We start from the raw sequence: 70,232 nt of genomic DNA on the forward strand, positions 1-70,232 counted from the left end.
TAGCCAAAGTTAGGAGAACCAGAAAAGGATGGTGTAGAACCCAAGGACAAGCAGCAGTGGGGAGCCATTGCCACACTGAGGCCTGAGCAGGGACAGTTACCAAATCTAGTGAAAGTAAAAGCCTTGGGGAGAACCTCCAACAGAAGCTAAAGACTTAGGTGGTGAAAAGAGCTCTGGCCAACCTGGCCCAGCAAGGAGTAGGCAAGTGGACCAGGTACCCTGACTTCTCTCTCCTTCTCTCATCCTCTGATCCACATGTTCCTTCCATTGGCCAAACCCAACCAGAAACCAGAGAACCAAAAAGCCCATGCAATACAGGTGCTAGAGGTCAGTTTCATGGGGCAGAGGAGGTGGAGAAGGGTAGAAAATGGATCTGGAGGGCAAATCATGATTATTCAACACAATATCCAAGTTGTGCTTCAGAATTCAGTGAATCAAGCACATGTTTGTCATATTCTTGTTTTATGCCCATCTTGGTACTTGGCTCTGCAGGAGATATTTTTAATGGAATAAAAGGATAATACTTTGCTATATAAAAATGCTTTTTGATCCCACGTTTATTGGATTCTCACAAAAGCCTCATGAGAAAGGAAGAGCAGGGATTATTACAGATCAAGAAAGGAACTCTCACGGGGAGAAATGTTTTGCCCAAGGTAACAGTGCCAACAACTGTCCTGATGCCCTCATGGCTATCCAATCTTATCTACTGACTGAGCAGACCACAAGTGAAGAGCTGAGTGTCCCTCTAGTCACTTTGCTGGTCTGTCTGCTTGCGAACAAAGGAGACATTCTGGAAAATGGACAGAACTGTCAAATATCTAAATATACTCATTCCACCCTCTGCGCTGTGATGGCCAAAATGCTTATTCTAAAATGTAGATCTGACTCCTTCACTCCCCTAACATCCTTCAATGTTCCCTTACCATTTCAGGCCCTCCATGACGTGACCTCTGCTATCATCTCCAGATTTACCTCCCATGCTCCCTGGAAGCCTAGCTGAAGCCATAACTCACTCTCCAGATTGCTTATATCTCACAGCCCCTTTCTTGTCTTCAACCCCTTGTTGTTCTCTCTGCTTTCTCAGGCTCCAAAGACTCTTTGCCTCTTGACAGCAGCTACCTTTTCAGACAGCAGTATAAGTAATACTTCATTAGTCTAATTTTATCAAGAAAGAGATATTTCTGATGAATGATTTCTTTCAAACTAAAATAAAAACTTTTAAGTATCATTAAATATCTTGGCTATTTTGGAAGGAAAAGTGTCTCACCTCTCTTATCTTTGTAAATTGAGATATTAAGACATAATTTTAGTCCTGTTCAGTGACCAAGGGTCATTATTAAATACACTGCAAAAGCCATGGGAATTACTCAGCTATCATACACTATTGCCCTTGCACAGAATGCCAGAAGGTTGGCACCTACTGAGTCTTCTCTAATTCTTGCTAGTTGTACTTTGCCAGGCTCTCTGGATTTTATGCAGCTTGCCTGAGCAGAACCTTGCAGCCCCTTCCTCTTCACACTTTTAAAATTTTCTGTGGCTAATCTGCTGTGTCTTAGGAAACCAGATTGCCAAGTGAGGACTGTTTCTAAGAATAAATAAGTTCTGTTCCAAAGCCAGAAACACGTTGCTGTATTCCATGGGATTTTTTTTTCCTTAGAGAACGAGTCTCCCTGTGTTGTTCAGGCTGGTCTTGAACTCCTGGGTTCAAGTGATCCTCCCACCTCAGCCTCCTGAGTAGCTGGGATTACAGGCTCAAGCCACCACACACCTGGCCCTCCACTGACTTTTTGACATCGACACTGTCATCTTTAAGTCTTTTTGTTGCCCATTTCCTGGTTCTCCATGTTTGTCACAAAGCTGACAAGTGGCCTTTGAATAAGGAATGTCTTATCAACGTCCCAGTACATTGCTGGGAGTGATCTCCAGCGCTGGCTCATTAAACTGTTCAGACTAATGTTCACATCTGGTCTCACACCTCAGGGGCACTTTCCAGAAGGTTACTCTCTCCTTTTCTGCCTTCTTAGCAAAACTGAATTATTTCAGGACAGAAATATGTTGAGGTAGGCACAATCTTGTTATCCTGCAAAAAGGAGCCATTCTTAATCAGGGTCATCTCAGCTTCTGTAAGTTTCCAGGGTTTTCTCTCATGGACAACTCAAAAAGTACATCCATTGGTCTGCATCCCCCCGCAGGCCAGGGTGTGTATATGCTGAAGAATATAAAGGTATCCTCCCTGGAAAAAGCATAATTGACCCTTCAGTAAAAATTATAAGGGGAATGTGTTTAGGACTAGTAATGATGAAGGGAGGGAGGAAATCAATTTTTTGTTGTTTTTTAATTTTTTAATTTTTTATTTTTTGAGACGGAGTCTCGCTCTGTCACCCAGGCTGGAGTGCAGTGGTGCGATCTCGGCTCACTGCAAGCTCCGCCTCCCGGGTTCATGCCATTCTCCTGCCTCAGCCTCCTGAGTAGCTGGGACTACATGCACCCACCACCATGCCTGGCTAATTTTTTGTATTTTTAGTAGAGACAGGGTTTCACCGTGTTAGCCAGGATGGTCTCGATCTCCTGACCTCATAATCCACCCACCTCAGCCTCCCAAAGTGCTGGGATTACAGGCGTGAGCCACCGCACCCGGCTGGAAATCAATTTTTTTCAGCGTTCACTGTGTGTTAGACTCTCCAATCTCAGTTTCAGCTTCACTCTGAATCTTTCCTGAATGCAATCTGCAATTCTTCCATTTGCAATTAATTCTTCCTCTCATTTGCCCTTCCTGTCATCTGTAAACCCAAACCACTAGGATGCCTTCTTAAATTTATGTATTCAATACTCTGACTCTCCCACTAGTCTCTGAGCCCCTTTGAAGGATAAGAATTGGATCTTGGTCATCATTGCATTCCCAGAACAAGCACAGTGCCAATATACATAGATGTTTAATTAATGCATAAATTCTGGAAAGAAGCGTGCTTTCATAAAACTTAAGCTGCCTCCTTGTTTTGTTTACTTGGTCTAAGCAGCCTGGATGAGTTAGTAACTTGGGGCACAGATCTTCTGGTTACTGTTGTCTTCAAGCCCTTCTTCTATCTTCTGATTTTTAAGAAAATCTTTCCTGGGATGATTATCATGAGCTACTATATTTCAATGTCAATGAATTAGGTTTGAATGCCTGAAAGACTCTTGAAATTTTATAGGGGATAGAAAACAGAAGAACCTAACTTTTATTTCATCTCCTCTGTTTACAAGCCTTGTGACCTCAGACAAATAGCTTGAATTCTCAGAATCCTAGGGGTTTGTTTCACTGTAAAATAGAGATAATTATATCTTCCCTAACCTTACAGAATTGAGAGGATCATATTAGCTAACAAGTGCTAAAGCCATTTGTGATAACTAAAATTTTATATAGCTACAAGGGATTATCACTTTATAAATCATGGGTAAAGCTAAACAAATCAATAATTTGCCCAAGGGTATGGAAAATGGCAAAATGAGATTCTTGAACCAAGTCTTCATCTCTGTCATACTGCTCTCTCACCTACAGCCCCTGTGGGGGTAGAAGAGAATGAAAAGGAGAAAAGATGGTACACAGAACAGAGGCTCTGAATCTCACTGTTTTGCCTTATCTCATAACTTTGCCCCCATCTGCCCCACTCTCCAGTTAACTTCTCAAAGAATCATGCCACGCAACCAAATGGACATAAAGCTACCATGCACAAGTACCATCTCTTCTTCCAGGATAATGGCCACCAGGCCAGGATGGAGAGACCAAAGCCAGTGCATAGTTGCATGGTCCATTCACCCTTCATTATGACGAACTCTTCTCTCAAGCATCAAGATGTGAGCATTCATCTTTTTGGGTTCTTCAACTATTAGTACCTAGGACTCTCCACTGGTCATATATCATGGCACTGAAGACTGGAGGTACAGACAAAAGTTGTCACTTGTATTGATATGGTGTGAAGAGGATGATTAATAGAAGTCACACATGACCGCCCAGCTTCTGACTTACCCAAGTTCACTGGAAGTGCTGACTTCATTATTCTTCATGAGCCATCTTTCCCACCCCGTTCCCCACTGCTGCTTTCAATAATAACATCAGCTTTGGGAGTCTTATTTGGATGGAAGGGAGGAAAAAAGTCGTCACCCAAACCATGCCAGTGTGTCTGACAAGCCTGCATGTGTGACTTTCTATTCTCTGATTTCTGCGGCTTTTGTTGAATTTGAAATTCATTCACTCATTCAACAAACATTTAGGAGTTCCTACTCTCGGTGCTTGGGGATACAGCAGTAAGTAAAACAGACAAAAATCCATGCCCTGGTGAATCTTACATTCTTGTAATAGAAGACAGGTGTTTCTAAGTAAATTGTAAAGTATGCGACAGGGTGTCAAGTGTGATGGAGAACACAGAGCAGAGAATCGGGGAAGTACCACGGTAAGGGATTTGTTGCAATTTTAATTAGAGCAGTCAAAGGAAGCCTCATTGATCAGGTGATGTTTGAGCAAAGCTTGAAAGAGGTAAAAGGTTTAGCCGAGCAGCTATCTGAGAGAAGAAGAGAACTCGAAAGACTGGAAATGACCATTGCAAAAGCCTGAAGGTGGAAACAAGTCCAAATTGCTTGAAGAATAGCAACAAAGCAAGTGTGGCAGGAGAAGCAAGCCTGAGGAATGTAAAAGGGTGGGTGAGGTCATAGAGGAAAAGAGGGGCTGGATCACAGAGGACCTTGTACATCATTATCATGTCACCAGCTTTTTTTCTGTATGACATGGGAAGTCATTGGAAGGTTTTGATCTAGTTTGTGCTATAAAAGATCCACCCTGGCTGTCATTTGAGAATACATGACAGATTGTAAGGGAGAGGCAAGGAGACCGTGGCAGTCTTCCAGGTGAGCAATCGGGGTGACTTTGAACAGGTGTTAATGTGGAGGGCTGAGAAATGGCCAAATACTGGATGTGTCATAGTTCACTGAAGCCAACATGCCTCTGTTTGTGGCCCACATCCCTAATTTGGATATATTATTATAAAAGGTGACATAATCTCTATCTTGGCATTGAGGAACTATAGTATTTCAAAGTTGAACTAAAGGGTTTGCTGGCAGAACAGAAGTGAGGGTGAGAGATAGGATGACTCAAGGACACCTCCAGAGTTTGACATCTGAGCAACCGAGGATGGAGCTGCCCTCAGCTGGGATGGGGAAGTGCTGGGAGGAACCAATCAGAAAGAGTGGGTGAGGCTTAGGCCAGAGTACAGTTTAAGACATGTTAAGTTTCCATGTCTATTAAAAATGTAAGTGAACAGGCTGGGCGCTGTGGCTCACGCCTGTAATTTCAACGATTTGGGAGGCTGAGGCAGGAGGATCACAAGGTCAGGAGATTGAGACCATCCTGGCTAACACAGTGAAACCCTGTCTCTACTAAAAACACAAAACATTAGCCGGGCGTGGTGGCAGGTGCCTGTAGTCCCAGCTACTCGGGAGACTGAGGCAGGAGAATGGTGTGAACCCAGGAGGCAGAGCTTGCAGTGAGCCGAGATCGCACCACTGCACTCCAGCCTGGGCGACAGAGCAAGACTCTGTCTCAAAAAAATATATATATATATATATAAATAATATATATATTTTTTATAATATATATTATATATAAAATATATAACATATATGTGTAATACATATAATGTATATTGTATTATATATAAAATATTATATATATATATGAGTGAAGAAGCCCTATAGGTATTTGAATATGGGCGTTCAGGAGAGACGTTTGGGACAGAGATATAAATTTGAGAGTCACAAGATGTAAATAATAATTGACACTCAAAGACCGAATGAGATCACCAAGGGAAGGAATTTAGATAAAGAAAAGAGAATGCAGTGTAGAGCCCTGGGTCTTCCCATGTAAGAGGTCTGAGAGGAAAAAAGAAACCAGCGAAGGAGACAGAGCAGAAGGAACCAGTGAGATAAGATAAAATAACACAAATAATTGAAAATGGCCAAGAGTTCTGGGCTGATTTGGAGAGAAGTAAAAGACGACCTACTTACAAGCTTCTGAAATAAATATCATAAAAATGGCTCCTATCTATGCTCAGTTAATGGCTGAGCAGCCAGAATGAAGTTAATATGGAAATGACCATAACAAAGAGATGATAAAGAGTGGAAAGAATTTAAGATAAAAAGATAAGGGGGGCAGGGTGCAGCAGCTCATGTCTGTAATTCCAGTGCTTTAAGAGGCTGAGGTAGAAGGATTGCTTGAGGCCAGGAGTTTGTGGCCAGCTTGGGCAACATAGCAAGATCCCATCTCTACAAAAAAAAATACAAAATATTAGCCAGATCTGCTGGTATGTGCCTGTAGTCTCAGCTACTTGGGCAGCTGATGCTGGAGTATCATTTGAGCCCAGGAGTTAGAGGCTGCAGCAAGCTATGATTGCCACTGCACTCTATCCAGCCTGGGTGACAGAGTAAGACCCTGTCTCAAAAATAATAATAATAATAATAATTAAAGATAAGGGAATCATATAAATGATTATACTATTTATTTGTATATGTAATGTGTCTCTTTACAAGCTGCCTTGTTCTAGGAAATAGTTGAAGTGGTTTGTGAGAAATTGGCTTGTTTGCATCAGATATTTCCAACTTTCCAAAGCAATTTTACCTTCCATTCAAATGTACTCCCTATCTCCCATTCGGCACTTTCTGTGCCATATTCATTCATTCATTCATTTGCACCACCAATACTTATTCACAGCACAGTAAGCCAGTGTTCCTGGAGGGGTGTCCCGGGCCAACTTGAAGACACATGGTTCCAACCCGCTTTTCAAGCTTGAAGCCAACCCAGGATACAAGACTAAGTATTTCATAACTAATTTGTCAGGCACTCACGAACCCTATTTTTAAATCTGAAAAAAGCAGACACACAATGGATAGGTAGCCAGGCTAGCAGACTCCAAAACCTCCCATGCTAAATCAGGGTCCACACTGCCACTAACTCACTTCTCCTTTCAGAGGTAGGCAGGGAAAGTAGGAAGTCACCCAACAGTAATGACAACCAACGTGCGCAATGCCTTTCAGGTTGAAACTCCATGTTCTCATCTTGCCTTTACGTTAAACAATACAACAGGGTTAGTGGGTGAGCACAGCTATACCCCCAGTCTTGGATGAGGAAGCAGAGGCTCTAGGGAGGTGAGGTGGCTTCCCCAGGGAATAGCCAGAAGGCAGCTCAGCTGGAACTCAAGCCCAGGTCTCCAAATCTTTATAGCCAGCAGTGGGTTGGGTGCTTGGGGGAAGCTCCAAACGGATAAACGGTAAAAGGCCTGACACGAAAATAAGAGCAACTATCACGAGAGAAAGCAGGCAATTGAGGGGGCCAGGAAACAGCTGGAAGGAGACAAGGCTCAGAGCAGTTCCAGAGAGCAGGCACTTGGGGACAGATAGGGAGGAGCATAGCAAGTCCCTAAGGGGGTTCGGCGGAGAGCCCAAACCATGTACTGCTGCCAAGAGAGGGGTCGAGGGAGCTTCTCAGTTTGCAGGGCACAGCAGAAAGAACCCAACAGACCTGGATACTAGGCTGGCCAAACTTCTCGGCTTACCCAGGACTGAAGTGGTTGCTGGGATAAGGAGCTTTCCATCTTAAAACCAGCAAAGCCCCAGCCAAGCCAGGATGAGCTGATCACCCTAGTTAGAATTCCAGCCCTGTCACTTCCTAGCTATGTAAACCTTGGGCAAACTACCTCCCCTCTTCTGATCCTAATCACCACCAAAGTAGGGGTAACAATGTGACCCTGGCAGGTTGATCATGAGATTTAAGTGAAATAAGTGAAAAAAACTCTAACATACCATCTGGTACTTGGAAGGCATTCAATACATGGCAGACATCATTATTACCACAAAGTTATTAAAACGAGATTTTCAACTGTACTTTTCTCACCATTCTTGAAGTTGAAATGCAGTCTTCGGCATTCTCCCAGAAATGATTCTCAGGAGTTGGGTTTGCAGCCAGCTGTTATGGATCTTCATAAACACCAGGAACTTTGAGAAGCTGAGGCAACACTGTACAAGGATTAAGTGAAAACCCAGCTGTGAGCTCCTGGGTCCTGTTGCTACTTCTTGGAAGTTTCTGTAACTTGTGAGATTGACATATCCTAGATAAAAACTTGGCTGCTAAATTGGTGTGTGCATCACACCAGGCTGACCCTGAGAGTAACAGTGAAGCCTTTCCTCATGACCTCCCAGACACCAGGCACCAGGTGCTCTTAACCTTCCCTGTTTATCCCAGACTACGCCCACGCCCATTGCCCACCCAGCCATCCCCATCACATTCCCCAAGGGGGCTGAAAGGAGTCATTGGCTAATCTGGTAACATCACAACAACTGACCCCAGCATACAAAATCTAAGTATACCCTCTATGAACACCATTTTAATTTCCAGGAGTACTTGATGCATTTATTACAGCTCTATAATAAGCAGAAAATTCAGACTCATGCTCTCTCTTGCTCTCTCTCTCTCTCTCTTTCTGTAAAAGTCCTCACTTTGAGACTCTGCATTATACTGTAAGCTATTCGCTCTTTGAGCATCAACTGTCATTGTACTTACTACACTGTAGTGTCATAATCTGTCTACGTGTCCTGAACTCAACAGAACTCTTGAAAGACAAAAACCGTGTGTCATCCATGGAAACAATATAGTATAGCTATTAAGAATACCACGTCCCAACTGTTAATGGGTACAGGTTTATTTTGGAGGGATGAGGCATGTTATGAGACATGTTTTAAAATTGACGGTGATGTTTGCTCATCTCTGTCAAATATACTAAAAACCATTGAATTATACACTATAAATAGGCAAATTATGGAGTACATGACTTACAACTCAGTAAAGCTGTTTTGAAAAAGAAAAAGGATGCTACTGCCTCCCTTTAAATTCTGGCTTCACTACTTACTGTAGCAAGTTACATAATTTCTCTGTGCCTCAGTTTCTTCATCTGTAAACTAGGTTAAAGCAATACCTACCTCAAAGGGATATTAAGAGGAATTAAATTGGCAATTATTTTTAAAGTCATTACAACAGTTTCTGGAACATATAGAGCAGTATGCAAGGATAGTTATTTATTTTTCACCTCTATTCTCAGAACACGGTTTAGTGCCTGACACATAGTGAGTAAACGATAAAGATTTTTAAAATGTATAACCCAGTAAGTACCTACAGGAACTCAAATATGGGACATGTTAGTTGCTATGCCTTACTCAATAGAAAGAGGACTGAACTAAGTTGCCAAATGACTTGGGTTTGAGGCTGGGTGCAGTGGCTCACACCTGTAATCCCAGCATTTTGGGAGGCCAAGGCAGGCAGATCACTTGAGGTCAGGAGTTTGAGATCAGCGTGGCCAACATAGTGAAACTCTGTCTCTACTAAAAATACAGAAATTAGCCAGGCATGGTGCCTGGAATCCCAGCTACTCAGGAGGCTGAGGCAGGAGAATTACTTGAACCCGGGAGACGGAGGTTGCAGGATCATACCACTGCACTCCAACCTGGGTGGCAGAGCAAGACTCCATCAATACATACATACATACATATATACATACATACATACATATATACATACATACATACATGACTTGGGTTTGAGTTCTGATCACCACCTTAGAGCAGGCTGACTTTAAAAAACCACTTTCCCATTTACCCTGAGACTCTGCATCCTCATGTACCGAAACTGACAATTTTGCTTCTACCGAACTCAAAGGGTGGTTTCAAAGATGAAATGATTCAATGTATATATGAAAGCTCTTTTAAAACCATCATGTGCAAATATAAGTTCCTCCGAGAAATTGGTCTTGTTCTAAAGATGGCCCGGGTTGCCCTCTTACCCTAAAAGTCTTCTTATTCACTCCTAGCCCGCCTCACTCATTCATCATTGCAGGAAAATGTGCCAAAGATCAAAAACAGTTGAGATCTGACCCCAGGGAAAGAGCAAAGAAGTAACTGGACTGTGAGCACCAGCTGGTCCTGTTCTGCCCTGCCCTCGTAGAACTGTGAACAGCTAAGAAGTGCTGTTCCTTTAAACTTTGGCCCTTTGTGGCTCACAGATGAGTAGATTCAGGCAGCAGCTGTCAGCTCTGCAGGCAGCAGCAGAGAATCTTTCCAGGGCAGCATTCCCAGCAGTGTCAGGGTGGGAGGATGAAATTAGGTGAGCCAAGCAACCTGAAAGTCCTCATTCAAAAGCCTCTACTGCCATCTACTGCCTCTCTGAAGAACTCATTGGCAAAAAGCCAAGAAAAGACTGCAATGGAGGTGGGGTAGAGAGGAGCCTTAGCAATAGACTGAATTGCCTGGATCAATTAGCCCACCCTTCATTCTCCACCTGGGGAAAATGAGACCCAAAGAGGTAAAGAGGCTTGTCTGAAGTCACTCTGCTAGCCCACGGCAGCCCATCATCCCTTGGATACACATATTAGCTCTGCCACACAACACACTGTTTCTGTCTGAATACATAAACTATCAATAAAGCTGGCTTAGAGCAAAGAGGTTTGTGTGGTTGTCGTTATTGAGACAGGGTCCCACTATGTTGACGAGGCTGGTCTTGAACTCCTGACCTCAAGTGATCCTCCAGCATCAGCCTCCCAAAGTGTTGGGATGACAGGCGTAAGCCACCACACCCAGCCAGAGGAAAGAGCTTCTGCCAGGTACCCTTTTCCTCTCCATTTTTGGTTCCACCTTCTCCACTTTGCACCAATAGCCCCAGACTGGACCTGTTGTCTTATCCGTCTAGAACCCGGTGTCTCATACTGTCCAGCAGTCCCTTTCAGGGAGAAAACATTGAGCCGTTCACTTGAAAGCATTTGCTTTCTTTTTTTGTTTTAAAGAACATGAAGAATAGGACAAATCCTGTTGAGTAGACAACACCCCCATACTACAGAAAGGAAACTAAGGCTCAGGGACGTCAAAGAATTGGCTCCTAATGTGCCTGACATTAGGATCACCTGGGTATCTTTTACAGCCTCCAAAGCTCAGGCCACACCCAGAACTATTGAATCAGAATCTCTGGGTTAGAAAACAGGCATCAGTAGTTTTTGAAGCTCTCCCACACCCAGGTGATTCCAATGTTTAGGTAGGCTTGGGAACCACTGACTTATGTTCTCCTAATTAGTAGGTAAAATGGCAGGGACCCAAGTCTTTCAACTTCCAGGCCAGTGAAGAAAAGTGATGTCCATATTTTAGTTGTTTGCATCACCCTTTGAAGATTTTTGCCACTTCCACGCACTAACTATATTAATATGTTAAGTGACCCCATTTTTTTACTTAAAGCAATGTATTTTTAAAAGAACACTGTTACTCTCAGGGATGGAAAAGCAATCTCTTGTTACAAAACAAAAATTGACCTTTAAAGACATACACTAAAACCCAAAAGTTAAAATGAAAATGTCCATCCATGTATGAAATAAAGTTATCTCACTTTCTAATTTGGGGGAGCCATTGCAAAGAAAGGTACCCTCTCTGCCCCGATTAGCCTGAAAGAAATGTGGCAAAAACACATTTTGGGGCAGAGAGTATCTGTGTTCACTCCGCACTTCTCCATATGTACGCACCATTTTCTCTCTCTGTCATTCTGTCTCTCTCCAGCCTCGCTACTAAGCTCGGGAGGAACTCCCATCAGCTTCCCCTGTGTTGTAAGACTTGAGCCCAGGACTGCGGGTTCTGGCCAAATTGTAATTGTGACAGCATCCTGCCCAGGACTTACCCGACAGCGGAGAACTGTCACTCATTACTAAGAGCAACAGACGTTCTTTCGGCGTTGTCTTGGCCCTCTCCTGATAGGCTGGCCCGCGTGCTGGGGTGGAACCGTGGCACCACCAGCTCTTTGTGACCCCCACCTGTGACTGCAGCCCAACTCCATGACCCCATTTCCGCTTCCTGCAGGTGAGTGTCATCACGCTGTTTGCTCAGAACACAGCTGTTTGGCAAGGGCACGCAGTAGATGTGGAGTCCGGGCCCCAACTGCTCTGGGCAGTGTCCTTTTCAAGCCATGGACCCACTGGTGGCTGACTGGGGCTGTCTTCATTAACAACAAAAAAAAAGTTAGTTAACAGTTACTCCTGAAAACATCATTTGTGCCTGTTTTTAAATTATATGGTAATACATCTTTTGAACAACCATTTGAAAGAAAGCTGGTTATTCCATTCTTTTCCCAATCACTTAGAATCATCACCTTTACTCCTTTAAGAGAAAGAACTTTTTAAAACTGATTACCACATTAATATATGGTCGATTTAGATATTTAAGTAAAAGAAGAAAAGCAATAAGAAAAAAATTGAAAGCACCTGTAGTCCCACCACCTCTAGAAGACCACTGTTAACCATATGCGATCATTCTTGTCTCTTTATTGTGTACTTTGTGCATTTTTATACAAATTAAGTTCATACAAAACATACTACTTGTATCATTTGTCTAACATAGCAATATATTACTATCATCTTTCTATCATTCAATGTTCCTATATGACATCATTTATAAGGAATGTAGTATATTGTTTTCAAATGACTAAGATGAAGAGAGTGAATGAATTAATGTATCAAGGACCCTAAACGTTAGATATTATAATGCCCATTTTAAAGATGTGAAAATGAAGGTAAATGAGCAGCCAGTTAACCACAGAACAGAGATGCCCACCAGGTCTGCGTGGTTTCAGGCCCAAACTCCTTCTCCCATACCCGTGTTTCCTCCGCATGCCTTGTCATAAGACTTACCTTGGAAATCTGCATTATCAACATGTAATACATTTTATTATAAACTGAATTCCAATTGAGAACCTACAAAGAGCTACCTGAGGTCAGATCATGATTCAGAAGAAACAAGTTAACAAGATTGTGTGCCTCTGATGGAGACCAGACGTGGTCAGATATGGTTTCTCACAACCTTACATGTCAAGAGGAAAGAACTCCAGACTAGATGTCAGGAGATCCGGGCTGTATTCTCACCTCCTCCAGTCACCAGCCGAAAAGTCATGGCCACATCATTCAATCTATCTGGGCCTCAGTTTTCTAATCTATATATTGGGATAACACAACCTTCCCTGTCGAGCTGAACAGATTCTAAATGGCAAAGGAAATAATGAAGCAATACACAAATATAAGAGACCTTTATGAATCCTACTACGGATCCATGAGCGGTGAATTTTCCAGCCCTCTAAAACACATCAAAGAATTGTAAACAGAGAAGGAAACTCTGAGCCCAACTAATTTTAGAGACAGAGAGACTGACTTCCTGAGAAGGTGGGCAGCTTGCCCAAAGATTCAGAGTGAGTTAGGCACCCAGCTAACACTAGAAGCCAGTGTCTGGATTCACACAGGAATATTCCTTTTATAAGACCACCTTTACGGTGATAAATGTCCCAGACGCGTTCACATAAACACGTTGACAGCAATTCAGTTTAGTTCCGTTTATTTCAGTTAAGTAAAGATAAGCTGAGCGTTTGTTTGCCACATACAATGACCTCTTCAGTCAAGGAATTCCAGCTCTTGTTTTTGTCTTAACTTCTTTCAACTTTGAGGGTTTCTTTGCATGTTCCTTACCTAACAAGACCAGCCTGAAAAGAGTAGAAAAAAAACATAAAGAAACTTGGAGTCTGAATTTTCCACATGCTGGGAGCTCTCACACCCAATTCCAGATACAGCACTCTCCTGAATGTGACCTGAAGTGGTTTCCTCAATTGATCACATCCCAGGAATTTGGAGAGCTTCCAGGGCAGGGAAAATTAGTTACAGAGTCACAGAGCGGTGCGGCCTGTCACATGAAAGTCACTTCCAGCTTGGAACGGATTGCACATTCCTGCCTTCTGAGTGGTGTTTCAGATGACTGGGATCTGGCCTGTCTGCGGACAGGCCCCAAAGCAGCAGAAGGAAGCCAGGGGGCAGGGGCATTCCAACACCGTGCCCGAGACCCACAGTCACAGGAAAGGAGAACTTCCTGAGGCTCCTCCAAGCCTTGCCTCAACTTAATGGTGTTTGAGCAAAAACATCAAGGTTCCATTTACCTCCATTTTGAAACACTGAAAGCATTTGTCATTAAGTAGCGTGATGACTCTCCTGCCTCAACTCAGAGCTTTATCAAACTGCTCACACGGCATAAACAAGGATGACGGGGTTTCCTACACATATATCAGAACTTCTAAATGCTTCTTATATGCCAAGTACCATTATATACCATGCCTTGACTCATCTAATCCTTACAGACAACCTCAGGAGAGAGGTGCTCTATATCACTATCACAGCCAAGGAACCTGGGGCTCAGGATGGTTAAGTAACTTGTACAAGGCCAAAAACTGGCAAATGACAATGCACGAACTTAACACAGATCTGTCTGACTCCAAATCCCAGGTCTACACTGGCTGGATAAATATGAGGCAGAGGCCACACATAGTAGCTCATGCCTGTAATCCCAGCACCTTGGAAGGCCGAGGCGAGTGGCTAACCTGAGGTCAGGAGTTCAAAACTAGCTTGGGCAACATGGTGAAACCCCATCTCTACTAAAAATACAAAAATTAGCCGAATGTGGTGGTGCATGCCTGTAATCCCAGCTACTTGGGAGACTGAGACGGGAGAATTGCTTGAACCCGGGAGGCGGAGGTTGCAGTGAGCCAAGATCGCGCCATTGCACTCCAGCCTGGGCGACAAGAATGAAACTCCATCTCAATAAAAAAAATATGTATATATGAGGCAGAATGACCTTCAAATAACACACAAGGGTTTAAGAGTCTGGCCTCTGTTTTGTTGATTGCAAGGCCCTGTCATATTTCCAAGTCACCTATTGTCAGGTTTCACAGCTTTAATGGTTTGAAAAGTCTTCCTTATGTCAAAATGTTTCATCAGGCTTCGTTCCCAGCCTCTGCACCCTACAGTCCTCTTCCTTCCCAAACTCTCCTCTGAGAAGTCTGTTTCAGCCCCCATTCCCATGAAATACATCTGCTGACATCACAAAGGGATTCTTGTCTAACTTCCATCTCTCTAATTGAAGTTTAAGCAAAATGTTTCTTGACCTAATCCAAGTAAAAGAGCATGATTGTCCTCTATTTCATGTTATTCTCACAGTTACAATATGTGCTTACATCTGCTGGTGCAAAATATGATTAACTTTTTTTTCGAAAACCCTAGGGCTAGGAGGAGCTTGGAAATTCTATCTTTTACTTCCCCTTGCCTTCAGACGGATCCCTGTATGTCAACAAAGCATGAAAACACCCTGTGAAATCCATTAGTAGCCTCACTTTATATACTAGGAAATCGAGGCAGGGTGACGGATCTGAAGTCCCTCAAGCAGACTGTGGCTAGTGCAAGAAGGGAAGCACGGACCTGGGTCTCTCAGAGGAATCCCTGTCTTCCCATACAGCCTTTTTCCATAGTATCTATGCACTAACTATAAGCTACCGACCCTATAAAGGTCCACGGACATACGAGAACATTATCTTCTTCCAGGCATTCAGTTTCATTTATCTGACGTTTCCTGCACTATCCTAAAGATATAGAGGCAGGTAGATTAATTCACTACGCCCTAGAAGTCCTGGTCAAGGTCTCAGAATCAAGAACTACTTCTATAACAGACAGACATTGAGCACCCTCTGTAGGCAAGGCAGAGTCTTGCAAGCTGGCCCCAATGATTGTCCTGCATCTGCCTGGTCCACATACTCCCTGGACGTCTGTGTGACAGGCTCTGTAGAAGACAAGCATAAAGCAGGCCTGAGGGTGAGTCCCAGCCCAGCTCTACCACTCACCAACGGTGCGGCCATGGGCAAGTTACCTCCATGGATTGGACCTGGGCTTTCTCATCTTTCAGTTGGTGTTAATAACAAGTTGGGGGTAAATGCTGTCCCCCACTCAATACCTATGTCCACATCTTAATCCTTAGGACCTCTGAATGTGACCATATTTGATAAAAAGGTCTTGGCATATGTAATTATGTAAAGGTTCTTGAGATGAGATCATCCTATATTATCCAGGTGGTCTCTAAATCCAGTGACAAACGTCCTTATGACAGCAGAAAGAGAGACACCAGGAGAAGAAGAAAAGTCCATGCAAAGAAAGATGAAGGTAGAGGTAGGAGTTATCCAGCCACAAGCCACAGAATGCCTGGAACCTCCCTGAGCTGAAAGAGGCTAAGACAAAGTCCCCTCTAGAGCCATCAGAGTGAGTGTGGCCCTGCCAGCACCTTGAGTTTGTACTCTGGCCTCCAGGACTCTAAGCAAAAAAATTTCTGGGGGATTTTTTAAGCCATGAAGCTTTGTGGTCATTTGTTAAAACAGCCCTAGGAAACTAGTATCCACCTATTTCATGGTATGTTAAGCATGGAACCTATTCCAGAGTAAGTACTTCATCATATTATTGGTGTTATTCTTGCCCTTGCCATGCTCCAAGTTAACTTAAGACCCTTTTTATTCTGCCAATACCTCCTGGAGACCACCCACCCATCCAAAGCTCCAGAATCAAGGTTTTAGTATTTTGATTTGGGGTTGCCTATTTGTTAGGAGGAGGGGATACACATACCTATTTCCTATTTTTCAAAATAATAGCCCCAAATTTTGATACAAGTGAAGCTGGATAGACCCTGAAGGGTATATTTGTTAAAAATTTCACAGCTCATTCTGATACAAAACTGGTACTGATATTCAACCAATGCACGCTGACCAGCATGCTTTCTGATTTGTCTGGGACTTGGTCCTTTGGTGAAATATTTGCCCTCTCTCCACACACCAGCACTGCTCTCCCATCACCACTGACCTGGGGAAAATCAGCCAAGCTGACTGGTAGGCCCAGAACACAAAGCTGGGGACAAAGCTAGTCCAGAGGGCTTAAAATGTGTTGGGGAAGCCAGGTTTGCATGAACGTGCCCCGGGGAACGGAAGAGGCATGGCAGCAGGGAATGAGAGGAAGGACCTGGGCACAGGCCCCTGGTGGCCCAAACTCCTCCATACAGGACTGTTCTTTTTATCTGTTGTATCAACTGGGAATATGCACACAATTCTTTTTGGAAAAAAAAGTTTCAAAGCATTCTGATGATTTTTTAAAAAATTAAAAATTAAAAACCACTGATAAGACATACTTATTTTCTAGGCAAGAAACTGAGTTCCAAAGAGATTAAGTGACATGCCCAGGATCACACAGTGAGGAACTGATGGCCAAGACCAGAATCTTGAACTCTGGGTCTTATCCAGGGCCTGTCACCTCCACCAGTAGCAGCCTCAGCCACCAGCCCCACCACTGAGGCCTCAAAGCACTGATCTCTCAGGCTCCAGTGCCTCTCTCTAGGTGCGGTAGCCCCCACATCCATTAGAAGGTCCATGCCTGGCAGGGAAGAGGATGCCTGGGCAATGCTGTCAGCCCCTCCTTTGGGAATGGCCTTGGTGTTGGTCTGCACCAAGGCAGCCCAGTTTCTAGGCCATTGCTGCCAGAGGCAGTGTCATTGCTTGGGAAATCTTCCTGCTGATCAGAACTTCCTCTCCACTGTACCTTTTCCCCTCCTTAGAGCCAACATCCAGGCCTTATCTCAGATGAGGAAATGTTTAGGGCACAGGACCGTTGAGATATTTCTCAGAACACAAATTACGAGGCACATGTTTTCACAGAGAAGAAAATAAAGAGAAGACACACAGTGATCACCATGCTGGTTCTGAGAACAAGCCCTTATCTGCTCTGACCCAGCCCTGGACTCACAGGCTGGTGTCAGCCTCACAACTGGTCAATGAGGCAGCCAGGAAAAGTCCAGAGCTTTAGGTGGGAGAGTCCATTGCCCAAAGGCAAAGGTGCGAAAAAATAAACACTTAAGAGAGAGCTGCAGCCTCAAAGCCCTGGGCTGTACCGGGCTGACGTACCACAGCAAAAAGCCAATGAGGTCCTACAAAATGTAAGCACCTCACCAAGCTGCTAGCGTGGAGGGATTGCACATTAAAACTCTGGTCACTTTACAAATGTCTGTGCAGGGTCTTCCCGCCAGGAAACCCCAATGCGGTGAGGACAATACTATGCACACTTAAAAAACTAAGCATCCGTAACATTACAGTAATCATTCCAAGCAGGACAAAAAGCAAGAAAAGATGAGGTGATACAAAGTACTACATGGTCGATGAATGACCAGATAATTGATGGAATCAATAATTACTAGAAGAGTTCAGAGGGAAAAGTTCAGGTAGGAAGAACTAGCTTGGCTTAATAATATCCATCATTCATTAAATACCTACTATCTGCCAGAATTTGAGAATTTTTCTTTCAACGACTTCACAAAGTCTGTGTGAGTATCTCCACTTCACCAAGGGGAAGGCTGAAATTTGGAGAAGCCAGGTGACCTCCCACAGTAACTCAGCTGTAGGAACCAGGGTGAGTTCTGTCTCGTTCTCCTGAACGATTACCTGAGTTTCCTTAGCCATAGAGGTCCTGAGAAATTGGGTGAGTTTCCTTAGCAATAGAGGACAAGGAGAGCTTGGATAAAGCCAAAAGGAAGGAGAGGGATCATTGCAGGCAGGTGAAAGGAGAAGCTGAAATCACAGAGGCAGGAAAGTCAAAAGCACATGTGCGGCTGTTAACAGAGATGAATTTAGCTAGGGTGGAGGTTTCTGGAATGCATAGAACTTATTGAGTACTTACTGTGCTAAGCAAAGTTCTAAGAACTTTATATAGATAATCTCATTTAACCCTCACAATAACCTTGTGAGGTATGGAGTATTATTATTCCCAAAATATGGATAAGGAAGTCAAGGCATGGAGAGGTTAAGTAAGTTGCCCAAGATCACACAGCTGATAGGCAACAGAGGTAAGACTTGAACATAGTCAGGATTGAAAGTCCATGCCCTTAATCATTACAATGTACTTTAAGGAGTTTGTCATAGAAAGCTGGAAAAGCTGGATTCCCTGAGGGGTTGCCTTGAATGCCAAGTGTTCGCACTTAATCTTTCTGCAGAAAAAAAAAAGGAATTATAATGAAATAACTGTTTCTATATAAACAAAGCAAAGCAAGAGCAGAGAAGCTCTCAAGACAAAGTCCAGCCAAATAAAGGGCTGCAGCCTCCTCACCCCTTGGGGTTCTCTGCACGTTTCACTTCCACAGCAATCACGTGATCAGAGCAGAAAGGTTCTTTTAGCTGTGGTGAGAAAGGTGGACTGGAAGGAGGAAAGAGCAGTCAGACGCTAGCGCCAGAGGCAAAGCAGGAAGTGACGAAGGCATGCAGTATGTGGGAGCTGCAGGAAGGCTGGAACAGTGGAGGTGGATGGAGAGCAATGGAGAAGGAAGGGTCAAAAGGCTTTGATGAACCATTAGAGAAAAGTAGCCATTACTGGTTGTGGCTTAGGTTAACCTACCATGAACCCATTTTCTGACCCAAGAACTAGGCTGACAGGTCCCCATAAGAGTGAGGCAGAATGTCTGAAGATATCTCTGCTCCAGAAAGCCAACAACAGTCTGTCTTTGTGGTTTTGCCTGTCACCTTCTGCATGCTTCTGGGAAAGGAGTTCCTTTGTCCAAGGAGCCCTCCAGGGGAAGGCCTGTCCAGAGACTTAGAACCAGGAGAAAGACAGGACACTAGGAGAGGCACAGATCCTCCCAGAGATCAGCCTTAAGGGCCCCCAGACTCTCCTATGTAGAAATCTACATGGGATTCCCCTGGCGTTTATGGAGGGCATTTCCTATTATAAGGAGATTTCATATATATTACCATCCTTGATTCCATCCACCCCTTCCAAGAAAAAACAGAGCCATGGGAGTGTGGGGCAAAGAATGAGCATTTGTTAGAGGCTGACTCTCTTCCAGGTAGCATGCTCTGTACTCTCCTGCAGCTGTTGTAGATCATCCTCACACTCTGTGGGACATGCTTTTACTCCCCCTACGTTAAAAATGAGGACTTGAGCACCAGTGTGATGAAATGACTTCTCATGATCATACAACCAAGAAGGAATAGGCTCGAGATGAACACTGCCTTTGCCTTTTCCCTGGGACAGGAAGGCAGACTTAATCTCACCATCTCACAGGTAAGGAAATATCCAAGGCCCCAAAACACCTTGCAGATTAATGCCAGGGCGAGACTAAAATCCAGAGCTCACAATTTCTAGTCCTGTGTTCATTTTGCATTTCGTTATCTTATTTGAGCACATTTGTGTTTTGGCAAGTTCAGCTCCTTAAGGAAAGGGTCCAGGTCTTTACATCTTGACATCCCCACAGTGGCCAACACCATGGATGGCCTCTGAAGACATGAAGCATGTATCGCTGATTTGTGGAATGAACCAATTGCTATGACTCATCTCTTTGGTGCCAGCATCTCACTTCTTCAATTCATTCTTCATGTCACTTCTAGAAGTACGGTGCTAAAGCGTTTCTCCTCTTATTCAACAAATGCAATCCTTTTCCACCTTAAGGCTCAGCTCCAATGCCATCCTCCCCATGAAGCCTTCTTCAATCTCACCATGATAATGCCCTGTCTCTGCCATTCCCACGATGCTTGGCTAGTCCCTCTGCTACACACTCATGGGCAGCTCCTCCATGACATCATCCATTCCTCGAGGAACTGTCAGTCATCTCTGTACTCTGAATAAACGCTGATGAGCAAACACATAAAGGAATGCATGAATGGGTGGATGGACTTGTTAATAAATAAAGACATAGAGAAATGACAAGATGGAGAGGTGAAATATTGGGACTCAGTAGTTAAAAGCAGTGGACTTTATGTCAGAGCATCCAACCCTACACAGAGCTTTGCTCCTGACTTGCTGTGGGATCTAGTTAAAGTCACCTCCCCTCTCTTTTTGCTTGTATTTTAAAAGAAAGAGTTAGACTAGAATTGCTGCAACTCCCCATTCTCTAATTCTGTGAATGAAAAGTTCATCCTTGGACAAACCCCATTAACGGATGTTTTGTATCTCCTCCCTTGAAAACAACAATTATCCCTCAACCAGCATCTTATCTGAAGCAAACCTTCTCTGCCTCATCCCCACCAGAAGCTTTGCTATCTCTTAAGGGACCTCTTCAGGGTGTTTGTGAACAAAAGCGAGTGTCTTATCTGGTCACTCTCTCCTGCACTATCCTGCCCTTGGAAAACATGAATGGATTTGCAGAAAACATAGCCTCTGATAGTGTTTCCACCCCAGGAATAGCTAGAAAGGCAGCCTCAGCTTTCTTGGAAAGACTGTGTAATTTCATGCTACTATCAGGGCTGACAAGGAGGCAACCCCTAGCCCTGGACCCTTCAGCTAAGTTCAACTCCAGGTCAAGTCAGGGGCCCCCAGCAGCTCAGGGGCACAGGATCCACAAGGAAGAAATTCCAGGATGTTGCCAGAAGCTAACAACAGTTCCCAGCTGTTCCCAGTCGCCTCTTGCCATTGAAGCAGTTTGGAGTGGGGGTCTTCACACAGACACAGCAGAAGGAGGGTCAAATGAATGTCTGTGCCTCTGGGCCAGGGTAGAGGACAGGCCAGTGAGAACAGAAGTCTCTTTGTTATTGGCAGCTCCTGCACATGGCCCCCTAGACCCTTGATGGAGACCTCCCTCTCCCCCAAATCTTGGGGACCTTGACATCAGTGGTATTGATGCAGCTCTCCTCGTGTCATGATGGTAAAACTGCTGCTTGCGGCTTGCCTAGGGCCTGGAGCCTTGCTCTGCAATTCTTTTTGGAGCACATGCTGTGAAACTGTCTTATTAAAAGGTAGTTCCAGAACTGATCTCCCTTTAGTGGAACAAAAACAACATCTACCTTAGAATTGATTTTGTGCGGAATGCCTGCTCCCGCCTCTCCACACCTCCCCACCCACCCTCATTCCCCCAACCCCACTCTTTGTCTGGCAAGCTCTTGCTCATCATTCAGGTCCCAGTTTTGATGTCCCCACTCAGAAATGCCTCCCCTGCCCACCTTCCACAAACCAAATTATGCCCCTCCTCTTAATACATTCATCCATTTTGCCTGGTTTTTTTTCCTTCCTAGAACTCACTACAGCTTGTACTTGTGCATGTGTGTGTTTGTGCAATGATTATGTCCGCAACTAGTACTTCAGTCTCCTGATGGTAGAGGCTGTGTTTGTTTTTTCATCACCAAGAACCCACATACCTGCCTGATACACTGTAAATGATCAACAAATAGTTGTTTTTTAAAAAAATGAATAGATACATGAATGAATGAATGAATGAATGATTTAATATAGAAGAGTATTATCTTCAGAATGCTAGAAGAGATATTTTATATTTATTAAGAGTTATGAAGCCCTTAATACATGGTATCTTAACTGTTTCTTTATTTTTATGTAAAAATACATATATATATGAAGATGAAGAAGACACTTGGTCCCCAAGGAGTTCACAGGCTACTAGGGGGGCCAGACATGTAATCTGTCAATTCCAAATGCTATGTTCTCATGAAATCCTCACCTGTGGAGTAAGCATTATGATTTGCATTTGACAAGGAAACACTAAGATGCTCAGAAACATTAAGTTCTTTGCTCAAACCACAGAGCTAGTGAGTGCCAGACCTAGAAGCCAGGTCTCCTGAATCCTGGGACAAAAGGTGTTCCATCAGCTGTCTGCCTGCCTTCTGGACTTGGCCTGTTTTTCAGTTCTTGCATTTGAAAGCAGATAGGTCCAGAATTCTGGGAAAACACACTATTCGCCAGGCGTGACTCTGGCAGGACCAGGAGGTGGTCTTGCTTCAGGAGCCTGACACCCTTCTCCCTGTTCCAAGCTAGGTACTAACTCATTCTGAGAAGGAAGCTTGGGCGACAGCTGCAAATGCCCATTCTCACCCCCACTGAGCTGGTTTTCACATCTTTCCTGGGTCAAGAGATTTTAGAGGGCTTGTGCTGAAGAGGTTTCCTTTGAATATCAGCAACCATCTGAGGAGAGAATGTTGGCCATTAGCCAGTGACTCCAGGTCTACTGTACTTGGTTATGTCAACACTCCAAAGAGAAGATACGTGCTGGATGGATGCAGTGGCTCACGCTTATAATTCCAGCACTTTGGGAGGCTGAGGTGGGTGTGGGTGTTCAAGACCAGCCAGGGCAACATGACAAAACGCTGTCTCTACAAAACACACACAAAAAAAATTAGCTGGGCACAGTGGTACATGCCTGTAGTCTCAGCTACTGGGGAGACTGAGGTGGGAGGATTTGAGCCTGGGAGGCAGAGGTTGCAGTGAACAGAGATCACACTACTGCACTCCAGCCTGGGTGATAGAGTAAGATCCTGTCTCACAAAAAAAAAGAGTTCTGACTTAGAAACTGCTCCCCCAAGAGCCAACTTGATGAGCACCTGTGAACAAGTTTTCTATACTGCAAAGCACAAACCTTTGAACTCACAAAACTGTGTTATTTGGGGCAAGTTACTCAAATTCTTTGAACCTTACCTTTCTAATCTGAAAAATTCTTATGATACTTGTGAAGACTGAATTTGATGAATCATATGCCACCTCGTATCATGTGATAGCTCTCACCATCATCCTCTGGTTTTTTAACCTTAATTTTCCTCTTCTATTTCTTACTCCATCTTTCTCTTGGTCCTTATCTCATTCTGTTATTTTCTGGACATTTCTCATATTGTGAAGGTCTTTTAGGTTCAGATCATCTCCTCTGGAGAGTAACTTCCCACCTCTCGGTGGTCAGCATGCAGGAGAGTCCAAAATAAAGCACAATTAGAATTTCCTGGAAGAGTTGAGAACAGGGAATTTTTAACTCATTCTTGACAATAGAGTGGAAGGTTTCTGGTTTGAGGAACATGCAAGGGCTCTCCGAGCATAGTGTTGGGGTGCCCCATCCGCGTGGTGGATCTTGAGAGAGGAGTTGGGCCATGGAGCTGGGCAGAGGAAGATGAGACTCACAAAGTTTCACAGGGCCATCGTGGGAGCTCTAGATTGCACCCGGAATGCCCTCCATGGCTACGGAAGGAGTTTAAGCACAAGAGTGAAATATCACATCTGTGTTTGATGAAGATGAATCCCATGCTGGCCATGGGAAGGATGGATAGGAGACAAAAGAAGCTAGAGACAAAGACACCAATTAGGAGGTTTTTAAAGTGAACCCTCACAACCATGGCAAGGCAGAAGGCCCAGACTAAGGCAAAAGACAATGAGGATAGAGATAAGGCAATGGATCAAGAGACACTCCTAAAACACCAACACCACACATGGGACTTGGCAATTGATTTATGCAGGAGGCAATAGAAAGAGCATTAAAATGCTCCTGAGGTTTCCATCTCGGGAGGTGAGGTTTCCAGTGTCCCCTTTAAGAGAGATTTGGAATGCAAGAGACACGCCCACAACAGGAAGAAACAATGAATTTAGTTGGTGACATGCAGTGTTTGAGTTATTTAAGGGACATCCAGGTGATGTCCAAAAGGTGTGCAGCAAGTGGATCTGGAGTGGAATCTAGACATCTGGATTGGAGATACAGTTTGGGGGCCATTTGGCATGAAGGTAATAAGATAATTTATGAGTGAATAAGAACACCATCAGGATAGAGTCCCTACTTTAAAAAATAAAAGTAAAAAAGCTGAAACACTGGCATTTAGAGAAAGACAAGCCAGCCAAGGAAGCAGGAAGGAATGGACAGAGAGAGGGGAGAAGAAGCAGGAAAGACTGAGAGGGCTGGGTGAAGGCAAAAGGAGGAGAGAAAGCAGCCATATGGCAGTTATGCAGATTCATATGTTGAAATTCATAGAACTGTACACCAAAATAAGTCAATTTTTTGTACAATAATTTTTAAAAATAACATTAATAAAATACCAAAAGAAGTTCTTTATGAACCTACTTACCAGTGGAGGAAACCACTGTTAATACTTTGGCAGATTTCCTTGTAATCTTTTCTATTATACACTTTTTGAAATGAAATTATATGTGCAATTGACAAGTACAAATGTCACCTTTCTCAATTTATATTAAATTGTTTTAAAATTCCATGTGTTAAATAAATAAAGTGGTACCAATACAGGAAAGGAAGGAAGGGAGGAAGGAAGGAAGGAAGGAAGGAAGGAAGGAAGGAAGGAAGGATGGATTGGAGGGAGGCAGGAGAGAGGGAGGGAGGGAAGGAAGGAGGAAGGGAAGGACGGAAGAAGGGAGGGATGGAGGGAAGGAAGAAAAGGATCATAGATATTGCTGAACCCAGCAGAGGGGAAATATATGAGAAGAGGATATGGTTTCTTTCAAATTCATTTTAAACCTTACCTAAAGCTTGGACATATACATCCATTTAGAAAGCTCTTGCCCCATTTTTCAAAGAAGGAACGAGAAAAAAACTTCCTTTTTTTTTTGGAAAGGGAGGTGTGGCACTTCAAGTCACTGTCTAAAACTCTCTTATGTGTAGTAACATCTCCATCTGCAGGACACGAACGGTATCGCCGTAGAACTTGAGGTTGTTCAACTTGGCAAACCTACAACCCCAATAAACATGGAGGTTTGAGGAGCCTCTCAGTCCAGACCCATGTAGCAATCTAACCCAGCAGTACCTTCACCCTGTCCCCTCCCCTATTAAATACTCCACTATCCCTGTACCTACAAAGACTTAAATATTGAACCTATTACCAGGGAATATTGTGTTCTGAACCCCATTGAAAGCAAGGGGGGGCTGGATGTGATTTAAGCCATCTTATGGCAAAAGGGCAAGTTGGTATGTAACAAGCATTGGTAGAAAATTAAAGACTCCCAAGTTCCAGGCCCAGCCCTGCCGCTAGCATGGTGAGGCCCAGAGATCCTCCTAATCAGATCATGGGCTTTGCCACCATTTAGATGAGGATGTGGGGTTCACAGCATGGCAGTGTTCCCCCATGTAGCCTTCACAGTAATTATGTTGATTTGTTTTTCACATCCAACTCCCTGTCTCATCTCCCAGTTTGTCAATAACAAAGTAATAAAAGAGGTGTGATTAATTAGCGTCTTCAAAGTTTGCATCTTCCCAGAGAATGTCTGCTCAATAAAGAAGGCATGGCCAGGCAAAGCTCATTAGGGAAGAGAAGGGGACCTCTCAGACCTCACTGGAAGAAGCTGCTTGGAGTGACCCCATTTTCCCTTACCCCCTCCTGTGACCCCACATATGTGACCACAAACCTGCTTACAGAGATGAAGCCCCATAGCATTTCCACTTTTGGGTCTTTGACTGCGGCTCTGATAGGGGGCCTGTTTCATTCTCTCTCACCACATGAACTACCCACTGACAGCCCCAGGAACAGATGGGCTGTGAAATTCTCAAAGAGAACAATGAGCTTAGAGCCCCAAACTCCTGGGGTTGGTCTCATGTAAGCACAACACTAATATGGTTCTTGGGCCCAAATTGCAGCAAAGTAAACAGTTGTGGGCCTGACAGCCTCCAGGAATGAACGAGGCAAGGGGAGAAGGGATAAGCAGTTGTCAAAGGCAAGGATGAGAGACAGAAGAGAGACAAGGGACCCTTGCTACCCACTGATTTAAATTGCCAGGTCCCAAACCCTAAGCACCCATCATGAGTCATGATCATAATCTCACACTATCCTTAGAAATGGACAGTAGCACCTGAACCACCATTGATGAAAGCCCAGAAAAGCTGGATCCTTTAAACAATCAGCTCTTTGGGGTAAGGAATGGAGGTTGCCATGTATTTTTAATGGATAGAGTATACAACTGTTGAGTGCCTACTGTGTACTCTTGCTGCCAACACTTGAAATGAATATTTTTATCTTATATCTTATACCTACATGAAGGGAGAACTTCACACTAGATGCTCTATTCACCCAAATACTCCATAGAAATTTTTAGTAAAAGAGAAAAAGTTTAATTTCCTGCTTACTAGAGAGGTAAGCAAAATGCCAGTTAGTTTAATTCTTGGGATTGATCATCTTTCTAACATACGTAATTCCTTTTCTCTCAATAAATTACTACACTCAGATAAACTAACAAGTTGTTGATTTTTGATGTTCTATGCTGTCAATAATATAGTGTGTTTATTTAGTTCCTAGAAGTGCTTGGACACTATATAGACATACACAGCAAGTACAACGGTCAGTAAAACATTCCAGCCCTGTCCTTCTGGAGCTCAGAGCCATGGAAGGTGGCTTCATGGTGAAGGCCACAGGCTCTGGGACCAGACAACCAGGGTTCCCATCTGCTACTTCCTAAGTAGGTGATCTAGGGCACGATGCTTAATCTCTCTATGCCATATTTTTCTCAAGTGGAAAATGCAAATAACAGTACTGAGCTCATGCAGTACGGTATGTATTAACTGAGGCTGTGGTAAAGAGCCTAAAACTGTGCCAGATACATGGTGAGCATTGAATACGTGTAAATGATTATCATCAGGTAGCAAGCTCTGAGGGTCATTCTAAATTAATAACCGTACTGAACAGTGCAGAATATCCAGCTTAAAAGGGGAGGAAATTACCCTGGAGAGTGGACTGACTCAAAATTCTCCTTGCGTGTTGGGGTAGGCTGAACAATGCCCCTCCAAACGGTGATCATGTCTTACTCTTTGGAATCTGTGAATGTCACTTTATATATAGACAAAAGAACTTTGCAGACATGGTTAAGGATCATGAGGAGACTGTCCTGGGTTGGCCAGGTGGATCTAGTATAACCACAAGGGCCATTATAAGAGGCAAACAGATCAGAGTCAGAAATAGAAGAAGGGATGTGACAGTGGAAGCAGAGGGAGAAAAGGTCATGTGATGTGGGGCTATGAGCCAAGGGATGTGGGTGGCCCCTAGAAGCTGGAAAAGACAAGGAAGCCTACAGATGGAATTTAGCCCTATAGATACCTTGATTTTAGCCCTTTAAGATTCATTTCAAACTTCTGACATCCAGAACTATAAGAGAAGACATTCATGTTGTTATAAGCCACAAAGTTTGCGGCAGCAAATACAAATGCAAATGTGAATAAGAAAGTAATCTTATTTCCTTTTACTATATCTCTTTCAAAAGGCAGCATGATAGAGTTGAAAGAGCACGGGGCCTGGTGTTGTTTGAAATCTGTTCCTACAAATTATTTTGTGTCTTCAGATCAGTTACTTAACCTCTCTGAGCCTCATTGTTCCATCTTGAAAAGGAAGATAAACATACTCATTTCAAGTGTTGGCTGCAAAAGTAGGCCCTCAATAGTTGTATCACTCTTACCATTAAAAATACGTGGCTCTCTCCACTCCTTTCCCCAAAGAGCTGACTATTTAAGAATCCAGCTTTTCTGAGCTTTGATTAATGGTGGTCACAGGCCACTGTCCATTTATAAGGATTTGACTTCTCATTGCTTTTTGAGTTTGGGACTGAAAGTTTAGATCTATATTATCATTTGCCAGAGATAATATTTTAGTTCGTTACTATGTCCTGCTGATACCTTAGCTCTACCAAACCACGTTTCCCACCCCCTACTCATGAGAACCAAAGACCCCCTGGATGACCACCTGTTCTCTGTTTTAAGCCACCTTGTCATCAGCACACCAGTTCACCATCTCCTCATTGGTAAATTAGAGAAATATGTTCAGAATCTTTCTTTCTTTGGAGACAGGGTCTTGCTCTGTTTCCCAGGCTGGAGTGCAGTGGCATGGCCACAGCCCACTGCAGCCTCAAACTCCCTGGCTTAAGTGATCTTCCCGTCTCAGCCTCCTGAGTAACTGGGACCACAGGTGTCTGCCATCAAGCCCAGCTAATTTTTTAATTTTTTGTAGAGACAGCATTTCACTACATTGCCAGGGCTGGTCTCAAACTCCTGGGCTCAAGCGATCCACCTGCCTCAGCCTCTCAAAGTGCTAAGATTATAGGCCTGAGCCACCATGCCCGACCAAGTTCAGAATCTTAATCTGCCCTTGGAAATATTATAATGATGACCAGTGTGATGGCAACTGGGCACTGCACTAGAGCCTGTGTAAGAGGAGGGAGTCTTTTTATCCCTCCCATTCTTTTCCTGGGAGGGTGTTTCCAGGCTTAATATAATAACATGCCAGAATTGAGTAACAGGAGGTAATCAATATTAGAAAAAAAACATAAAATTTGTCATGTAGATGTTCCACTCTTAGTCAAGAGAAAGTCTTCTCCTACTATGCCCCTACCCCTACTCCCTCTTTGCCCCCAACTCTAGCTGCAAAATGGCCTTACATGAGTGAAGTCTCTCATCCTAGCCTAAGTATCAAGGAAGAATGAGATGGAACTAATGGACCCAGAAGATGAACTCTTAGTGGGGAGTGGGCAGAGGCAGAGAGGTGCATTGTGGGGCTGCTGGGGGAGAAAGAATAAAAGAGATAGCTCATGGCAGAGGGCCTCAGGGATGTCCATACTGCGTGAGAAGGAGAGCTCCCTCTCACCCTTCCTCTGAACTCTGTCTCCATGCATGGTCATGAAATAGTATGGTTTTCATCCTGGTAATGAAGTGCACTTTTCCATCTTTGCAAAGATTACCAACAAAGCAAAGACACTGCCAGCATGCACATCATTTCATTTAATCCTCACAAGAACCTGTGGAGAGGGTTATGTCATTCTCATAACGTAGTTGAGGATTGATATCAAAGGACCAGTGTGTCCAAGGTAACCAGCTAGTCAGAGCCAGGATCCACACCAGGTCAGCCCAGCTCCAAAGCCCATGCTCTTTCCAGGCCTGGCCCCACCACTGCTGCTGAACCTTGCAGCCCTTCCCACACCACCCCACCCCCACCCAATACCATGGCCTCCAGAGCCGAAAGCATTTCCAGGGCCTCTTCCAACAAGGCCTGAGACACCCTGGGTGGTCTAGAAACCTTGAAGTGAACATTGAGTTTTATCCTGGAACAAATGAAGAGCTGGAAGTAAAAGGTCCTTCCCAAACTGGAAACAGCTGGGCCCAGCTGAGGAGTAAGATCAAAATCACCTCTCCACGCTGTACCATGATTCAGGAAGAGGCGTATCCATCACAGTGTCTTGGAAGTAGGCCAGGGGTGTCTGCTGAGAGAGGGTGCCGCTGGTCTGCACAAGTGTGGGGAAGGGGGGACTCAAGGATGCTGGGCAGCTGCTCGGGGGAAGCCGTGTTTAACGGCAAGGACTGCAGAAATGCCCCCGGGGCTGTGTGGACAGCTGGAAACAAGGCCAATTTGCAAACATCCAGGGTCATCCCTGCACACCCATGGAGGCAGAAGGGAAGGAAAGGAACGGCTGTTCCTGGAGCACCTACGATGTGTTGTAGGCGCTAAGCCATGTGCTTTCACAGATGCTGTCTGAGATAGCCCCAGAGCTCTTCAGGGTCAAAAGCCCCTTCTTTCCCAGCCTCCACCAAGACTGAAGCACCCTCCACGACAGCCTGTGCTTGAGCCAAAGCTCAGTTCTGTCCTGTACTTTTTCTTTAAACTGAGCTGGACCACACCACCCAGAAGAGGCTATTTTGTCCTGAACCTCCTAGGTTCATATCTTTATGATCTTTAGTACACATAGGAATCCCGCCTTCCTAGGTCCAGGCAGGGGGCTGATGATCTTTAGTACACATAGGAATCTTTAGTATACATAGGAATCCTGCCTTTCAAATCTTTAGTATACATAGGAATCCCGCCTTCCTAGGCCTGGGCAGGGAGCTGATAATCTGTATGTTTAACAAGTATCCCCAGGTGATGTGTTTAGGTAGGTTGACCCCAGAGCACACTTTGAAAGCGTTGCTTCTTTTCTAGGCCATTGTCTTAAAGCCCCTTTTTTGGGACCAGCACTAGCATGTGGCCCTACTGCCCTCTGCCCTCAGAACTCCCTGCTTCTGCCCTGATATCCAGGCCAGCTTCCAGCATCTTCATTTCAATAGCCCCTTGGTACAGCCTCCATGCACAGAAATTTGGGTTTTGTACCTCCCACTTCACCTGACTATATTCCATCAGCCAAGCCATACACACTGACAGGTCTTCCTGCAGGAGGACCCTTTATAAATTTGTCTTGCCCCTGTGAATTTCTCTTCTTGGCCTTCTGGATCCCAGCTCTCCTCTCATCCCTGGGTGCTTTTCCCCTAGCCCACCCCACGCCCTCCTACTCCACCCTTGGCCCCAAAGAACTCCATAATCTGAGGCTGACTCCTTGTCCCCTAAGACTACATGGCAAGGGAGAGAGTCTTAAGGTCTCCAGAAGTTCTCAGGTGTCATACACATATGCGGTCTGGCAGGAAGGAGAAATTGAGCAAGTAAGTGCTTTTCAGAGTTTACAAAGGAAGTAGGCCAAATGGCAGGAGAAAATTCAATGATGATGGAAATCTGACAAGGAAGCCAAAATTAGCCTTCTGGAAAAAGGATGCTCCTTTAAGTTTCCAGTCTTAGCTTAAAGTTTTCTATGGATCATGCATACTGCTCCACACTAGAGCTGTGTTAGCTTGAATGCGAAATGAATGTCTTAAATAGGTTATGGCTAAAGGGGAAAAATGAAGAAAACTTTTGCCTTTCTCTATGATATGCTTAATTCTAGAGGTTAGGTTTTCATACTCCGAGACAGAATAAAAAATCTTTAATCCATTTCTCAGAGATGCCTGGGAAGAAGGAGGCGAGGTGAATTTGGTTGTAGAGAATGGAGGGGCAAGAGCCCAGTGCATGAAATGGGCCAGTGTTTCAGGGGCTCAGTGATGAGCTTGGGCTTCAGAAGAAAAGGACATGACAGGAAGCAAGGTGATACGGACAGCACAATATGCCATCACTGGTCCTGCTAAGGGAGCACAGATGCAGTAGAAGATCAGAGTGTTGTGTTATTCACTAATGATAATTAGCACAGAATAATATTAGTGCAGAAAAAAATGATACCCTCCCCAAAAGAAAATCATCTTGCTCAGCCCCTCATTTTACAGATTGGAAAACTGAGGCCCAAAAAGAAGGAACCTGCCCAAAAACATTGGCCTGGCTGGTCATCTACAGCAAAGATGAGAACAGCTGCCCAGTGAGCCCTGCTGCTCCCCAGCCCTGAGCATCTCCCTTAACAGTATCTGGCTTCTAATTCATCACAAGGCTTCAAGGGCTTCTGTGTTTGGCACAAAAGTGCAGCACTCTGACCTGCAATAAATCACTGCAGCTAATGATCTCCTTGCTCCTTGTGACTGTCTGTGGACAGCCTGTTCTCACTCACTCATGCAGTAAGACAGCTAAGGCCACTGTTTGCCTTGAGGGAACCAGGAGAAAGGGGGCATCAAAAGGAGGAAGCTAGATTTATATTCTTTTCCCCACTCCCTCACCTCCTGTTCCTTCCTTCCTTCCCTCCTTCCTACCTCCTTCTCTCCTCCCTTCCCTCTGTCCCTTTTTCCTTCTGCCCCTCCCTTCTTCCCTCCTTTTTTCCTGTGTCACACAAATATGACACTATAAACAAGCAATTTCTATGTTAAACCTCGATGCCACAACCTTGATCATTTGGAATAGCCCCCTAATATGGTCACTTCAAGGTTGGAGTCTTCTGCAGTGTGGAAGCACTTGGAGGCAAGCTTGGCCGTTATCTCCTGCCACACAGGGGACTGCAAAGATGCCCATGACCTGGTCCCCAGGCCCTCCAGGTTGGACAGTCTCTGCTGCTTCGGGGCCAAGCTTTGGTCACAGGAATCCTTTGTCAGGCTGCCTCAGATCCCATCTGAATTGACGACCACCCAGCACCCTTTCCTGTGGCTCTTGCCAGCTCCCTAGTACTCAGCTCCCTGAATCTTCACTGATATGGAACCTACAGATTCTGCTTGACTCCCCCAACCTGAGGGAATCTCATGCTGGCTTTAGGGTCTAAGTCAAGCACTTTCATTGCTTCTCATAGACATTTTGTCCATTTGTGAGACACGGCTTCTTCTAAGGACTCAGGCCTAAACCATTTGCCTCTCTGTGCTTCAGTTTCCTCTTCTATAAAAATAACCACCTACTCATAAGATTATTGAAAGGAATAAATAACTTAGTACATATAACTTATTTAGAACATTGGCTACCATATAGAAAACACCATATAATCAATTACTATTATAATTAATGATGTGTTGCAGCTGCCAAAAAAAAGTAATCGTTCTTTAGGCTGCATTAATGGAAATATAATAAGTATAATAGTGGAGGTGATAGTCCTTGTATAATCACCACTAATGAGACCACACACAGTATATCTCAATTTCAGAGGAACTATTTTAAGAGAAATTTAAATAAACTGAAAGGTATTCAAAGGAGATGGACTCAAATGGTGTAGAAGAGTAACACCTTCTTATTTGAAAGGGGGCTGTATGAGTTCGTTCTCATGCTGCTAATAAAGACATACCTGAGACTGGGTAATTTATAAAGGAAAGAGGTTTAATTGACTCACAGTTCAGCATGGCTGGGGAGGCCTCAGGAAACTTACAGTCATGGCTGAAGGGGAAGCAAACACATCCTTCTTCACATGGCAGCAGCAGGAGAAGTGCCAAGCAAAAGAGGGAAAAGCCCCTTAGAAAACCATCAGATCTCATGAGAATTCACTCACTATCACGAGAACAGCATGAGGGTAACCACCCCCAGGATTAAATTGCCTCCCACTGGGTACCTCCCATGACATGTGGGGTCAAGATGAGATTTGGGTGGGGACACAGCCAAACCATATCAAGGGCTGAAGATCAGAGATGGTTAATTGGATGCAGAAAAATGTGGAGTGAAGGGGAGGGGTAGAAGAGAGGGGGCATATAATTTATCTTCAAATATAGGAAGGGCTATTTTGCCATCTTCATCTTTGTGTCCCCAGGTCCTGGTAGGATGCTTGGCACTAAGGTCATGCTTAATAAATTTTATTGGTTCTACTTGGTTGAAAAGTCAATCTGGTAATCAATCAATCAATATATTCATATGGATGAACAGTGACCTGATATTGGAAATTATAGGGAAATAACAGTAATTAACATGACAAAATTTTAAAAATAATTTTTACAGATAGGAAGGGAATTCCTTTGCCCTTGGAAGGATGACTCTTGGTGTCTGTTTAGGAAGGTGATGCTGCTGGAGGAGGGGCTCAGGTGTAGAGGAATTGAAACTGGATGATGTGGATGCTTTCCGGATTTTCTATTTCTCAGACCAATACAAATTTTCTCCACCAAAAAAAGTCAGAGGAATTACAGAGGGTTGCCAACTGTTTGCCAACAATGGATATTACAACTAATTCAATTATCATCCACTATTGCAGTCATTCTGTAAAAACAAAAACCAAAAAAAGCACATTTTAACAGAAGGGAAGAAAAGGAAAAACATGATCTCAGAAGAAAGGAAATGCTTTAAAGTCATAACCTTAGCTTTCTAAACATCACTCTCTTTTCCTCACTTTTCTGTAAAGCAGTGAAAACATCGCTGAGCAGCACCAGTTTGAGGGTCTATATTTGAGAACTACTGAATTCAATGACTTCAAAGTCCTTTCCTGGCCCAGATACTTGCCGTTTCCAGTCCAAAAATGAAGCCAGGCACTTAGCATGCACTCAGTGTATATCTGTGGAAGAAATGATGGAATCACTTGCAGGCATTTGATTTTCGGCAACATTTCTCATCCTCAAGATGGAAACCCCATGCTACAAGTACAGAAGCAACCCCCCAAAAAGTTCATGGAGGAAAAAGATCAGTTAAAACTCATGAGGACAGAAGAGAGGCTACATTGCTCTGCTCCAGCTGACCTTTGGAAAGCCATATTCTCTCTACCACCTGTATTTCCCCCACCATTAATGAACACCCTACTATTTCCATAGTATTCAGCTGTTAGTAGTGCATTTGTGTTCATTACACCATTTGTTAATTTATTAAATGTTTATGGAGCATTCACTGTGTACCAGGCACTGTGCTAGGTTCTGGAAAATAGAGAATATTTAATAATACAGTGTTCTCTCTCCTCCAGACATGGTGGTACCCCCATTCTGTGCTCCCCAAGCATCATTACCTGTCACTTCCCCTCACAGCACCATAAACTCCTCCAGAGCAGGGGTTGCATCTATTTATCTCTGGATCCCCAGTGCCTGGAAGGATGAAGTGATCAGATGGAGAGAACCAAAACAAGCTCTGCCATATTCTCAGCCTGGATAGAAAAAAAAATGCCCAGATAAGTAATGTGGCTGGTGCTGATCGGGCATCTAAAAAATATTTGATTGGATAAGCCCTGAATGCAAGGATGGCTACACAATCTGCAGGGCGCAATAGGAAGTGAAAATATAGAGCCTCTTGTTCAAAATGCAGGGAAAACATGCCCTCACAGGAACTAAAATATAAAGCTTTTTTTCTTCCTTTCATGGTTTCTTTTTCAGCTAGGCATGGTGAGGGCTTTGTATTTGTTACTCAATATCATTCTAAGGAAAAAAATCTAAGTACCATTAATTTTACTGTTCTTCTTTATATTGTGCCATGCCAGTTTTAAATGCAAATATAAGAGCATTTAACTCAAATGCAGAATCATCAAAATTATATAATTCAAAATTGGTAGTCTGTATTTCATTCTTACCAGAACAATGGAAACAGCACAAAGCTATTCTTACCAGAACAATGGAAACAGCACAAATGTTTTTACTACCTTTCTCGATATATTTTCTGCCAATGCTTTCTACCTTTAGTTTACTGATGAGTAAGGAAAGACTTCAAGGAAAGGAAACTATGGCTCATCTTATCTTCGCTTTTCATCAACCATCATTCTTGGCATAAGTGGTTGACTAATACAAGGAAGTACAAATAAAAACAGACATAAGAGGATACAATTCTTTGGTGGTTCATGCTTCTTTGAATGCCATTGCCTTCTTTTTGCACTCAAAGTAAGCTCTAGTCCAAATGGCCTGTCTTGTATGCACTTTAAGTCATGCTGATCTCCCAGGCATCGTGAGTCCACCAGAGTTCTGTGCTCATGGGCATCATGAATGCCCCAATGTGAATGGCATGGTGAGGTACTGTGGACACACATACTGTGCATCTCTCCTCTGTTCAAGTGCATGCTTCACTGTCCCGTTGGACTCCACTTACAAAGCGTAAGTTCAAAGACAAAAAAACTAAGAATTTAAGACTGTGGCAGCAGAGCATTAAGCCAAGAATGAGTCGTGGACAAGCTCATAAAGCCAGCTCTGCTTAGAGGAGCCCCAGAGTTCACAGCCAAGGGAACAGTTCCTGAAGGCTGACTGAGATGCTGACTCCAGAGCCCTAAAGACCCAGGCTAGTTAGGCCAGGTAAAGAGGGGAGATTTGTTGCTTACGGGAGCTGCCTTAGCAAGGAGAAAATCACCCCAGGCTCTGCAGAGAAAATGGCAAATGAGGCTCTGTCTCCCTGCAGGACTCAGAGAGGAGTTTGGGATGAGAAGCAAAAGAAAGCAGTTACAGTCCTCCTACACTCAGCCTCAAGGAACCTCCTAGAACCCAGAAAGGGAAAAATAGCCAAGACAACATTCTCATATTCATCAGGACTCTGAGGCCTGAGCAATTTCACTGCTAGCCATAGAAGGGCCATCTTTCACATTGGTGAGAGTTGTCATGGGAACAGAAGTCAGGGGCAATGGATTCGGCACTGGCCACACAGCCAAGTGGGTTTTCTCCTAGGACAGGGCCCACTCCTGGACTTTATTGAAGCCCTGCCAGATGGAAATTGGGAATGCCATCCTTAACTAACAGCAAACAAAACAGTTGAAATGCCTCTTCTAGCACCAAGTCTTCTTCAGCTGTAGGTGAACCATTGGTTTTCTCTCTGGTTCACCAGCCAGATGTTGAAAACCTTTCCAACTCTGGAAAATGGCCCATGCCACCTACTGGCTGAGTGTCCTTAGCTAGGTACCTTTATGGGCCTCAGTTTCCTCATCTGAATATAGGAGAAATAATGCCTTCCTCAAAGAGATGTTGTGGAGGTTAAACGAGGTAACACATGAAGAAGGGAGTATTCTCTTTGTTTTTCCTTACACGTCCCTCTTCATTTTGTATATTCAATCTCCCTGTTCAGAAGCATTCCTGCTCTCTGTGTCCAAGAAGGTCCTGAACAAATCATCCCATCCATGGCGCTTCTATTTCCAGCTGTCACTGAATTCCCCCCCCCCTTTTTTTTTTTTTAATAGTTATCTATCCCACACATTGGAGCAATTGGTTACATTCAGCTGGCTGAATGCTACTGTGAAAAAGGGATGAATGGCATTGGAGGAATTTCTAAACTCAGTAAGTCTCAGTAATGTTTGTTTACTTTATCATCAGAGTCCTCAGCACAAATCCTGACACATCAGAGGCACACAGTAGATTGAATTATGACAGTGTTCAGCTTCGAACTCTTTTAAAAAGTTTCCCTTTGGCCTCAAAAGGTAGATAATAGATAGATAGATGATAGATAGATAGGTGATAGATAGATAGATAGATGATAGATAGATAGATGATAGATATAGATAGATGATAGACAGATAGTTGATAGAGATATAGATAGATAATAAATAGATGATAGATGATAGATATGGAGATAGCTATATATCTCCACACTTCCATCATGGCCTGCCAAGGCTCTCTGCATTATCTGGCCCCTTCCCAATTCTCTGTCCTCCTCTCTTGTCATCCTTCCCCTCCATCATTATTTTCCAACCCCACTAGCCTGTTTTCAAAATGTCTTCTCAAAAATGTCAATCTTTTTCCTACAATAAGGCTTCACGTATGCTCTTCCCTCTGTCTTAAATGACCTTTCCCCACTGGTGGCAGCGCTAGTTCTTTCTCGCCATAGAGGTCTCAGCTTTATTGTGGTGTTCTTTGATCATATCATCTAAGGTGGTCTTTCAAGTTTCTGTGATGGTAGAAACTATGTCTTTGTTGTTCATCTCTGGGTACCAGCATTTAGCATTGTGCATGACACACAGTTGGTAATTAACAAATTGAATGAATGAATGCAAGCATAAATGATAAATGAAGTAAATATTATTTTTTTCTTCTGCTCATGCACGTATTTTTTTTCTGGGTGCTTTGCAAATGCAAACAGTGTCTTCCACTAGAATGCCAGCAGGGTGAGCATTATAGATTTCTTTTGTTTCCAGTCTAGCATGCAGCACAGTACAGTGCTTGTATACAACACTCAAAGAAATTTTGATGAATGAATGAATTATTGAATGAATGAGCAAATGGGCACGTACCCAAAACTTGCTGGACTGAACTGAATTAAGTAGACCTGCCGGCATAAAGGAAGTGCCACATCCTTGCACCAGCCAACATGTGTTCTGCATTTGTCAGTGATGCTTTCTTGTGTTTGGTGTGTTCACATGGTCGTCACCATCAGCCTGCTAATGGGATCATAAAAGAAGGGGAATCAGGGTCCTGGGCTTTTTCAGAGTCATCAGCTCAAAGCCCTTTTAATGTGAGTTCCTGATTCGATTGGGTGTGGAGAGAAGAGAAAAGGTGATGAATGGCCCAAATACAAGGAAAATTCAAATACCTGACTTTGTTCTTATCTCGGGAAGAATGTGACAGCCTGAAAGAGTCAGCAGCAGGCATACTGAGTCATGATGAACTAAGAAACTCAAGAATGTCCCTTGATAAATGTTTGCTGGATGAATGAATGCTTCTGTTGCTTATTACCTTTTAAGTGAATAGGGTCAAAGGTTGCTATTAACCCAAGGCTCATGGGGGAAAGATATTCTTTGTGACCTGGCAGGAATTATTACCAAGGGCAGACGAGGCCAGCAAGTTCACATGGGTAATGAAGACAGGGTCACAGGTTTGAGGTCCCCTAGAGACTAGTTATCTGCAGGCAGAGGGAAAATCTGCTTCACAGCCATATCACATGCCCTAATGCTGGGCAACCGTCTTGCAGATTCATGCATTCCTCCTGGACCATCTTGTCCAGGAGGGGAAGGTGTAGGATGGATGCATTTGCTGAAACCCCTCATCAAAGGAAAACAACCAAATATTTGTTTACATTTGATTAGGACATGTTACTGGTGTTGGTGATGATGATTATAGTAGCATTTATTGAGTAGTTACTCTGTGACAGGTGGTACGCTAAGCTCTTTACATGAACTTTTTCACTTGATCTTTACATGCATGTACAATCATGCCACCTTACAAATGAGAAAACTGAAGTTAACAAAATTACTTCACATCCACTCTCTTATCCATGTCATCTAGTTGAATTCACGGCAGCCTTGCAAGGTAAAGTTTATTCTCTTTCTTTTACAGATGGGAAAACTGAAGGTGGAAGAGATTTGTTGATTTACCAAAAATCACTCACCTGGGAAGTGGCAGAGCCTCCTACCAGATCCCGGTATTCCAAAAGTCAGTTCCATTCTCTTAGCCAGGACAACACAGAGACCATTTTTTCTTGATAAGCAGATTAATAACATGGTCTTTACACATGAAGTGTGATGAGCTCAAGGCCAAGGAAAGCAAGGCTGACCATTGCAAAGAATTGCCATCTAAGAGGTGACCCAACCCAAACCCAGGGGTTTCAAGGCTGATGAGGGGGCACAATGAGATACAAAGGGAGAGACCAAAGGGTCCTTCCTGCAAGCCCAGCTCTGCCACTTACTGTGTGTGCTGGGCAAGTTACTTGACATCTCTAGGCCACTAGGCACTGTCTTAAATGTTTTAAATGCATCAACTGATTTAGTCCTCATACTACCATTTGAAGTGATCATTAGTTAACCTCCTTTTATGAATGAGATAACTGAAAAACAAAGAGACCAAGTAGCTTATCCAAGGTACCCAACTAAAACGAGGCACAATTGGGATTTTGATCCAGGTAGTCCAGTTATAGTGCCTGTGCTCTGAAGAGTCACAGCATCCTACTAGAAATAATAATAAAAGGGCCTGGCATGATGGCACATATCCATAGTACCAGCTACTTGGGAGGCTGAGGCACAAGGATCACTTGAGCCCAGGAGTTTGAGGCCTGCCTGGGCACCATAGCAAGATCCTATCTCTAAAAATAAACAACAATTAATAAAGAATAATAATAACAATAATAATAATACCTAGTTCATAGGCTTTGGGGGATATAATGCATACAAAATGCATAGTAAAGTGTCTAACATGTAGTACTTATTCAATACATGACATATTTTATCACTGAATACATTTCTACATTAGGAGGTTTATTTTTCAATAGGTATACAGGAATATCATGATTAACCTCAGTTAGGTGATACAGACTGATGGATGGTCCAGGATGGTCTAAGACTTGAAATTAAACATTTCGTGCATAGGCCAAGCTACAATTCCCAGAAAAGCATCTAACTCAGCAGGCCAGTTCTGGTGCTAGGCCTATTTCCTAATGATGGGTTCTAGTTCAGGGTTACCAGCAGTCACAGGAATACAAAGCAGCAAGAAAACAGGGGCAAGTTGTACTCTACACAAGTCTATATCTAGGAGGTCCATCATCAGCCACCAAGACCCGAATCACTGGGCTGCAGCTCCAGGACAAGGCTATAAATCCTGGGGAGGAAGATCCCATGAGGGCAAGGCAGGGCTGGGAAGTAGATATGTTATGAAAACAAGGGCTTGGGCACAGAGACTAAGGGAGAGATAGGTGGCTGGGATGAAGATAAAGTTTATCCCAGTTACCAGATAACTGGACAGATGATAAATATTAGACAGGCAACCCAAGTGGGACCTGAAATTAAGTTTCATTTGACCCATCTAGAGTTTCTTAAAACTCTCCTGCCTTGGGGCAGCAGGGAGGCTCAGAACTTGGCATGACGGGAGACATAGATGAGGCTGAGAGGTTCCAGCTGGCAATGAAGAGCTCACCAAGGCTGGGATCCAGGCAGGGTCCAACACATTCAGACTGAAGCTGGATGAGCACCTGTCAGGGATGTCGGGGTGAGGAGGCTGGCCTCTGGTAAACCGTTGGACCAGTGATCTTTGCTATGCCTTTAACTCTGCAATCCCTTGAATGCAACAGACTCACGCACTTTTGCTCCTCACTCCTCCCTGGATCCTCATGAGCTCACTATGGACTAAACAGAGACTTGCTAGAATTGCTTTATATGATAGCACTTTTGTTCCAAATATGGAGACAGTACAATGCTCCAAGAGCTGAACCTGACGGAGATGTCTCTGAGAACAATCTCCCTGCAACAGCAAAGCCATCCTGAACCCTACAACTTCACAGCCGTGTGTCTGTTTTCAAAGGTGATGCAACTGGCCGTGGGGAGGCAGGAGCCCCAAGTATGATGCTGAGGCCTTCAAGGAGCAAGCAGGGGACAGTCCCAGCCATCAATGGAGTCTTGTGGCCTCAGTGGAAAGGGAGGAACGCCCTGTCTCAGGAATGCAACCTCCAGAGTGCAGAAGACAGCCACGCTTTGCCATTATGAAACCCCAAACACTCTGGGTGTGGCGAGACTTTTAAAAGCCTATTCTGCTGTCACTGAGGAGCCTTGGAAATGTGGACAGCATACCACCCAAGGCCATTAAATACCCAGACAGCTCTGGGCAGAGACAAGAACAATGATCCAATGAGCTTGAGGCAGAGTGTCTCAAAGAAATAAACATGCGGTGAAGGTATTTCCATAGCCAGTAAATACTGTCTTTCAGGGGGTTCAGAAGGAGACCAAACAGCCTGCCCCCACCATCCCCCAATAAAAGAGTGACACTGTGTATCTAAGGAGTGAGCGGCCAGGCACAGAAGCCAGATTTCCCAACCACCCTTTAATTTATAGGCCATAAATGATGGAGCCCATGATCTATTGCCCCTGACTCAGGGGGGATTTATTCTGACTAAGAGCACACACAGAGCCCACTGATATAACTAATGGCCTTGGGTGGAAAAAGGTCGGGCTCTCACTAAATGCTAAGTAAAGATATTTGGAGCAGACAGTTATAATACTGAGAGATGATTCCAAACATCACATGAAGCAGCAAACACTACTCATCTCAGCTGAGGTCAAGCTGCAGGGGAGAAAAACCCAGGATGCTGCAGACAGGGAGTGACAGCCTGAAGTAACTGGCAACAGAGCTTCATCTCTCACAACCTTTCCATTTTACATCTTTTCAAGTGTGCCTCTTACCCGAACTTTCACCCATCAAAGTCCACTCTCAGGTAAAGGTTGGATCCACTCCTTCACACTGAGCTGCCAGTGCTGGGAGAGCCTAAACCTCATCTGTCCCATGATTATTGCAGCTCCAGAAATAGTTCAGTGCCCATCACAGAATGCGGGCTTAATAAATCTTTATTCAATGAATAAAAAGACAGAAATAGTCTGTTTTTATTCATTCACTCATTCATTCATTCCTCCGTCCATCCATTCATCCAACCAGTGTTTCTCAAAGGGAACTTGTTACCAAGAGAGAGCTTCTTTCATGACCAGTGCCTGGGGGGCAAAAGAGACTTTAATAATGTTTTATTTTCACTGTGTACCTTATTGCTGTCATCTATCTATAGCAAGTGATACTGATTTTCCATTTATGGTAGTGATTTCAAGTTTCATTTTGTCCAAATTTCTTCCTCCAAAATAAGAAGTCAATTTAAATAAAAAAACTTCAGTAGATAAACACACAGATTTTATAATTATATGGCCAAAATCTTCTAAAATAAAGACATTCTCAGATGAAAGATGGCTAAGAGGATTTGTCAAGAAGACCTGCTTGAATAAAATTGCCAAAGGAAGTTCTTCAGGCTGAAGAGGAATTATATCAAAAGGAATAAAACTTCAGAATTAAAAGAAGAGTGGCATAAATGCAAATAACTTGATAAATATAATAGATGACTTTTCTTCTCTTAAATTCTTAAAAATATGTACTGCTATTGAAAGCAAAATTTCTAACATTGTCTGCGAGGTCTCCAGTGTAATAGACATAATATACATGTCAATTATAACACCAAGGGTAAGGGTAAAATGACCTGAGTGATGGTAAGGCATCTATGCTTTACCTGAAGTGATAACATGTTAACTCTAAATAGAATGTGAACATTTAGGTGTGTATATTGTAATGCTCAGAGAAACCACTAAAATAATATAAATATTATGACACAGGGTCATAAACAGTGTCTCTTCCCCAAGCTAGATGTGAAAGGCTTATGATTTTCTGGGCAGTAGATAGAATACTCAGAGGGTCTTCTTAACTCAGCAGTGGAAAATAATCAGTTCTAGACTAAACACTGTTCTGGCCCAGCCTATAAAAAGACATAAAAGCAACACTCCAAAAAATCTGTTTCCAAGTAACTAAACTGTGTCCCAGAACAAGACTCTGTAATATAGGAACACAAAAATATCCAGCATCAAACAGGGTAATTAGAGTCCCTAAAGGAGAGTGATAGGAGACAGAAAAAAAATATTTGGAGAAATATTTCTCTAAAATGTCCAAATTTGATGAAATCTGTAAACCCACAGAACAAGAATCTCAAAACCCTGAGTACAAGTATTGAAAGAAAAACTATCAACCTAGAATTTTATGCCCAGCTTAAATGAGTTTCAAAATCAAACTAAAATAAAGTCAAAACAAAAACTTTTACAGATATATGAAAACTAAACAAATTTATTCACCAGCAAAGCTGCATTACAAGAAATACAAAAAGACATCATCATTTAGGCAGAAGGAATATGATATCAGATGGAAATGTAGATCTACACAATTGAATGAATACCCCTGGAAATGGTAACTGCATGAGTAAACATATAAGATTTTTTATTATTTAAATATCTTTAAACAAACTAATCTGTTTAAGCAAAAATAATAACAAGGTAGTACAGGTTTTATAACACATGTACAAGTAGAATATATGTCAAAAATATAAGGTTGTAAGGAGAAAAATAGATAATGCTATTGTAAGTTTTTTATACTGTACATGAAGTAGTATAATATTACTTGAACCTAAAGCAACTTCTAAAATAACAATACAGAGTTACAGCAAATAAGCCAACAAAGAAGATAAAAAGGAATTCTTTTTTAAAAACATTACTCATTCCAAAAGAAGGCAAGAAAAAGGAAACAACATATGGGCAAATTTTTTAAAAAGTGAATAGATGAGAGACTTCAACACGCCATATCAAAAATCCCATTAAATGTAAGTGGTCTAAATATCCAAATTAAAAGGCAGAGATTTTCAGAACGTGGGAAAATGCAAGACACAACCATATGCTTTCTACAAGAAATGTACTTTAAATATGAAGACACAAACAGATTAAAAATAAAAAGGGAAGAAAAGATATTAATACCAATCAAAAGAAAGATGCATTTGTATTTTATTCTTTTTGTAGCAATTGTGAATGAGAGTTCACTCATGATTTGGCTCTCTGTTTGTCTATTATTGGTGTATAGGAATGCTTGTGATTTTTGCACATTGATTTTGTATCCTGAGACTTTGCTGAAGTGGCTTATCAGCTTAAGGAGATTTGGGGCTGAGATGATGGGGTTTTCTAAATATACAATCATGTCATCTGCAAACAGAGACAACTTGACTTCCTCTCTTCCTGTTTGAATACCCTTTATTTCTTTCTCTTGCCTGATTGCCCTGGCCACAACTTCCAATACTATGTTGAATAGGAGTGGTGACAGAGGGCACCCTTGTCCTGTGCCAGTTTTTAAGGGAATGCTTCCAGCTTTTGCCTATTCATTATGACATTGGCCGTGGGTTGGCCATAAATAGCTCTTATTATTTTGAGATACATTCCATCAATACCAAGTTTATTGAGAGTTTTTAGCATAAAGGTGTGTTGAATTTTATTGAAGGCCTTTTCTACATCTATTGACATAATCATGTGGTTTTTGTCATTGGTTCTGTTTATGTGATGGATTACATTTATTGATTTGCATATGTTGAACCAGCCTTGCATCCCAGGGATGAGGCTGACTTGATCATGGTGGATAAGCTTTTTGATGTGCTGCTGGATTCGGTTTGCCAGTATTTTATTAAGGATTTTTGCATTGATGTTCATCAGGGATATTGGCCTGAAATTTTTTGTTGTTGTTGTGTCTCTGCCAGGTTTTGGTATCATAATGATGCTGGCCTCATAAAACGAGTTAGGGAGGAGCCCCTCTTTTTCTATCGTTTGAAACAGTTTCAGAAGGAATGGTACCAACTCCTCTTTTACCTCTGGTAGAATTTGGCTGTGAATCCATCTGGTCCTGGGCTTTTTTTTTTTTTTTTGGTTGGTAGGCTATTAATTACTGCCTCAATTTCAGAACTTGTTATTGGTCTATTTAGGGATTGGAGTTCTTCCTGGTTTAGTCTTGGGAGGGTGTATGTGTCCAGGAATTTATTCATTTCTTCTAGATTTTCTAGTTTATTTGCATAGAGGTGTTCATAGTATTCTCTGATGGTAGTTTGTATTTCTGTGGGATCAGTGGTGATATCAGCTTACAAGGGATGTGAGGGACTTCTTCAAGGAGAACTACAAACCACTGCTCAAGGAAATAAGACAGAACACAAATGGAAAAACATTCCATGCTTATGAGAGGAAGAATTAATATCATGAAAATGGCCACACTGCCCAAAGTGATTTATAGATTCAATGCTATCCCCATCAAGCTACCATTGACTTTCCTCACAGAATTAGAAAAAAACTACCTTAAATTTCATATGGAACCAAAAAAGAGCCCATATAGAGAAGACAATCCTAAGCAAAAAAAACAAAGCTGGAGGCATCATGCTACCTGACTTCAAACTATGCTACAAGGCTACAGTAACCAAAACAGTATAGTACTGGTACCAAAAAATATATATATATAGACCAGTGGAACAGAACAGAGACCTCAGAAATAATGGCACACATCTGCAACAATCTGACCATTGACAAACCTGACAAAAACAAGCAATAGGGAAAGAATTCCCTATTTAATAAATGGTGTTGGGAAAACTGGCTAGCCATATGCAGAAAACTGAAACTGGACTCCTTCCTTACACCTTATACAAAAATTAACTCAAGATGGATTAAAAACTTAAATGTAAGACCTAAAACCATAAAAATCCTAGAAGAAAACTTAGTCAATACTATTCAGGACATAGGCATGGGCAAAGACTTCATGCCTAAAACACCAAAAGCAATGGCAAAAAATGTTGAAATTGACAAATAGGATTTAACTAAACTAAAGAGCTTCTGCACAGCAAAAGAAACTATCAACAGAGTAAACGGCAACCTACCAAATGGGAGAAAATTTTTGCAATCTATCCATCTGACAAAGGGCTAATGTAGAGAATCTACAAGGAATTTGAACAAATTTACAAGAAAAAAACAAACAACCCCATCGAAAATTGGGCAAAGGATATGAACAGACACTTCTCAAAAGAAGACATTCATGCGGCCAACAAACATATGAAAAAAAGCTCATCATCTCATCACTAGTCGTTAGAGAAATGCAAATCAAAACCACAATGAGATACTACCATCTCACGCCAGGTAGAATGGTGATTATTAAAAAGTCAGGAAGCAACAGATGCTGGAGAAGATGTGGAGAAATAGTAATGCTTTTACACTGTTGGTGGAAGTATAAATTAGTTCAACCATTGTAGAAGGCAGTGTGGAGATCCCTCAAGGATCTAGAACCAGAAATACCATTTGATCCAGCAATCCCATTACTGGGTATATACCCAAAGGATTATAGATCATTCTATTATAAAGACATATGCACACATACATTTATTGCAGCACTATTCAGAATAGCAAAGACTTGGAATCAACCCAAATGCCCATCAACAATAGACTGGATAAAGAAAATGTGGCACTTATACACCATGGAATACTATGCAGCCATAAAAAAGGATGAGTTCATGTCCTTTGCAGGGACATGGGTAAAGCTGGAAACCATCATTCTCAGCAAACTAACACAGGAACAGAAAACAAAACACCGCATGTTCTCACTCATAAGTGGGAGTTGAACCATGAGAACACATGGAAACAGGGACGGGAACATCACGCACTGGGGCCTGTAGGGAGGTGGGGGGCTAGGGGAGGGATAGCATTAGTAGAAATACATAATGTAGATGACGCGTTCATGGGTGCAGCAAACCACCATGGCATGTGTATACCTATGTAACAAACCTGCACATTCTGAACATGTTTCGCAGAGCTTAAAGTATAATAAAAAAACACTTTAAAAAGAAAGATGCATTTGGCTATATTAAATTCAGACAAAATAGACTTCAGAAGACATAATATTATCACAGATAATAATGTTCATTTAATAATAATAAGAGATCAATTCATCGAGAAAACATAACAATTCTGAATGTTTATGCACCTAATAATAGAGTTTCAAAATACATGAAGCAAAAACTGATAAAACCAAAAAGAGATGTAGAAAAATTGACAATAATGGTCTAAGATTTCAATATCACTAACTCAGTAATTAATCAAACAAATTGACAGAAGATTGGTAAGGAAACTGAAGACTTGATCAATACTATCAACTAACTTGACCAAATTAACATTTATAGAATCCACCACTCTATATAAGCATAATACACATTTTTTTCCAAGAGTACATGGAATACTTACTGAGGTAGATCACATTTTGGGCCACAAAATAACTCAATACATGTAAAAACGATTTAAGTGGCCAGGCACGGTGGCTCACGCCTGTAATTCCAAAAGTTTGGGAGGCTGAGGTAGGCAGATCCCTTGAGGCCGGCAATTTGAGACAAGCCTGGCCAACACGGTGAAACCCTGTCTCTACTAAAAATACAAAGATTAGCCAGGTGTGGTGATGTGCACCTGTAATCCCATCTAGTCAGGAGGCTGAGGCACAAGAATCGCTTGAAATCAGGAGACAGAGGTTGCAGTGAGCCAATACCACTTCACTGCACTCCAGCCTGGGCAACAGAGCAAGACTCCATCTCTAAATAAATAAATAAATAAATAAATAAATAAATATCCAAGCCACATAACTACTTTAATAACAAGTGTTCTCATCCATAAATGGAAACAATATCTACCCTTTAGGAGTCCCTATGAAAAATTAGAAACAATATGTAAAAGAATATGAACAGAAAAGTCACTCAATTGTGTAACTATTATAATGTGCTCAAGATAGCCAAGCTAGAAAATAGACAGGATCCAGAGTAGAAGCCCTAGTCTGCCAAACATCAAAGCCAATACTTCCCAATATACAAATCAGATACACTCACAGTGTTTTGGTGAGAACAAATAGAATAGTGCTTGTGATCATCCTTTGTAGGCTAAAGACCACAAATTCACATGTAGCAAATAATTACTATTATTATCAACATTCAAGATTATGAATTTGAGTATTTACAATGTTCTGATATCAGGACATATCAAAAAAAGTTTCTTTTTTTGTCTAAATTCTTATTTAATAGAGTACATTTTAAAAGCCAATAACTTGTCTCCTGAGTACTGTAATAAATATACACACGTTCACACCCACATAAATATATTGTGTATGAATATACATACAAGAATAATTCCACATACATAAAATACTAATGTTATTCTATCTGTATATATACACATGCTTTATTACATATTACATGTTCATGCACATGCGTACAAATACTATCTACATTTGCAATAATGTCACCTTAAATGCACACAAATATATAGTCAATGACAGATTTGCAATAGTAATGTCAGCTTATACTTACATGTTAATTTATAGTTTCCAAAGCAATTTCATGTACATCATCTCATTTGATGTTTCCAATTGTCCTACACTGTAGGTAGGCTAAAAATCATCACAGCAAAGCATAGTTGGAAAAGCATGCCTTCTAGAATCAGGAAGATATGGTTTCAAATTCCAGCCACGTCTGTTGCAGAAGCAGACTCAAAGACACAGTGAAAACAAAATGGGATAAGCGCAGTGGGAAACTGAAATAGATACTGGGAAGCCCAACCTCAGGTGCACAAGATGGACAGGCAGAGAAGATGGGCTGGAAGAAGTTCTATCTGAACTGTCTTACAGAAGTGACTGACATAAGAGTAATGGATCCCAGGGGATCAAGGCCCCACATGCCAAGGCACTGGGACAAGAAACCATTTCTGTTGGTTTCACTTTTTCTTCTTGAATCCTAAACCTGGGTCTTCTAATGGCCCATTTTTCTTACCTATTCACCATGTTCTCCCTTCATGATTTTACTGGCTACATCATTTTTAATTATTGCCTCCCACTTTAGAAATGGTCTCTCTGCGTTGACTCAGTCCCAAATTTTCAACTATTAGGTTAGATGCCCAGCTATCAGTAGCAACTCAACATGTCTACAGGAAGTTTCACTCCCACCCCTTTGCCTTACTCCAAATCATTTTCCTGACTTTTTTGTTTCTGTTAAGAACAGACAGCACCATCTTCTTAATCATCTGGCTGAAGCTGGCAAATCCTACAGCCTTACTCTTCTCTCCTTCATCTACCACATCTTTTTGTAATTCTTCTCAAAATCATCCCCAATTTTAACTACTTTACGACTGTTAGTGTTAAAGACTTGATACTGCTCAATATTCTAGTGTATTAGCCCAGGATCTTCTTGTGGAAATGGTAGAAATTCCAACTCAAATTGCCTCTAATAAAGATAATAATTTGTGGGAAAATGTAACTGAAAATTATTCAGACAGGGCTGGATCCAGGTCCTCATTATTATCAAATATCACTCTCCATATCACCGCTCTAGTTCTCTCTGACTTGACAGCACTCTCAGTCACTTTTTCTTATGTAATAGCAAACAGAGCTTTGGGTTTACATCCTACCAACTGGCAACCCCATTGGTAAGAGGATGCCGCACTCATGATTCCAGCAAACATTCTATGAATGACTGTTGTGGTTTCAGAACAATGCGCTGTATGTTTTCTCCTTGGCCAGACCTAGTTCACTAACCCCACCCTCAGAGTGGGGGTTAGATCAGCCCCACCCAAATCACAGTGACTAAGAGCGGAAAAGACGGTCCCCAAAAGCAGAATTGAAGAGCTACTACCCTAAACTGAGAAAGGACAGCTAGTTGGCCAAAAAAAATTAAAAACATAAAATATCCCTCCAGTATGCTCCTTTATGGTATTTCTTAATTCCAATTTCATTCCACTTTAAGTCACTCTATTCCCTGTTTGCAAATTAATCTTAAAGATACATTTGATTATTTCTTCCCACTGTTGATGAGTCTTCAATGACTCCTCACTAGAAGCCCTATGGTGCTCAGGGAATAGCAATTTGCAAGCATGTGTGAAAAATTTCAGAGCCCTCCTTGAATGAGAGGGAGAGATTTTGAAAGAGGTGAAGCTTTAATGAATAATCAATGTGGGTGAGTGAAGGAGTTACAGTTTTATTTCTGGTAGCCCAGTTGGACACCTTGGGTTAGTGTAGCTTATAACAACTGTTACATAAGAATTCATCTGTCATGGATGGGATTCATAGAAAAGCATCCAGAAAGGCAGAATTTGGCAGCTCTGAGTTTCCTGTGTAGCTGTCAAAATCCTTATTTCACCTACTGGAGTCCTTTGGCCCTTCTACTGCCCCAGGAGAGCTACATGAGTTTTTCTCTCTTTCTCATATGTCATGAGCCCCACTAGAATGCAATACTATGAGGACAAGGAATGTGTCGATTTTATTGATGTCTATATTCCAACGCCTAACAAAGCACCTGGAAAATTGTACCTTTAATATTTATTGAATAAATGAATGAATGAATGGTAAATGCCAAACAATGTCTTTCTCACTTCAACATATGTTAACTCAGAGTCTTACATATAGCATAGTCTTCATACAGATGGATTTAACTTTTTTCAAAACACATTTTTAAAAAGGATTCTAGTCATATGTTTTTGTTTGGGGCCAGTGCAAATTTTGAGAAGTAAGCTGATTTGAATTATCTATGCACCAGAGTTCTAAAATTGATAGATTCTAATCATAAAACTGTAGAATGTTCACAAACAAGAGGGATGTACTCACCGCATTCTATTTTTCTGTGTCATTCCCATTTCAGTGTAAGCACCGCTGAAAGCAAACACTAAGAACATTTTCAGATAAATGTTATCTATTCTTAGATGTGAATCATGCCACTGTTAGCCAACCATTGGTAAAACAACCATCGTGCATGCACATCCTTCCTCCCAACCTAGAAAAATTCTACCCCTCCCAGGGTCTTCTGACCTTGACACGCACCCTCTGCACTGCTAGGTGGCCATCCGGGCTCAGCATCTAGCAGTTTTTGTTTTTGTTTTTGTTTTTGTTTTTGTTTTTGTTTTTTGAGACAGAGTCTCTCTCTGTTGCCCAAGCTAGAGTGCAGTGGCATGATCTTGGCTCACTGCAACCTCTGCCTCCCGAGTTCAAGCAATTCTCCTGCCTCAGCCTCCTGAGTAGCTGGGATTACGGGCATGTGCCACCAAGCCCGGCTATTTTTTTTCTTTTTTTTTTTTTTTTTTTGTATTTTTAGTAGAGACAGGGTTTCACCATCCTGGTCAGGTTGGTCTCGAACTCCTGACCTCATGATCCACCCACTTCGGCCTCCCAAAGTGCTGGGATTACAGGCGTGAGCCACTGCACCCGGCCGCATCTAGCAGTTTTTTACTGCTGGGGAAACCTAGTGAATTTTAATGCTATTGAGCAACTTTGCTCAAACACTCCTGGCGTGAACTGAGCAAAGCCCTGATTGCTAGGCAGCCACTACAAAAGCACAAGGATTTCCAAAATAAAAAAAGACCCAGAGCACACTTGAATCAAGTACAATTGCACTGTTTATTTGCAACTGATTGGATTGCACCCCTACCTTGGTTAGACGGTTTATTTCTCTATGAATTACTCTAGAAAATACTACTACTCTAGCCTTTCCAATTTTTAACTAAGCTGAAGGTATTTTTACTTTTTCCAGACTCTCAGTAAGGAAAGAATGAGGTATGTTTCAATGCTGGAACTTCTAGCAAATAGTAGGTGTTCAATAAATACTTGTTGAATTAACTAATTAATTAATATGTGCGCACAAAAGCTTGCTTTTGCACCCTGAGGCAATCATGGCCTCTGGGGAAAGCCAGCCTTGCTGTATCCTGAGGCAATCACTCACTCTGGAGAAATCCAGCCTCCATGTTGAGAGGGCACTCAAGCCATCTATGGAGAGGCCACGTGGTTAGGAACTAAGGCCTCCTGCCTACAGCCATGCGAGAGAGCCATCTTCAAAACAGATTCTCCGGCCTCAATTAAGATTTCAGATGACTTTGCCAACATCCAACTGCAGTCACATGTAAGACCCTAAGCCAGAACCAGCCAGGTAGGCCATTCCCAAATTCTTAACCAGCAGAAAGAGGAAAACATAAGTTAAATGTTTATTATTTTAAGCCATTATGTTTTGGGGGTGATTTGTTATGCAATAGATAATACAGTCTATTTGTTTATCAATAGATTATATTGATAACACAATAGACAATACAATAACAATTTGTTATGCAATAGATAATCAATCTTCTTTCACCTTGTGTGAGATGACGGCTTATTAAAATACAAACTCCTGGAAGGCAGGTTTTCTGTCTTATTCGCTCCTGTATTCCCGGTATCTTGTATGCATCCAATAAACAATGAGTAACAACTCACTTAATGACAAGCTAGTTCCTAATTTTTTATAGAAAACCATATATGTTCACACACAGAAACAGAAGTATAATTCTTCAATAAAATGATACTTTTTAGCGAAAAAGCATTAGATAGCATAATTATCCAAAAAGGAACTATTGGAAATTATGGAAAAAAACGTTATTAGTATTCACATAATCCTCCTCCCTTACTGGGGTGGGAGGGAGATACATGCAGAAGGAATACAGGGCCTTGAAGTATTCAAAGAAAGAACAATTAACAAAGGGCATAGTTTGAGAAGCCCAGCTTCTCATGAGAAGAAAAAGGCATTGCAAGGTGGCACGGAGGGACTAAGATCTCAGGCTCTACTTGGAGCTTTTCTCAGAGTGCTCCTGAAGCAATATCATAAAAGGAATTTGAGAATACAAGGCCAGTTGAACAAGTTAACGCTTCAGCCCCTTTCTAACTTGAGCTGTTGTGAGTTCTCCTGTCCTCTGCTAGCCTGAGAAAGCTCAAGAGGAAGACCATGGGGCCACCATTTTCCACATTCACATTCACACACGCCCTCTCTCCATCAAGTGTCTTAGACTATCTGTTTGAGCACAGGCTAAATAAGAGTCCTCAAATAAGAGATGGTGAATAATGACAGCAAGTCCCTGTCCTGTTCCCTGACAATAAAGCTAGTATAGATTAAAGGCAAGATTTATCCTCCCTGGAACCTCAGGTAATGAGGTGACTACCTGTATTCAAATCAAAGACACACTCATGCTTTCTTTTCTTTCTAACGGCTCAATTTCCAGAGTTGATATTGTGTACTCTGCCACATGCTGTGAGGTATGTAAGAAAAGTGACATGTGGCCTGGCATCTCAGCTATTTATCACCCCCCTCCAGAGCCAGGGGGTAGTTTCGAATGTGTTCGATTGCCCAAGATCTAAAAATTAAAAACAGTAATTTAAATGTCTCGGACTAGAGAATCATATTCTTCTCTTCTTTCCATTTGTTGCTTTTGAGTCTCACCACGACCACAATATCAGGTACACAGCAGGCCTCTAAAACTCAATATTGCTATTGCTGTTAGTTCCATTCATTCAAGAAAAGCTTGTTGGGCATCAACTATGTGCTAGCACTATACCAGGTTCTTTATATACACTATTTAATTTATGTCAATAGCAATCCAATGGGCTGAGAAAAATTAAGCTAAAAGATTTTTAATTATTTACCGGAGGTTGCAAAGTTAGGGATTGGCCCAACTCCAAACCCAGGTTTTTCTGGTTAGCCCTGCTGCCCTAATCAATACAGTCTTTTAAATGAAGATGACCTTTGTATCCACCAAGATAATGAATCCCAAGATTCTCGCTACCCCTACTTTCTTATGTGTTAACCAAGATTCCAATGTTTTGAAAGAGTTTAATTGCCTGGCTGAATTTATTTAGACATAATATTTCTCTGCTTATAGAAAAATATTTGAAACTCCCAACCCAGGTCTTTGCTCGGCATGAGACAAACAGATTTATCACGGAATCCATAATGATTCTAGCATAAGCAGTTGACATTTTACCAAGGCATAGCTTTTCTGAAATATGGACAATTGTTCTAAGTTCCTCATCATTCTGCTCTTACCTCCCAGAGATTTTTAAGGGAGACATTTAATATAACCATTGTAGTGTTTTAAGAAGGAGGTTCTATTCTGAGGCTATTAATACAAAAGGAGACCAATGTTAGGCCCTTTGTTGATGCTCCACTTCTCCCAGCCCACTCCATGTTAATTAACCCAGCAAGGAGAAAGACATGGAAGAGAGAAGGCAGGAGGGCAGGGGGTGAGAGAGAGGAGATGGCCTTGAATTCAGTAGGTCCCAAAGCATAAAAGGAGAGTGGCAGGCATCACCAAGCATCCTGCTGTTTGACAATGCTGCCACCTTCTGGCATATATTGGAAATTTACTAGAAAAATATTACTAGTCACTGTCATTTTATAGATAACCCACAAAGATGTGATCGGATATATGAATAAAGTTTGTTTTAATTACCTCCAAGGTATTCCTGGCATCTATTGAAACTAGAATTCAATACACTTACTTTTCAAGCTCCTGTCTTTTAAAGTATTCCATACTGTGCCTGGACGATTAGACAAACTTCCTGGATGTTGTACTTACCTCCATGCAGGCTCCCTTCCAATCCAGTCCCTCCCCACACCCATCCCCTACCTCTAGCAGTCAGAGTCTCCATGACTTAATTTCACTTGGAACAAATTCAAATGTGTTTCTCTGGCCCAGGAAGGATCCCCAACTGGTAGCCTGCAAGCCCAGTTACAGCAGCTCAGCTTTTATATATATGTCCAGAATAGTGTTTTAAATGACTGTAGGGGGATATCCCCATGTCTCAGTCTTCCAGCAACTTCCCAACCACACCCAATACACATACACACACACACACACACACATACACACACACACACACACACACCTATTCACATACGCATTTACGCACATGGCCCCTGAAGTCAAGAAAGTTTACTTGGAAATTTACATTCATCCAGAACCTCAGAATGTGACCTTATTTGGAAATAAAGCCCTCGCAGATGTATTTAGCTAAAAAGAAGTCATACTGGATTAGAGTGAGCCCTAAATCCATGACTTACGATGGACATATAAGGACATATGACTTATGTCCTTATAAGACAATTTTTTTTCAAGATGGTGGATTAAAGGCTTTTAGTGTGTGCTCAGCCACTTGGAAACAGCAAGACAGTGCATAAAGATCCACTCTGTGAGCTTAATTCAAGAAGGAAAATGGGAATCCACCAGAATTGTGAAGGACATTCCAAATACCAGGCAGGAGAATGCCGGCAAACAGCCCCCATGACAGTGCATGGCTGATAAAAGTAAGTAAAGCCCCAGTATGTGAGAGAGGCAGAGAACCTCCCTCTGTAAGTCACCTTTCCGTGGGGATCCGAGAAAGACAGGCCAAGGGAGAGCACTTTGTTTCTCTCAAGCCGTGGAACTAAGTTGGGGAGAGGTTTGAAGCCACTGCGAAGGAATGGGAATGGGAAAAGTACAGATATATTCCCAGACTCAGGACTGAGATCAGGACGCCATTTTTAATCCAGGCGCATACAAAGTCACCCATTCTTTGCTGACCCAGTAGCATGACTGCACAGGCATTTTAGTCTTGGGTAAGAGATTGGAGCACCTTCTCTGGAGTAGGGTAGGAGCCTCCACAGTCAGAACTGTGGAAAGTGCCTCAGCAGTAGGTGCTAGAATTGTATTCTCCCCCATCACAGGTCTGGGGCAGGAGGAAAGCTGCTACAGCTGCAGTTTTATGTGGGCAGCAAGACTTCAGCCAGGGCCATCTTGGCAACCTGGAACCCGCCTGCATATGCCATTGCTGGGTGCCCAGAGTGCTCCTCTGAGACCATGGTGTAGCAGGGCTCTCTCCACTCCACCCCAGACAGAAATCCAGGCATTCAGAGCACACTTGGCCTGGACCAGTAGCATAAGCTGCCCCATCCATCCTGGACATAGACTGTGGTGCAGCAAGGTCTTCACTGCTCTACACACAGGCAGATCTCCAGGTATTCAGAGCACCTGCTTGCCCAGATCAGCAGCCTGAGTCTCCTCACCCCTCTTGTGCAGAGATCTTGGTGCAGGGGGCCCTCTCTCCTCCACACTCAGGTAGATCTCCAGGCATTTGGAACACCCACTCGACTTGATAAGCAGCCTGACCTGCCCCACTGTTTCTGTGCAGAGAGCCTGGTGCAGAGGAGGCCTCTCTGCTACACACCCAGGCAGATCTCCAGGCATCTGGAGCATCCACTCTCCTGGATTAGAGTTCAGGCTGCCCCCCATTACCATACAGAGAACAGGGGACTGAGGACGTTTTCCAGCTCCACACCTAGGCACATCTCTGGGTGCTTGGTGGCCACCCACTGGATTCTTCCTCCCTCAGCACAGGTGCTTGTGCCTGCCGTCACGGGACCTGTAGGTGTACCCCCCATGAGCACCACCTCCCCCCAGGGGCTGAGCAGGGAGCTCAGACTACTATGCGTTCCAGGAATCAGTTCATTGTCTAGGGCAACACAGAGCTTCTTCCAGTAAACAAGGATCAAGTATATACCCAGCCACATTGGCTGCACCAGCTCCTACCTATAAGCACCATCTACTGGCTTGTAGATCAAACTGCACAGTGTGATATAAAATTTGCTGACGGTGCTGCCTGGTGGCTCTGGTCCCACAGGGGCCGTTGGCCCAGCCCAACAGACCTTGAGCTGCGGTAGCCCACCGCTGGAGAGGCTGTTCGCCTGGGGCGGTCTCTTGCGGACCTTCCTCAAGCACCAGGCGGGGTCTGAAGCCCATTTGAAGGTCAGGATGCTGGAGTTGTTGGCAGTGGTCAAGTTGCTGAACGAGAAGGAGCAGGAGCTGCCGGAGACCGAGCACTTGCTGCACGATGAGGATGAAGATTTAAGGACATCTGCAGAGAATGAAATAACTTTGTGTCAAAAAGAAATAACTCAGTTGAAGCATCACAAGAAACAGATGAAAATGACTTGATCCTGGAAGTAACTACAGGAGTTGGAGGTCAGGAGGCGATGTTGTTTACTTCAGAGATATTTGATCTGTATCAGCAATATGCTGCATTTAAAAGATGCATTAATGCTGCATTTAAAAGATGGCATTTTGAAACCCTGGAATATTTTCCAAGTGAAATAGGTGGCCTTTAGACATGCATCTGCCAACATCGGGGGTTCAGAAGCCTATAGGCACATGAAATTTGTTTTTTTATTATTATACTTTACGTTCTAGGGTACATGTGCACAACATGCAGGTTTGTTACATAGTTTGCTGAGAATGATGGTTTCCATCTTCATCCAGGTCACTACAAAGGACATGAACCCATCCTTTTTTATGGCTGCATAGTATTCCATGGTGTATATGTGCCACATTTTCTTAATCCAGTCTATCACTGATGGACATTTGGGTTGGTTCCAAGTCTTTGCTATTGTGAAAAGTGTCGCAATAAACACACGTGAGGCACATGAAATTTGAAGGAGGTGTGCACAGAGTACAAAGAGTGCCAAAGACAGAAAAGCAAGGCCGTATCCATACTAGCACTATGACTGTAAGCAGTATTGCCCCAACCTACTGAGATTAATCTGGTGATTAATCTGAAAGATTTAGAATCAACATTAAGCGAGCCAGTGGAGCTGCAGGGGCAGCATGTAAATACCACAGACAGTGCTGTCCGGATAGTTCATCTTCCAACAGGAAGAAGAAAAAGGATGAGAAGGAAAAGGAATATTCCTTGAAAATAAGTAAAGAAGATTTTTCTATTAAAACTTTTTAATTCTTGTAACACTATTCAGGTGTTTCTGAATGTCAATAAGAGAGATCTCACCTGAAAAAATAAAGAGCTGGCTATGAAAAAGTTACATGTAAAACTGTACAACATGTATCTAGAAGAAGAAATGAATAAAAGACACAATGCTAGAAAAATTCAGACTGGAAGTAAAGGAAGATCAGAGAAAATAAGAACATATAATTTTCCACAGAACTAGGTCACAGATCACAGAATAAGCAAGTCACTGCATGATCTTGAAACTTTTATGCAAGGAGACTATCTACTGGATGAACTTGTACAGTCATTGAAGAAATACACTGATTATGAATCTTTAGTAGAAATTATTTCCCAAAAAGTTTGATTTTTTATTCATACACTTTGTAGCTTAGAAAAATTCTACTACAGCACATCCACATCGTGTAAAAATACCATTATTCTCTAAAAAGCATGAGTTAACACAGTTGGAAGTAATATGCATATTCTGAAGTCATAGATAATTTACACAGATCTCTTTCAATGCATTAGTAAAAATCATACAATATACAGATGGTCCTCAATTTACATTGTGGTTAATTCCCAATAAACCTATCATAAGTCAAAAATACATATAACATTAGCAACACAGCAGTCTCCTACTTGATGACAGCTTGACTTCACAATTTTCCAACTTTACTGTGGTGTGAAAGAGGTATGATTCATAAGTCCTAAGGAGCTCCTCAGCTTGAAATGGGGCTACATGCCGATAAACCCATCATAAAGTCAAAAAATCCTAAAACCATCATAAGCTGCTGACCACCTATAATCATGACATGGTGGTAAATGCTGGACGCTTCTTTATGGTAAGTAGACAAAGGAAAATCATCCTTTGTCCTGTTCTATGTAAATATTTAATGAACTATCAAAAATTCATTTTAAATCTTTATTATGAAAAACTTTAAACATGAAGTAGTAGAAATATGACAGTAAATATTATATCCTAATACCCAGTCAGGAGACAGAAACCATACCATTAACTTGAACAGGGATAATTTTAATATAAAAAAACTTTTAACTGATAATGGTATTAGCTATTAAGAAGGATAAAAAAGAGCTACAATGTCCTAGGACTGAGAGTACCCAAGGAAAGAATATCCTTGGAAGGGGCTCCTCTTCCCCATGGTAAAATCAGACCTGATGGAAAGAGTGTGGCTACTCACTACTTGGTGATAGGGAAGTTCCCTGCCTTGCCCTGGGCCAGAGCTGGTGTGCAGCTGGTGGATCAGGTCTTACAAGCAAACAACCTCACACCCTCAGGACTGGTAAGCCAGGAGCCTCCTGCTAGGGTGTGAGCAAAACTCGGACAGGAACTCTCAGTAGATGTTTGTGTTTGTCAAGGTTCTCCAGAGAAACTCCCTTAAAAGGATTGGCTTGTGTGATTATTATTAAGTCTAACAAGTCCAAAAGCTGGAATGTGAGGCAAGAGGCTGGAGACCCAGGAAAGCTGATGGTGCAGGTCCAGTCCAAAGGTATCTGTTGGAGGATTCTCTTTTTCTTGGAAGAGAGGACAGTCTTTTTTCTCTTCCGCCCTTCAACTGACTGGATCAAGCCCACTAACATCAAGAAGGGCAGTCTGCATTATTCAAAGTTCACTGATTTAAATGTCAATCTCATGTAAAAACACCCTCACAGAAACACCCAGAATAATGTTTGACCTTATAACTGGAAACTCAGAGCAAAAGTTAAATATCTAAAATTTAAAAAAAAATAATAACCAAATAGTTAGGCACCCTGTGGCCCAGCCACACTGACACCTAAAATTAACTGTCATAGCATCCTCTTAGAAGCAAGAGGAGAAGCAAGAGAAGCCCCTTTATTCTGCAGTGTCCCTCTACCACCACCTACTGACAAAGAACATGGTGCTATCTGGCAAAAAGGAAATGTTCAGTTTGCCATGACTTGAATGTGTCCCCTCAAATTCAAGTGTTGCCAATACGATAGCATCAAGAGGTGGCCTTTAAGAGGTCACTGGGCCACGAGGGGTTCTCTCTCAGGACTGGGATTAAGGCCCTTACAAAAGAGGCTTCAGGGAGCATCCTGCTAGCTTGCTTTCTGTATGTGAGAACACAGCAAGAAAGGCCTAGTCAAACAAGTGCCAGATCATTGATCTTAGACTTCCCATCCTCCAGAACTATGAGAAATATATTTCTGTTCTTTATAAATTAAAAAAAAAAAAACTTGCGGAAAGAAGTGCACAGGGCTATAGAAGGAAATCCAAAAGACCCTACCCAGCATTCTCTACAGTTACACCCCCTAGGGAGGGGGAAAAGGGAAAGAAAAAATAATACTATTATAGGGAAATAAAAAGAAAAACTCCTACTCACACTAAAATAATTACAAATATTAGAAGTGCCAAGGTCTCCAGATGAGAAGGAACCAGCACAAAAAATCTGAATGTAGTGACACCACCAAATGATCACACTGGATCTACAGCAATGATCTGTAATCAAAATGGAAACTCAGAAATGACAGATAAAGAATTCAGAGTACGGATTGCAAGGAAGCTCAATGAGCTCCAAGACAAGGTTGAAAATCAACACAAAGAAACTTCTAAAGGATTCCGTTCCAAGATGGTCGAATAGGAACAGCTCTGGTCTGCAGCTCCCAGCATGATCAATGCAGAAGACAGGTGATTTCTGCATTTCCAACTGAGGTACCTGGTTCATCTCAATGGGACTGGTTGGACAGTGGGTGCAGCCCACAGAAGGCAAGCCAAAGCAGGGCGGGGCATTGCCTCACCCAGGAAGTGCAAGGGGTCGTGGGATTTCCCTTTCCTAGCCGAGGCAAGCTGTGACAGACTGTACCTGGAAAATCAGGACACTCTCTCCCAAATACTGTGCTTTTCCAATGGTCTTAGCAAACAGCACACCAGGAGATTACATCCCATGCCTGGCTCAGCAGGTCCCACACCGATGGAGCCTTGGTCACTGCTAGCGCAACAGTCTGAGGTCAACCTGCGAGGCAGCAACCTGGCAAGGGAGGGAGGCGTCCACCATTGCTGAGGCTTGAGTAGGTAAACAAAGTGGCTGGGGAAGCTCAAACTGGGCAGAGCCCACCACAGCTCAGCAAGGTCTGTTGCCTCTGTAGATTCCACCTCTGGGGGCAGGGCATAGCTGAACAAAAGGCAGCAGAAACTTCTGCAGACTTAAACGTCCCAGTTTGACAGCTCTTAACAGAGCAGTGGTTCTCCCAGCATGGTGTTTGAGCTCTGAGAATGGAGAGACTGCCTCCTCAAGTGGGTCCCTGACCCCCACATAGCCTAACTGGGAGACACCAGTTAGGCCCCAGTAGCGGCTGACTAACACCTCATACAGGCAGATGCCCCTCTGGGATGAAGCTTCCAGAGGAAGGATCAGGCAGCAATATTTGCTGTTCTGCAGCTTCTGCTGGTGATACCCAGGCAAACAGCGTCTGGAGTGGACCTCCAGCAAACTCCAACAGACCTGCAGCTGAGGGACCTATTAGAAGGAAAACCAACAAACAGAAAAGAATAGCATCAACATCAACAAAAAGCACATCCACACCAAAACCCCATCTGTAGGTCACCAACATCAAAGACCAAAGGTAGATAAAACCACAAAGATGGAGAGAAACCAGAGCAGAAAAGTTGAAAATTCTAAAAACCAGAGCGCCTCTTCTCCAAAGGATCACAGCTCCTTGCCAGCAATGAAACAAAGCTGGATGGAGAATGACTTTGATGAGCTGACAGAAGTAGACTTCAGAAGGTCGATAATAACAAACTTCTCTGAGCTAAAGGAGTATGTTCGAACCCATTGCAAGGAAGCTAAAAACCTTGAAAAAAGATTAGACGAATGGCTAACTAGAATAAACAGTGTAGAGAACACCTTAAATGACCTGATGGAGCTGAAAACCATGGCATGAGAACTACGTGATGCGTGCACAAGCTTCAATAGCCGATTCAATCAAGAGGAAGAAAGGGTATCAGTGATTGAAGATCAAATTAATGAGATAAAGCAAGAAGAGAAGTTTAGAGAAAAAAGAGTGAAAAGAAATGAATAAAGCCTCCAAGAAATATGGGACTATGTGAAAAGACCAAATCTACATTTGATTGATGTACCTGAAAGTGATGGGGAGAATGGAACCAAGTTGGAAAACACTATTCAGGATATTATCCAGGAGAACTTCCCCAACCTAGCAAGGCAGGCCAACATTCACATTCAGGAAATACAGAAAACACCACAGAGATACTCCTCAAGAAGAGCAACCCCAAGACACATAATTGTCAGATTCACCAAGATTGAAATGAAGGAAAAAGATGTTAAGGGCAGCCAGAGAGAAAGGTCAGATTACCCACAAAGGGAAGCCCAACAGACTAACAGCAGATCTCTCAGCAGAAACTCCACAAGCCAGAAGAGAGTGGGGGCCAATATTCAACATTCCTAAAGAATTTTCAACCCAGAATTTCATATCCAGCCAAACTAAGCTTCATAAGTGAAGAAGAAATAAAACCCTTTACAGACAAGCAAATGCTGAGAGATTTTGTCACCACCAGGCCTGCCCTACAAGAGCTCCTGAAGGAAGCACTAAACATGGAAAGGAACAACCAGTACCAGCCACTGCAAAAACAGCCAAATTGTAAAGACCATCAGGTTGCAATCCTAGTATCTGGTAAAACAGACTTTAAACCAACAAAGATCAGAAGAGACAAAGAATGCCATTACATAATGGTAAAGGGATCAATTCAACAAGAAGAGCTAACTATCCTAAATATATATGCACCCAATACAGGAGCACCCAGATTCATAAAGCAAGTCCTAAGAGACCTACATAGAGACTTATACTCCCACACAATAATAATGGGAGACTTTAACACCCCACTGTTAATATTAGACAGATCAATGAGACAGAAGGTTAACAAGGATATCCAGGACTTGAACTCAGCTCTGCACCAAGTGGACCTAATAGACATCTACAGAACTCTCCACCCCAAATCAACAGAATAGACAATCTTCTCAGCACCACATCGCACTTATTCCAAAATTGGCCACATAGTTGGAAGTAAAGCACTCCTCAGCAAATGTAAAAGAACAGAAATCACAACAAACTGTCTCCCAGACCACAGTGCAATCAAATTAGAACTCAGGATTAAGAAACTCACTCAAAACCACACAACTACATGGAAACTGAACAACCTGCTCCTGAATGACTACTGGGTAAACAACGAAATGAAGGCAGAAATAAAGATGTTCTTTGAAACCAATGAGAACAAAAACACAATGTACCAGAATCTCTGGGACACATTTAAAGCAGTGTGTAGAGGGAAATTTATAGCACTAAATGCCCACAAGAGAAACAGGAAAGATCTAAAATTGACACCCTAACATCACAATTAAAAGAACTAGAGAAGCAAGAGCAAACACATTCAAAAGCTAGCAGAAGGCAAGAAATAACTAAGATCAGAGCAGAACTAAAGGAGATAGAGACATAAAAACCCTTCAAAAAATCAATGAATCCAGGAGCGGTTTTTTTGAAAAGATCAGCAAAATTGATAGACCGCTAGCAAGATTAATAAAGAAGAAAAGAGAGAAGAATCAAATAGACACAATAAAAAAATGATAAAGGGGATATCACCAACAATCCCACAGGAATACAAACTACCATCAGAGAATACTATAAACACCTCTACTCAAATAAACTAGAAAATCTAGAAGAAATGGATAAACTCCTGGACACATACACCCTCCAGAAGAAATTGAATTTTTGAATAGATCAATAACAGGCTCTGAAATTGAGGCAATAATTAATAGCCTACCAACCAAAAAAAGTCCAGGACCAGATGGATTCACAGCCAAATTCTACCAGAGGTACAAAGAGGAGCTGGTACCATTCCTTCTCAAACTATTCCAATCAATAGAAAAAAAGGGAATCCTTCGTAACTCATCTTATGAAGCCAGCATCGTTCTGATACCAAAGCCTGGCAGAGACGCAACAAAAAAAGAGAATTTTAGACCAATATCCCTGATGAACACTGATGCAAAAATCCTCAATAAAATACTGGCAAACCGAATCCAGCAGCACATCAAAAAGCTCTCCATCACGATCAAGTCAGCTTCATCCTTGGGATGCAAGGCTGGTTCAACATATGCAAATCAATAAACGTAATCCATCACATAAACAGAACCATTGACAAACAATACATGATTATCTCAATAGATGCAGAAAAGGCCTTTGACAAAATTCAACAACCCTTCATGCTAAAAACTCTCAATAAATTAGGTATTGATGGGACATATCTCAAAATAATAAGAGCTATTTATGACAAACCCATAGCCAATATCATACGCAATGGGCAAAAACTGGAAGCATTCCCTCTGAAAACTGGCACAAGACAGGGATGCCCTCTCTCACCACTCCTACTCAACATACTGTTGGAAGTTCTGGCCAGGGCAATCGGGCAAGAGAAAGAAATAAAGGGTATTCAAGTAAGAAAAGAGGAAGTCAAATTGTCCCTGTTTGCAGATCACATGATTGTATATTTAGTAAACCCCATCATCTCAGCCAAAAATCTCCTTAAGCTGATAAGCAATTTCAGCAAAGTCTCAGGATATAAAATCAATGTGCAAAAATCACAAGCATTCCTATACACCAATAACAGACAAACAGAGAGCCAAATTATGAATGAACTCCCATTCACAATTACTACAAAGAGAGTGAAATACCTAGGAATCCAACTTACAAGGGATGTGAAGGACCTCTTCAAGGAGAACTACAAACCACTGCTCAACGAAATAAAAGAGGATACAAACAAATGGAAGAACATTCCATGCTCATGGATAGGAAGAATCAATATCGTGAAAATGGCCATACTGCTCAAGGTAATTTATGGATTCGATGCCATCCCCATTAAGCTACCAATGACTTTCTTCACAGAATTGGAAAAAATTACTTTAAAGTTCATACGGAACCAAAAAAGAGCCTGCATTGCCAAGTCAATTCTAAGCAAAATGAACAAAGCTGGAGGCATCACACTACCTGACTTCAACCTACAAGGCTACAGTAACCAAAAGAGCATGGCACTGGTACGAAAACAGAGATGTAGACCAATGGAACAGAACAGAGCCCTCAGAAACAATACCACACATCTACAACCATCTGATCTTTGACAAACCTGACAAAAACAAGAAATGGGGAAAGAATTCCCTATTTAATAAATGGTGCTGGGAAAACCGGCTAGTCACATGTAGAAAACCAAAAGTGGATCCCTTCCTTACACCTTATACAAACATTAATTCAAGATGGATTAAAGACTTAAATGTAAGACCTAAAACTGTAAAAACCCTAGAAGAAAACCTAGGCAACACCATTCAGGACATAGGCATGGGCAAGGACTTCATGACTAAAACACCAAAAGCAATGGCAACAAAAGCCAAAATAGACAAATAGGATCTAATTAAACTAAAGAGCTTCTGCACAGCAAAAGAAACTACCATCAGAGTGAACAGGCAACAGAATGGGAGAAAATACTTGCAATCTACTCATCTGACAAAGGGCTAATATCCAGAATCTACAAAGAACTCAAACAAATTTACAAGAAAAAAACAACCCCATCAAAAAGTGGGTGAAGGATATGAACAGACACTTCTCAAAAGAAGACATTTATGCAGCCAAAAGACAGATGAAAAAATGTTCATCGCCACTGGCCATCAGAGAAATGCAACTCAAAACCACAGTGAGATACCATCTCACACCAGTTAGAATGGCCATCATTAAAAAGTCAGGAAACAACAGGTGCTGAAGAGGATGTGGAGAAATAGGAATGCTTTTACATTGTTGGTGGGAGTGTAAACTAGTTCAACCATTGTGGAAGACAGTGTGGCGATTCCTCAAGGATCTAGACACATTTCACCCATTGATCCCATTACTGTATATATACCCAAAGGATTATAAATCATGCTATAAAGACACATGCACAGGTATGTTTATTGTGGCACTATTCACCATAGCAAAGACTTGGAGCCAACCCAAATGTTCATCAATGATAGACTGGATTAAGCAAATGTGGTACATATACAACATGGAATACTATGCAGCCATAAAAAAGGATGAGTTCATGTCCTTTGCAAGGACATGGATGAAGCTGGAAACCATCATTCTCAGCAAACTATCACAAGGACAGAAAACCAGACACCACATGTTCTCACTCATAGATGGGAATTGAACAATGAGAACACTTGGACACAGGGTAGGGAACATCACACACTGGGACCTGTCATGAGGTGGGGGACAGGGGGAGGGATAGCATTAGGAGAAGTACCTAATGTAAATGACGAGTTAACAGGTGCAGCACACCAACATGGCTTATGTATAGCTATGTAACAAACCTGCACGTTGTGCACATGTACCCTAGAACTTACAGCATAGTTTAAAAAAAGAAAAAAAGAAAAAAAAACTTCTAAATCAATCTAGGAAATGAAGGAAGAAATAAACATCTTAAAAAGAAATCAGAGTTTCTAGATTTGAAAAACTCACTTAAGGCATTTCAAAATAAAATTGAAACCTTTATGAATAGACTGGACCAAGCTGAAGAAAAAGTCTCAGCTAGAGCTTGAAGACCAGTTTTTGAACTAATCCAGTCAGACAAAAATAAAGAAAAAAGAGTATTTTTTTTTATTACACTTTAAGTTCTGGGGTTTGTTACATAGGTATACATGTTTGATGTTGGTTTCCTGAAGACGTGAAGGAAGTGGGTGGCAAGCCATGTGCACGTTCAGGGCAGGTCATTCCAGGCAGAAGGAACAGCAGGTGAGAATGCCCTGAGATGGGACTGTGCCTGAGGGCTTAAGGGACAGCAAGTATGCCATGTGGCTGGAGGGAGCAGCTAAGAAAAATTATGAAGCAATGGGGACAGAAGCAAGCAAGGGAAAATCCTGTGCACTATTAGGATTCTGCTTTTTACTTTGAACTAGAGGGGAAATTATTAGAGCATTTTGAGTAGAAAAAAAAAATGCAGAAAAGTTCATTTGTATCTCTCCTTTTGAGAAATGTCAATTTGGATCCCTTGCCCATTTTTTAATCAGATTATTTGTTTTCTTGCTATTGAGTTGTTTGAGTTCCTTATATGGTCATGCATCATATAAAGTCATTTCCGTCAATGACAGACCACACGTATGACGGTGGTCCCATAAGATTATAATGGAGCTGAAAAATCCTATCACCTGCTGACGTTGTATCTGTCCTAATATCCTGGCAGAACGCATTCTTCACATGTATGTGGTGATGCTGCTGTCAACAAACCTACTGCACAGCCAGCCATAAAAAAGTATAGCACACACAATTATGTACAATACAGAATACTTGCTAATAATCATAAATGACTGCATTACTGGCTTATGTGTTTACTATAGATTGTTGTTTTAGAATGTACTCATTTGTCATATTTTTTAATTTAATATAAAACAGACTCAGGCATGTCCTTCAGGATGCATTCCCGAAGAAAGCCTTGTTATCCTAGGAGATGACAGCTCCATGCATGTTATTGTCCCTGAAGACCTTCCAGTGGGACAAGGGATGGAGGTGGAAGAAAGTGATATTGATTATCCTAACCCTGTGTAGGACTGGGCTAATGTGTGTGTGTTTGTGTCTTCATTTTTAACAAAAAGTTTAAAAACTAAAAAATAAAGAAAAAGAAATTTTACAGAGAAAAAAGCTTATAGAATAAGGATGTAAGAAAATATTATGTACAGCTTTAGAATGTTTGTGTTTTAAGCTAAATATTACAAAACAGTCAAAAAGTTTGCAAAAAAAATAAGTTTATAAAGTAAAAAGTCACAGTAAGCTAAGTTTATTGTTGAAGAAACAAAAATGTTTTTTTAAGTTTAGTGTAGCCTAAGTGTATAGTATTTATAAAGTCTACCGTAGTGTATAGCAATCCTAGGCCTTCACATTCACTCACCACTCACTCACTGACTCACTCAGAGCAACTTTCAGTTCATAGTAAGCTATTTCTGCAAGCTCCATTCATGGTAAGGGCTTTATACAGGTGTACCATTTTTAACTTTTATACTTTATTTTTACTGTACCTTTACTACTTTAGATATGTTTAGTTACACAAATTCTTATAATTGCATTACAGCTGTCTGTAGTATTCAGTACATTAACATGCTGTACAGGTTTATAGCCTTTGAGCAATAGGCCATACCATATAGCTTAGGTGTGCAGTAGACTATACTCTCTACACTTGTGTAAGTACACTTTATGGTGTTCCCACAACTGAAACCACCAAATGATGCAATTATTAGAATGTAGCTCCGTCATTAAGCAACTGATATATACACGACTATACATTTTGAATATTAGCTCCTTATCAGATGTATGGGTTGCAAATATTTTCTCCTAATCCATAGGTTGTCTCTTCACTCTGTTAATTTCTTCCTTTACCGTACAGAAGCTTTTTAACTTAATGGAATCCATTAGTCTGTTTTTGCTATTGTTGCCTTCGCTTTCAGAGTTCTACCCAATAAATCATTGCCCAGACCAGTGTCATGGAGTTTTTCCCTATGTTTTCTTCTGGTAGCCTTGCTGTTTCAAGTCTTATGTTTAAGTCTTTTATCCATTTTGAATTGATTTTTTTATGGTGTGAGTATAAAGGTCCAATTTTATTCTTCTGAGTGTGGATATCCAGTTTTCCCAATATCATTTATTGAAGAGACTGTTCTTTCACCATTATGCATTCTTGGCGCTGTTGTTGAAAATCAATTGACCCTAAATACTTGGGTTTATTTCCGGGCTTTTTATCCTATTCCATTGACCAATTTGTCTGTGGTAATGCCAGTACCATGTCGTTTTGATTATAATATCTTTATAATATATTTTAAAAATCAGAAACTGTGATGCCTCCAGCTTTGTTATTTTGACTCAAAATTGCTTTGGCTATTCATAGTCTTTTCTGGTTGTATATGAATTTGGGGAATTTTTTCTATTTATGTGAAAATGATATTAGAATTCTGATAACAATTGCATTGAATCTGTAGATCACTTTGGGTAATAGGGATATTTTAACAGCATCAGTTCTTCCAATCCATCAACATGGAATTTTTCTAATTTATTCATGTCTTCTTTAATTTTTGTCATCAATGCTCAATCATCAGGGAAATATTGTAATCATCAGGAAAATGCAAATTAAAATCACAATGAGCTATCCCCTCACACCTGTTAGAATGGCTATTAGCAGATAAATGAAAGATAAGTGTTGGTGAGGATGTGAAAAAAAGAAAGTCTTGTAGGCTGTTGCTGGGAATGTAAATTAGTACAGCCATGTTAGAAGACAGTATGGAAGTTCCTCAAAAAACTGAAAGCAACAGAACTACCATATGATTCAACAATCCCACTTCTAGTTACATATCCACAAGAATTGAAATCAATATGTTAGAGAAATATCTGCACTCCCATATTCATTGCTGTATTATTTACAATAGCCAAGATATGAAACCAATCTAAGTGTTCATAAACAGATGAGTGAATAAAGAAAATGTTATATATATATATATATATATACATACACATGAAATTATATTCAGCCTTAAAAAAGAAGGATATTCTTTCATTTGTGACAACACAGATGAATGTGGAGGACATAATGCTAAGTGAAATAAGCCAGGCACAAAAGGAAAAATACTGCGAGATCTCACTTATATGAATAATTTTTAAGTCAAACTCATAGAAATAGGGAGTAGAATGGAGGCTACCAGATACTAGGGCAGGACTGAGATGGGGGCTATTGAAGACATGTTGGTCAAAGAGTACAAAGTTTCAATTAAACAGACGGAATAAGTTTTTGAGATCTATTGTGCAAAAGGGTGACCATAGTTAATCGCTGAGAGTAAATTGCAAATGCCCCATCACAAAAAATGATGAGAAAGTGAAGTGATAGATATGTTAATGTGCTTGATTGAATCATCCCCTATTGTATACATATATCAAAATATCACATTGTGCCCCATAAAAATATATAATTATGATTTGTCAATTTAAAATAATATTCATTTTAAAAACAAAAAATCTGTTCAATAATTTAATGATATCTCACTTAGTCAACACACAATTGCAAGCCATCCAACCAGGGTCATTCTACAGGTCTCTAGGGTTTTCTCTCTGTACAACTCTTTCTTCTCTGGTACTCTGTCCTGAAAACTCTAGCTGCCTTGGCTTCCCCAGACTGTCACCTTCATCCATTCAACTTGAGGAGTTTCCTAGGCTGTTCTTGGGTTCCTCTTTCCTGTGCCATGCTGGAAACTCTCTCAAGACAGTAATCTGGGGCAATCAGAGGGCTCACCGTGGTTTTCTTCCATTTCTCAAGGCTTACTCCTTTTTAACTGCTGTATGATTACTTGAAAACCATTATTTCATATACTTTGTGGGTTTTTTAGTTGTTTCCAGCAGAAGGAAAAATCCAGTCTCTGCTACTCCATGTTGGCCAGAATCAAAAGTTTACTTTCATTTTTGAAAGTTATTTTGCTTAAAGTTATTGTCAATTCTAGATTGACAGTTTTCCTTTATTTTGCTTTGCTTTTCATCATGGACTTGCATTATAATCATCAATAATTGTAACCTTTCTTTCTCTGAATGCGTTGGGTCTTTCTGTGCCT

General features: G+C 41.9%; 1 pseudogene; it reads left to right on the plus strand.

The window, feature by feature from the left end:
* Nucleotides 1-29,806: 29,806 nt before the first annotated feature.
* Nucleotides 29,807-57,952, plus strand: LOC100580770 (annotated as a pseudogene).
* Nucleotides 57,953-70,232: the final 12,280 nt, after the last annotated feature.

The sequence above is a fragment of the Nomascus leucogenys genome, chromosome 16 (assembly GCF_006542625.1).
Source record: "Nomascus leucogenys isolate Asia chromosome 16, Asia_NLE_v1, whole genome shotgun sequence".
In the NCBI taxonomy this organism is placed as follows: domain Eukaryota; kingdom Metazoa; phylum Chordata; class Mammalia; order Primates; family Hylobatidae; genus Nomascus; species Nomascus leucogenys.